General features: G+C 51.2%; 1 protein-coding gene across 1 annotated transcript; it reads left to right on the top strand.

Annotated features, from left to right (window-relative positions):
* Nucleotides 1-1,856: 1,856 nt before the first annotated feature.
* ZNF532 (zinc finger protein 532) lies at nucleotides 1,857-42,670 on the top strand. Its single transcript, XM_088527862.1, is given in 11 exon segments — nucleotides 1,857-1,944; nucleotides 2,756-2,864; nucleotides 15,896-18,258; nucleotides 26,492-26,673; nucleotides 29,560-29,736; nucleotides 34,162-34,324; nucleotides 37,112-37,390; nucleotides 40,623-40,735; nucleotides 41,316-41,412; nucleotides 41,414-41,464; nucleotides 42,050-42,670. Coding segments are annotated over 9 exon segments (3,900 nt in total). The 5' UTR covers nucleotides 1,857-1,944; nucleotides 2,756-2,864; nucleotides 15,896-15,915; the 3' UTR covers nucleotides 42,545-42,670.
* The last annotated feature ends 8,551 nt before the right edge of the window (nucleotides 42,671-51,221 follow it).

Below are 51,221 nucleotides of genomic sequence, written 5' to 3' on the forward strand. Positions count from 1 at the left end.
CGCGCTTATGAGCGTTCAGTGCTTTGATTTAAAACACTTGATGTAGAAGCGTTTAACTCCACCTGTCCTTTCTTCAAAGCCAAAACCAAGGTCACACAATATTCTGCAGCCGTACATGAGTGAGTGCAAGAGCGGGGCCCCGTCGCTGCAGAGCTCGCCCGTGGCCCTGCTTTGTGCGCGCCTCTCGCGCGGGGAGCACACGGACGCCAGGCACGGACAAGGAAACGGTGCCCCCGTTTCGCACGTGGTGAGACTGTGGCCCGGGGACGTGGCAGCACCGGGGCCCGGCGGGGGCAGGGCCGGGGGGCAGCACCGCGCACGGACGGGAAGGGGGGCACTAGCGGCGGGGGGGGGTCACCGGCAGGGTCGGGAACGGGCCCCGCCAGCGCGGCCGGCGCGGTGGGGCTGCCCTGTCCGCCGCGGCCGCCAGGCTGCAGCCCGCGGGAGGCCGCGACCCCCGCGCTCCGCCGGGCCGCAGCCCGCGGCGACCCCGCACGGCGCGGCCCGGCCCGGCGCGACACAACCCGGCCCGGCCCGGCCCAGCGCTGCCCGCGATGCGCCCGCCGGCGCGGCCCGGCCCCGCAGGTCTGTTCGCACGGGGACCCTCCCTGCGGCCGGCCCGGCCTGCGCGCCCGGCCGCCTCCCGCGCCAGCGACGCGGCCGCCCTGACCCTGCCCGGGAGCGGCCTGCGGGCCGGGCGCGCTGCGGGAGGGAGGGCGGCTGCAGCGGGAGGGAGGGAGGCTGCAGCGGGAGGGAGGGAGGCTGCAGGGCGTGCGTGCGCGGGCCGAGGGCTGCAGCCTGGCCCGGGCGCAGGTGGCAGGCGCAGCATCGCTCGGTGCTGGCATCGCGGGCACCGGCACGGTGGGTACCGGCACGGTGGGTACCGGCACGGTGGGTACTGGCACCACAGGCACCAGCACAGCGTGTACCAGCACGGTGGGTACTAGCTCAGTAGGTATCAGCACGGTGAGAACCACCACAGCGGGTACTGGCATGGTGGGAACCGGCAGGGTGGGTGCCGGCACAGTGGGTATTGGCGCAGGTGCCATCGTGGCAGGGCACGGGGCGCAGCGGCAGCGCGGCAGGCAGGCTGCCCGCATGCCCATGCACCTCGATGCTCACGTGCCTGGCTGGCCGTGCACCCTGCTGCCCATGCCTGCCCGCCCCACGCCTTGCGCACACCGTGCCCGCGTGGCCCAGCGCGTGGCCTGACCCCTGCCCACCCTAGTGCCCACGTGCTGCGATGCCCTGCGCCTCGTGCCCGCCGGGCCGTGCCCGCACACCCCAGTGCGCCATGGTACGTGGCCCGCTGCGCGTGGCAGCGCAGGGCAGGCCGCCCGCGCAGGGCAGGCCAAGCAGACGTGTTCCTGTGGTGGGCAGCCCCAGGCGGGCGGCCCTGCTGGGCGAGGGCCTGGCACACGCGGCTGCAGGCCCGAGGGGCCAAAGCTGCTCAGGGAAGGGCTCGTGGTCAGCCGGGCTGGCGCTTGGGCCAGCAGCCATTTTGTGGGGAGGGATGGGCATGGCGGCGCGCTGGGCCCTGCTCCCCTGTTGCTGCGGGAGGGCTGCGGGCACGAGGAGGAACGCGCAGCCCGGTGCAGGCAGCGGTGCAGGGGCTGCACTGCTGCACGGGCGGCGTCCTCGAGGGGAGGGCGGCGGGCGCGTGGGCCTGCACTGCAGCCCGCGTCGCGCCGCACGTGGGGCCCAGCGGCCCCGTCCCGCAGCAGCGCCCCATGGCCGCGGGCACGAGGGGGCCGGCGTGACGTGGCGCCGCCACCACGGCGTCCTGCGGGGCCGCGGAGCGCGAGGCGTCCTTGCGTGGCAGCCGGCTCCCGCGGCCCCGCGCGGCGGCGGCCGGACCCGGGGAGGATTTTTATTGCGGTCTCTTTGTTAGCTCCAGGCAGGCAGGCAGGCAGGCGCTCCCAGCTCCCCGCCAGGTTGTGGGAGGTAAGTGGGGGAGGAGGAGGCCGTGCGTGCGTGCGAGCGGGGTGGGCCGCGGGGCCGCGGCCGGGACGGCACGGCACGGCACGGGACGCGACGGGGACGGACGGTACCGCGCGCCCAGGCCTGCAGCGGCGCGGGACGCGGCCGCGGCCGCCACGGGGACCCGTTGGCAGCGCGCGAGGGTTGCCATAGCTTTTATGTAGGGTGACCAGCGCCGGCTGGAACCGGTTTGAGGCAGATCCGCTCCCCCACACAATGCAGTCACCGAGCCGCGGCGCGGAGCGGCTCCCTCCATGGCAGCCCGGAGCGGAGCAGCTCGCAGGCAGACGCCAGCCCCAGCCCCATGTGAACGCACACTGTAGACACACTGCACGGGTACGTGGTAACGGAGGCATCAACGTGCTGTATGGGAATGTACATGTTTGCAGGAGCTGAGGTTACTTTGGCTTTTCTTGCCTTTTTTTTTTTATGCATAGGGAAGGGGTGAGCGCTGAGATTTATGACCCTTATTAAAATATTTTTGCTTTGCAAGGGTGGGACACTGGTTGTGCAGTCTATTTTGAGCTAGACTAAATAAAATGGATTGAATGATTTGTAATTGTAGCTATGCTTGTGACTGAGGGATGCTGCTTTGCATGCTGTTTTATTTACTGGGTGCTGTCTTGTGGTTTTCTTCTTTAGGAGACGTGGGGGGGGGTGCTGTGTGTTTCTGGAAGGCCAAAAGGAAACAGTATTGTTGTAGAAATGTGCATAAAAGCATTTCAAAGATGCTGTAAGGCATACTCTTCTCTTTTTCCCTTTTTTTTCCTTGTAGGCCTATTGATTGTGGCTGCCTTTAACCCTTTCATATTTGCAGAGGTAATGCGTCTGTGACAGTAACTGAGCGTTGGCTAAAATATCTTTCAAAGGTCAAGGTTCACAAGGTGAGACGCGATGTTTGGGGTATGAATATAACAATAGCATGCGAGTACATGGATATGAAAAGTAAATGTGGCTCCTGAGTGCACACTTGGCACGCTGGTGAGGAGACAATGGTTTAAATGTTAGCAAAGAAATACCATTAACCTCTTCCAGGTTTAATAGGATTAAAGCTATTATTTGTAAAGACCTACCGATACCTTGGCTAAATACAGTACCTTTGTTTCAGTATCACATGTCCAGACACCCGTTTTTTTCACAATGCAGGCATAAAGAGCAGGCCTCTGAGTGACAGTCGTAAATCGTGGACCACATGGCCGCGGCGGCTCCGCGCTGCAGCCCTGCACCTTCGCGTGCTGCCGGCGCTCCGAGCAGGGCTGCCGGCCCTGAGGTCCTTACTGTTAAACACCTACTTAATACTGCCTACCTTGGAAAACATCTCAAATAAATAGTGCGGATGGGGTCCCCTAAACTGCTTGAACCCTGGCAGGATTTTGCAGCCGAGTGAAAAGATGTGATTTGGAGGTTTGATGGAGCTTCAGTGGATTACTAGTGGCATGAATTATAATATTGTGCAATAATGAAATAAGATTAGGAAACTGGATGGGCAGTGCAGCAGCTCCTGAGGGATGGCTCCTTCTAACGCAGAGCTTCACAGCAATGGATAATGGATAGGATTTTTTTTTCTTCATCTAAAAAATAAATGTGTACTTAGATTTGGGCTGGCATTTGCATCTTATCCTGAAAGCTGGAGGATTCAGAGAGAGGGAGAGGGGGAGAGAGAGAAGGAAGCAATAATGAATATAGCAAAGGGAAGAACAAAGGCTGCTAGAGCTTGCACACTGGAACACTAAACATTTGCCTTGGGGATTCTCCTGCTAGAACTGCTACTTCCTATAACAGGAAATCAGCAACTCTAGAATCTCATCCAGTACGATTTAAACAAAATCTAACCAGCCCTGGCTGCTAGCTGGTGTGGTAATCTACAATCAAGATAAATATGGAGGAAAAGCATTGAAAATGTTTTAGACTAGTGTGCAATGAGGGTCTCTTCCTCTGTGTTCAGGAAAATAAGATAGACAGCATTAAAAGCCTTGAGAGAGTGTGGATATTTGGTAAGTTGGATGTGAGCTGATGATAGGTAGGGTGTCTGCATCAAAGACTGACAAATAAAAGGGCACCTTTTTATTTCTGGCTGCAGCAGATTACATAAGGCATTCAGGAATGAATTGTAGCCGAGTGGAAGTAGCATGCTAATGTCTAGCCTGAAAATGTATTTGTGTGGTTTTTAATGTGGGTAGAATGTATTGTTTCTCAGATTTTATAGGGCAGTCAATAGCATGAGTGGTGGAGTAAAATGGCTAGCAGATCACAATGCTTATTTCTGTTCATATTTTTCATAATTTCAATGCAGAGGTTCTATATTTGACTATAGGCATCTGTAGCAGAATTAAGCTTGCAAACATGGATTCATGGTGCATGATAGGAATAGTATATATTGCTGCTGCTGATGCTTGCTCTTTTCCAAGTGTCAGCTAAAATTCATATGTTACATGAGAGCACCTTTTAGCCTTTTTTTTTTCCTTTCCTTTATCAGAATAGTAAGCTGCTTTGAAATTGTAAGTACTCGAATTGTCACAAAATTCAGTGTATCTGTTTGATTTGGATTTTGGAACAAGATCCGTACTAGAAAATTTTTATTTTTGGCACAGGAGCTTTTGCATTTGCAGCGATTTTTTAGGTTGTAGGATGAGAAAGCTGAATAGATGCTGGAGTCTGCAGTATACTTGGTGAGTTTCATTTTGTTCGGATTAATAATATTCATAAGCTCTCTTTACCAGATTGTGATTCTGTACATAGGCCAGCTTTCCAATGGAAAATGCTGCTAAATGTTGGAGGGCTGGTCCTCCGTATCAGCAATCATGATCTCATCTTGCACTGAGTCTGGTCTCCGGTATTTCGTCTTGAAAGTAAGGGTTATGATTTATCAAGTTCCAAGTTGTTTTTTAGTGAATTAAGTAGATTTGTTTTTCTTAAAGGTATGACTGCATGATATAATATAAATATGTGTGCTGATTCCTGGGAGTAAACGTTAATCCTGGTGTTTAGGGCCTGTTTGCTGCTCGAGCTGCACAGCCCGGCCCTGCCTGCCCTGCAGTGCTCGCACTGAGACTGTCTGCAGCTGCTTCATGCTGTTCTCAAGAATTGCCATTCACTTTTGAAAAAGAATATATTAACCTGAGTAGAGGAGATAGGCGTGAAGAAAGAGTGATTTAGGGTGTGATTTGAATTTGCATTAAATTGGGAATCTCAGCATTCTGGTCACCATTGCTGCTCATCCAAGTCATTCTCATGTTACCGTCCCAGGCTATTTTACATACAAAAATACACAACTAAGGAAATGGTTTTTATAATCCATTCTGTAGTAGCATGCAAAAAGAGTGCATGCTTGGTTTGTCTGCTTCATGAATTCTTCTTCATTTTAAGAGAAATTCAGGAAATGGCTGGGCCGGGCTCTTCACGCGGCTCTCGCGGCCATGCGGGCAGTTTCCCGGCGCAGCCCGGGGTGCCGTGCGCCCGCAGCCGCCGCAGCCAGCCCGGAGCGGCCGTGCGCTGCCCGCAGGTAGGTCGGGAGGAGAGGGGCAGGCCCGGGAGATGCCCCTTCTTCCTCTTTGCCCTCTGCGCTCTTTTCCTGAAATGTTTTATCTAGCACCCGCCTGCATACATACAACTCAACATATTTGAAAGATTGTTCAATACTTTCCTTCCTAAGTATATTTTTTCTTTTCTTTTCTTTTTTTTTTTCTGGGAGACTGTGAGGAGGGAAGGAAATGGATGGAACATTCTCTTTGAAAACCAGGGGTCCAAGTTCAGGTTTCTGCTCCTTATGGAAATTTTGAGTCTCTCAAATGTGTACATGTCTCAAGATGGATAAAAATCCACGGGTTGGCATGACTTTATGGATACTATGGATGGTAAATGATCCCTTTATCTAGAGAAACCAAAGTAGTGCCTGTTGTGAAGGCTGGGTTCCTGGAAGCGGGCCTGTTTGTGTCCCCTTCGGCAGTAGCGGATCGCGGCATCCTTGATACGCGCGAGGGGCGGTGTTGGCTGCCTGTGCGGCCGGTGGCCCCTTGCCCGTCCTGCTGGCCCGCGCGCCGCGGCCCGCGCTGAGCCACGGCCTCCGGTGTGCTCGCGTTTCCTGGGCAGCCTGGCTGCTTGAGCTACCTTTGGCATTTCTGAGGTACTCAGCTTTTAATGTAAATAATGAGAAGTGTTAATCAGGCATCAGTACTCATATATGTTGAATAGCTAATCAACTCCTTATAAGCTGTGTTTTAAGCTAATATTTGCCTAATGTTAGGATGTATTAGCATCATCCTGATTGGGATGCTTAAGTCTTCTTCACATGGTGAAATTTATTGGCATAACAGTACAGAAATTAAAAAATAAAAAATATTATGCCAGTGTTACTCCATGTATGGGCATTTTGTTCCAGAATGAATGTGATGTTTTTCAGGTGTAATCACCTGTGTTCAGAAGCAGAATATTACACTGGACTATCAGAATTTTATTCTGGAATAGGATGTCTACCTGGAAGTTGATTCCAGCCTGACTGTAGTATCATTATGTGTAGCCATGCCGGAAATTGAAAAATGTTGTCCCAATGCTGTTGTTTTTACAGTACCAAAAGGATACTAATCTCCTTTAGGAAATATACATATTGAAAGAAATGATCTCTGTCCTAAGAAACAGAGTTACAACAGTATATAATGCAATATGAGGTAAGAAACCTTGGAAGGGTTTCTTTTACTGAAGGTGTTTTAGGGAAGTTAAAAGTCTGTAGTTACAGCAATGTGACTTCCATTGGTAGGTGCAAGTTAACGTGTTGATTTTTTTCCTGTTTCTTTAGATAATAAGCAGACTTACTACTGAAAGAAGCTTGCTTTGAGTAATTTGAAATAGAGCACGTAGAAATGTACATAGTGGGCATAGGCAGGAGGAATTTGTGGGCAAGGGTTAGGAAGTTGAACTTGATGCAGCAGAAAAGAGGGGATCAGTAAAGACAGTTAAAGTGACTTCGCAGTGTCCCTAGGCTTGATGGGGGAAGAAGGACTGGGATGTGCAGCAGTGAGAGTGGAAGAAGGATAGGCTGGGTGGCTGGCCGGCTCTTTAAAGGCACTTGATGGAATAAAGGAGCAAAACCGAGCATGCAGGCTGTGCTTGGGATCCAGAAAAGGTTGTTGGAAACCTCTAGGCGTAGAGAGTGTCCGTTGTCCCAATCCTGACAAGGCGGGGGGATTATCCATCCCCGCTGCGAGATGTGGAGAACCTGGAGCTGGTTGTGTCCCCGGCGGACGGAGCCCGTCACGAGGGCCGCGAGAGGAGCCCGCGCGGGTCCCTGCCGCAGGAGGGGCCTCCTGCTCCCAGCATGGGGGTGCAGGTGGCCCGGGAGCATGGGGAGCACAGCAGGCCTCAAGCCCAAACCACAGGATGAATCGTACCTGAAAAGATAAGGGAAAAGGTTTTCCTCTGTGGTTTTTCTTTCTTCCCCTTTGATGGAGTCTATGAAGAGGGAGGTTTGTGTGTGTTTTCTCTCCGATGGCCAGAGGCCTTCCACCTGGAAACGGTAGCGACGCGGGGCCTGAGCAGGAGGGACAGCACCCACCTCTGTAAAGCGTCTCCGCTAGTTGTTCAGAAGCAGCTCCCTGCTCCCGAGCCCTGGTGCTTCTCCTGTGCTACTCAACCTCAGAGCATGTTTACGTGCTCTGCGTGTCCTGCTGGAGCAGGGGGTGGGACTAGATGGTCTCTAGAGGTGCCCTCCAACCTCAACCACTCTGGGATTCTGGGAATCTGTGATATTGAGCCTTCCTTCCATCCAAGGAAACAATGCCTGGAAGAAGATTATGTTCCAAAACGGTCTCTGAAATCTCTGACGACACGGTGGAAGCTCCCAGATAGGCCCCTGTTTTGCAGACTGTCCCCCACCTTTCTAAAGGTCGGCCTGTTCACACCTCTGGATACAGCCTTGGGCTTCCTGCCTCATAAGCCCCGTAGATTTAAGAGATGGACTGGGTTTTGTGGGCATAGTGGAGAAGTCTTGTCCTGCTTTCTTCTTCCAGTGTCAGTAGACAGTTCTCTGGGATTGGTTCCTGTTTTGACACAATTATCCAAATGACTAGTTCCCTGGAATGCATTAGCAGAGGGAATGGAGTAAAACGGGCAACTGGAGGCTAAGGCAGCAGAACAATAAAGCAGTATCTTCCCCGGGCCGAGAGCTGGGTGCTGCTGTCCGGGCCGTTCAGAGGAAGCACTTCTGTCAGGGTGCACATTGCCAAAGGAAGGGAAATGTGGAAGAAAACAAAAACAGAGCAATCCTAATTTCTCTCCCAGAATTTAATTCAGATCTTACATTTCAGTAAGGTACTAATATGGCTGCATGGATAAACTTTATCCCCAAAGAGGTGAAGAGTGATCATAAGTTGTATCCATGGATGTTTCAGAATCCCCTGTGTTCCTGTGTTGAGTTTGTGAGGCCCCTGGTAGGCTTGCACAAGTCTTGGCATCCGTCATCAAAAAGAAGAACCTAGAAGTTCTTCACTTGTTCTGCACTTTGCTCAGTGCTCCAGCTGTCTTGTTTCTCTTGGTCATATCCAGGAGCCTTTTTATTTTTTTTCCTAGTGTCATTGAGTAATTTGTAAGCAAAATAACATCTGAATTCTTAGAGAAAATGATTTTTATTTTTTTTTTCTTAAGCGTTTCAAGCAGGCTGGAAGCTGTAAATCTTCAGTCAGAGCGGTAGCAGTTTCCAGGAGGTTTTTCCAGTAGGCATCAGCAGGCAGCCAGGCAGGTGGACGGGAAGCGGGGCTGTCCACGGAGTTCGGGGGTTCTTACCGAGTGCGGCTGTGCCATGAAGATGGAGTGGTGCTTTGGACACGTGGGTTCACTGCGTGTAAGAGCTGGCTTTCCATTTCAGCACCCCTCACATTAGAGGGGTTTTATTTTTGGTAATTTATGCCCTAATCTAGACAACGTGATTTATAATAATGCTTCAGGTTAGCAGTTCCCCATTCTGAGGCAGGTTTGGTTTCTTTTAGGTAGAAATAGCAGCAGCCTTTAGTTTCTTAACTAAAAATAAAAAGAAAATCCTTTTTTAGAAAGATATTTGAGGAGGTGGAATTTTTGCTGTTTGTTTCATAAAATTTGTTTGTTTGTTTATTGTGAGGAGTGTGTCCTTGGTTACACATGTTGCAATCTATTTCAGAATAAATCTGACTATAATCTTCCTTTGTTAAGTGCACTTAAAAGCTGTTACAAACAGAATGGGTAATTTTAATGGCAGTCGTCTGATGCTGGGTTTTTCTCAGCTTTTTGTGTCTCTTTGGAAGAGGGAGCTTTGCTTTCCGCTTCCGAGGAGCAGTTCCTGTGTCGCAGTTTCTGGAAATGGCCAATTTCCTGGTGAACCAGGACGCTGCCTCCGTTCCTTCCTGGCCTATTCCCAGGCCTCGTGTTGTGCCGGGCCTGGCGCTTTAGCCTTGGGTGAAAGGGGGAGCTCGAGGGGGCCCCGGGGTGTCTGGTGGAAGGAGCGAGGCGCCGCAGCAGGCAGAGGCGCCGGGAACGCGGCCGCGCGCGGAGCCCTGCCGCGCAGCTGAGGAAGGGCCTTGGGTACAGTGTCCGGGCTGCGGCCGGGCTTCCTCATCGGCGACACCGGCCACTTTCTGTTTAACTTGGAATATTCTATAACTTTGAGGAACGGGATTAATACTCCTGCGGAAGTGTCTGCGTTCTGCTGCGCTGGGGCACGAGGTGGTTGCACTGCCTGAGGACAGTGGCAGCTTTCTGCACTGTGCTCTGTGGGGGAAGGCATGAGCTCACCTCAAAACTGAGGGTTTCTGAGTGTTTTAAGCAATTTTTCTACTTAGAAATTAGCAAATGCCAAAGTAGAGTTGAGATACTCTGTAAGGGACATAGGTATCTTCTTTGGTATGCAGAGTTTGGGTCCTAAACATTTAGTTAAAGTACCGTAGAAGTGGCTTTCACTTAATTCATTGCTGTTGCTAAATGTTAAGCACCAATATAGGTGATTGGAGGAAGCACTAGGCTGGGAATATTTTGTAGTTCTTCTGCAGTGTGTTTAATAACTGTAGGAAGACTCTTGTCAGCAGACTGAAAGCCCGCATGCAGTTAGCATATTGGATGTTGAAAAACTTGGTCAATTAACAGGTTGTTGGTGCAGTTTGGTACAGATTTCATATGCATTGGTCTCCAGAATCTTTTCCGTTAATTCTTTAAAATAGTTTCCTGTCCAGCTTTCATATTACTTATGTGATTCTACCTACTGGTTGTAAACACATAAGTTCGCATGGATGTTAACTAGTAACCTCGTAGCTCAGCAGACAGAACCTGCTTAGTAATTTTAAAGTATAGTATTGAAGTTGTAATTCAAAGTGAGCTTTTACTGAAATATCTACTGATTTTTTCACTAGTTAGGTAGCAAGTGGCTTGAGCGCTGAGTTGCTGTGGAGCATGGGTTGTGTTACCAGAGCTGCAGGTCATCTGGGTGGTAAGGAGAGCGTAGCTGGGGCAGACGGACGTTTCAGACGCTCCTGTGTGGTTATTTTCCATGGGGTGCATTCCGTGTGTTTCCCTGTTTCTTGTTCTGTGTAGGATGAGGTGCGGCGCATCCACGTGGAGATGAGGGGTCACCGTCAGGCTCTCAGTTCTGGACAATCCCGCATCCTTTGCAGTCCTGCTAGACTCCATCTCCAAAGCCAGGAATGTTTTGATCTCTGGTGCTCACTGTAGCTTAATATTTTACTTGCAGCCCTTTCTTCCCCTTTTTCAAACAGCAGAATAGGTTTTGTTACCTTTGAAATACTACCGCTGAGGAGTGTGTCGGTGCGCGGGCTCCTGCCGCAGTGTCGTTGCGGGGCCCGCGCAGCCGGCGGTGCCGCGGGCCGCGGTGCGGGGCGGCGCGCTCTGCGCTGCCCCGCGGGAGCTCGGCGCTGCGGGACCGGGCCCGCAGCGGTTCTGAGCGAGCTGGGCTCGCTCACCTGCTGGGGCAGCGGCTCTGCCGACAGGTGCCAGGAGACGTTCTGTAGAGAGCTGCAGTTTCCTTCTCTTCACTGTCTGCTCGTGCCCTTCTGGTGTAAGGCAAGTGATTATTACAGTTTTTCATCCACAGATTGTATAAAGATCTTTGCATCTCAGTAATGCTGATCTATTTTTCTCTTAGAGGAAATAACTTAATAGCACTTAGAGGCAGAAGGGACCTTTATGTTTAGCTGGTCTGATGTTCTGCAAAACTTGAGCCAAATAATCTCATTCAATACTTCTGTATCAAACCTGTATGTTCTGCTGGAGCTTTGGGAAAGAAATGATGCCTACATGAAAAAATGTCAATAGATAAAAATTTATGCCAGTGGTCGTCTTCCTTTATGTCTTTCCCCATGTCCTTCTCCTCTCTATTCTGCTGCTTTGTAAAAGTTTTTTGAACTCGGTCTATAACTGTATTACTGTATCGAAGATGGGATTATAGGAGCTCAGATTCACGCAGTCGTGTCTCTTTCTCAAGGGAGCAGAATGCCAGGTGAACTTCGGAAATTATTTATCTGCTAAGCAATAGCCTGCTCTCTGGGCCTGAAAGAGCACCATTCAGGAGGCTCCATTCACAGTCACTCAGTGATTAATCACATTCGTGGGAATGTACTTCCGTCTTTACCAATAGCAAGTTCAAAAGCAGCATTTCAGTCAAACATATGAAAAAGGTGGATTTCGTCATCTGGGCTTTAGGAAACCAGATGAAACAGAGCTTATCATCATGGTGGCTTCAGAGACCTTTTTTTTTGACAGAACACTTGTCCTTTTTTTCTTTCTTTATATCAAGTGGGCTTTCAGCATTTCTAAGTGATACAAAATTCCACCTTACACTGCCAAGGCTATAGATAACCATCTTCATCTGAGCTGCATCGTGCTTTTTACAAGACTGGATTTTGTAAGGAAGAAGGAGAAACAGGCCGTTGTGATGCGAAATTACCATATCTTGAAGCAGATTTCTGAAACAGGCCACGTGATTCCCGTTCCTTTCACACCCTATAGCGAGCGCTTGTGGTAAGTGTGGCTGCAAATAGCTATATGATAGATGCATAAAGTTAAGTGAGGCTTTTCTAATGAAAATATTTTCTAAACCATTGACTGTTTGAAGAAAAAACCCATACTAAACCTATAGCCAGACTGTATCTCTGTGCACTGCTATAATGTGCTTTACATAAAACATTGGTATTAAAGGAGTTGCTGCATACTTGTCTAGATTGTTTCCATGTGATTTTGATTTATTCTCATGTTGGAACTCAGTCTGCTACTTTTTTTCTTGGTGGTAAAAAGGGTAGTTTTAAGTGAAAGGAAAACCCAGTAGTTTTGATATAGCAAATTGGACACTTCTAGCTATTGCTGCTGTTAGAACAGTGTAAAATTAGCCTGATATTTGCACTGGGAAGATTCATAGCTTTGCTGTTTTTATTGAATATACATCGGCTCACTCTTACCAAATTTCTGGGTTCTATCTAAATAAATCTGTTTCCCTGGTTAGGGATAATAAATATCAGAGGGAGACTTGAAACAGGATGCGAGGACATCCTGAAGTCACTGCTTCATCAGATTCCTTTTTAACCCACATAGCCCTGTGTGGCGAAGGGAAATGGATATTTGTGCTAAAAAAGCTGTTGGATCACACAAATAGTTCCTTGAATGTCCCCTCCTGGCTCTTTCAGGAGGCGGTAAATGAAATGACCCATCAACCCTTTGTGGGCCACAGCATTAGGTGCCACTCGCTGGGTGGGCTGGAAGTGGACAACAGTCATTCTTGCCAGCTGGAGCCCTCAAAACATAAACCATGGTAACTTAGCCCCTTCCACTGCTGCGTCCTGTAAACTCGGCTGGGAAAGAGCGGTGAGCTGTGCCCGTGGCGAGCGGAGCTTGTGCAGAAGGGAAGCGCCGCTCGGGAGGTTCTGTGCCCTGCTCGGTTATTCTCCATATCCCACCAGAAACCTACATGAGGAATTAATAACCCGCACTTTTAAAGGTTTAAAGTTTACCTGAAGATCTTGGGACATGCCAGCAATATTTGATAATTCCTTTTCACAGTGTTGTGAGCTTATAAATAGTGTCCTCCATTTTTGATAGCTGGAGATTTTTAAATACTGTGACAGGTGACTGCAAAGCTAAAAAGTTAAAAGTGTAATCAAAAAATGGGCCTTTATATCATTATCAAAGTGACTTTTATGCAAGGATATAGTCATATAACCCTGTGCAAAAAAAAATCAGCCCGTATCAATTTTAGATTATGTGAATTGACTGGCACCGTCAAGGGACAAATGAGAAAATCTTCAGCTCTGCAGATCTCTTGATCGTGGCCATTTCTGCGTCTCTTGTGAGGTCTGGGTTCTTGGTGCTGTGTGTTCTTTGACCTTCCTGTAGCATTTCTGCCGTCCTGCTGATGTGAGTCCAGAAGCGATGAATGATCTCAGCACGTGCAAAGCGCGGACGTGTTGACTGCCTGTCCCAGTGATGGGTCCAGGACAGCCCGTGTTTGTGAGGACAGGACGGAGCCCGGCTCTGCGGCGCTGGGTCGGTGCTGCTCGTCCTGCTCGTCGTGGCAGCCGCCCTGGCACGTGCCGAGCACCGCGTGTGGTTGAGCTGCCCTGGCTGCGCGTCCAGGCCTTTCCTTCAGTCTTGGCGTTTGTTTTATTCTGATTGCCAGTTTTAAATGCCTGAGTGCAGGAAGCTTGAATGAAACTTTAAAGTTTATAATTAACCAAGTACAAAATAAAACCAGAATTATCAGCATTTCAAAACAATCTTATGTCTGATAAGTACAGATTTAATTGATTTATATTGTATAGCACACCATATGCTTTACAAAAGTAATGAAGTCTTGGTAATGAGCATTTACTATATGTTGTCTGCTGAGTAAAGAAATTATGAGTTAATTAAACAGAGGAAACTCATTAATTGCAGTGGTATATTCCTATTTTCCAAGACTAACAGTGTGAGTTCAGCTCTGCAGAAGGACTTAGGATGTCCTAAGTATTTTTGAATGTTAGCAGGCATATTGTAGTGAGAATGAGTTAATATGTTAAACAAAGCAACACAACCATCAAGTGGATTTGTAAACAAATTGAAAGCTGTGCCACAGAAGCCATGGTATGAAATGTCAGTGTGTAATCCATCCATAATTCCTGGGTAGGTGCGTACACAAATTTGTCAGATTTTTCTCAAGTGAAGGGACTGTGCCATCGTAATATCCCGCACCTCTCTGTGAAGCAGCTAATACTGTCCAGGTTGATGATAATGTGCATGAAAATACATATTTAAATATACCTGTGTGCATTTGGGCTATTTTTTCCTGGCGTTGCCACATCTGGGTTGAACAGCCTCAAGCAGTTTTTCTGCGGTGCTGCGGGCAGGCAGGAGCGCTGCGGGGCTCGCGGCGCGCGCCCGTCGGCTGCAGGAGGGCTCTGCCCACGGGCCCGTCGGCTGCAGGAGGGCTCTGCCCACGGGCCCGTCGGCTGCAGGAAGGCTCTGCCCACGGGCCCGTCGGCTGCAGGAGGGCTCTGCCCACGCGCCCGTCGGCTGCAGGAGGGCTCTGCCCACGCGCCCGTCGGCTGCAGGAGGGCTCTGCCCACGGGCCCGTCGGCTGCAGGAGGGCTCTGCCCACGGGCCCGTCGGCTGCAGGAAGGCTCTGCCCACGGGCCCGTCGGCTGCAGGAGGGCTCTGCCCACGGGCCCGTCGGCTGCAGGAAGGCTCTGCCCACGCGCCCGTCGGCTGCAGGAGGGCTCTGCCCACGCGCCCGTCGGCTGCAGGAGGGCTCTGCCCACCTCCCGTCGGCTGCAGGAAGGCTCTGCCCACGGGCCCGTCGGCTGCAGGAGGGCTCTGCCCACCTCCCGTCGGCTGCAGGAGGGCTCTGCCCACGCGCCCGTCGGCTGCAGGAGGGCTCTGCCCACGGCCGCGCCGCGGAGGCTCCCGCTCGCCCGGGCTGCCCTGGCCTCCTGGGCAGCACCGCGCAGTCACGGTGCTGCTGGGGACGGAGCCCCGAGCTGTGTGGCACCAGTGCGTCTCAGTCCTTCGGTCCTGGTACAAGCGCAGGGAGGCAGGCAGCATGTTCCCTAAATGGGCATTTTCTAACAATAACATTTAACTGGTTAAATACCTTTTCGCATTGGACACTGACTTAGGCCTTAGGAATTCTGAACAGTCAGGTGCGTTAAAGTCAGCTCTGTCACAAGAGCACAAACCACGCGTGTGCATGTCAGTGAAGAGAACTGAAAATTGTCTGGGCTGTCACTAATGGGCTTTTTCTTTGATCTCTGCAAGTGATTCCCTTGGAGTCACCAGCATATCTTTGCATGTGACTGAAGGGTCTGCAGAAAAGGCAAATATCATAGTGGGATTTATAGTCTAAAAGTATTCACACGGCATTGGTAAGGTTTGAGTTTGCATTATCTCTTTGGGTTTGGAATTGGTGGGCAGAAGGGATAGAGACCAGTGGAAGATGAAAAGGATAAGATCTGGAAAATATTACTTGTGAAGAAAAACCTGAGGGCTTGGTGCTGATTAGCCTAAAAGAGAAAAGACTGAAAAGAGACAGTGGTCTTGGCTTAAAGAGGACAGTCAAGAACGAAACGTAGTTCATTCAAACAGCATCAGGAAAGAGGCAAATTATGCAATGGGAAACATGCAGTGGTGAAACTTGTGGAGGACTGGATAACTCACAGTGGAGATGGGAGAGTTTATTATGGGGGGTCTTCACAAGCCCGTGAAGCATCTGTCAGGAAGGGTGCAGGTGCAGCCCCGAAAAGCTGGTGGCTCTTGCTGTGGTTCACTGGCACGTGAACTGCTGCTCCGTAACATACGTTTCTGAAAATATTGCTTCAGAGTTGAGGAGTGCACTAGGAGCTTTTTGCATAAGTTTCTGTTATATAAAAATGTGGTTTTAAAGATTTAAATACTGAGATAATGGTTTCTGCTTGTTTTACAGATTTGCTTACAATCAAATACATGACCATGGGGGATATGAAGACCCCAGACTTTGATGACCTTCTTGCGGCCTTTGACATACCAGACATGGTAGATCCAAAAGCAGCTATTGAGTCTGGACACGATGATCACGAAAGCCACATAAAACAAAATGCCCATGCAGATGAAGATTCTCATGCGCCATCATCATCTGATGTTGGTGTCAGTGTCATAGTGAAGAATGTCCGTACCATTGATTCTTCTGAAGGAGTGGACAAGGACGGTCACCATTCCACCGGCAATGGCTTGCATAATGGTTTTCTAACATCATCAGCTCTTGATAACTACAGTAAAGATGAAGGGAAGTGTCTTAAAGATGATGGTTCAGCTTCTGAGGCTACCCTGAAAGACTCAGCTTTCAACCAGTTCAGCCCTATCTCAAGTGCTGAAGAATTTGATGATGATGAAAAAATCGAGGTGGATGATCCTCCAGATAAAGAAGAGCTACGTGGAAATTTCAGAGCAAATGTCTTGACGGGAGCTGTATCTCAGCAGGAGTATGAGAAACTAAAGACACTTGGTGGAGAGAGCTTGATTAAGTCTGGAATCCCAGTCTCAAGTAATATAGATAAAAGTAAAGTTGGTAAACGAGAGTCAGAGACAAACTCTATGAATTTAAGTGTCTATGAGCCTTTTAAACCTCGAAAAGTAGAGGAAAAAATGCTGAAAGACAGTTCTGAGAAGCTACTTGAAAACAGGGTGCTTGATGGAAAGCTGAGTGCTGAAAAAAGTGAAACAAATCTTGCCAGCATTTCACAATCCAAAGCAAAGTCATCAGCAAAGCTTTCTTCATGCATTGCTGCAATTGCAGCACTGAGTGCTAAAAAAGCAGCTACAGATACCTGTAAGGATTTACAGTCCAATTCTGGAGAATCTTCTCCATTGCCAAAAGACATGAATGAAAGTCCCCGTGATGTTGAAAAATCACCCGAATCTCAGAGTCTCATTGATGGTGCTAAAAAACCATCTATCAAACAGCCTGATAGTCCCAGGAGTGTATCGAGTGAGAACAGTAGCAAAGGGTCTCCTTCCTCTCCTGCGGGGTCAACACCAGCAATTCCTAAAGTTCGTATAAAAACCATCAAGACTTCTTCTGGGGAGATCAAGAGAACTGTCACCAGAGTGTTGCCTGAAGTGGACTTGGACTCTGGTAAGAAGCTCGAGCAGACAGCTTCTATGGTGACCTCCATGACATCTTTGCTGTCCTCGCCAGCTTCTGCTGCTGTCCTGGCCTCCCCTCCCAGGGCTCCTCTGCAGTCTGCAGTTGTCACCAACGCCGTTGGCACTGCAGAACTTGCACCCAAGCAGGTCACTATCAAACCTGTGGCTACCGCTTTTCTTCCAGTTTCAGCAGTTAAAACAGCCGGATCCCAAGTTATTAATTTGAAGCTCGCCAACAACACTACAGTGAAGGCCACGGTGATATCTGCAGCGTCGGTGCAGAGTGCCAGTAGCGCCATTATAAAGGCTGCCAATGCCATACAGCAGCAGACTGTTGTGGTGCCAGCATCGAGCCTTGCCAGTGCGAAACTCGTGCCAAAGACAGTCCATCTTGCCAACCTTAATCTTCTGCCTCAAGGTGCTCAAACAACCTCTGAACTCCGCCAAGTGCTAACAAAACCTCAACAACAAATAAAGCAGGCAATAATTTCTGCAGCAGCCACTCAGCCTTCTAAAAAAGTGTCTCGTGTCCAGGTGGTGTCGTCTCTGCAGAGCTCGGTGGTGGAGGCGTTCAATAAGGTGCTGAGCAGCGTCAATCCGGTCCCGGTTTACATCCCGAACCTCAGTCCCCCTGCCAACGCCGGCATCACGCTGCCCACGCGGGGCTACAAGTGCTTGGAGTGCGGCGACTCGTTCGCTCTCGAGAAGAGCCTCACCCAGCACTATGACCGCAGGAGCGTGCGCATTGAAGTGACCTGCAATCACTGTACAAAGAATTTGGTTTTCTACAATAAGTGCAGCCTTCTTTCCCATGCTCGTGGTCACAAGGAAAAAGGAGTTGTAATGCAGTGTTCCCACTTGATTTTAAAACCAGTCCCAGCAGATCAGATGATAGCGTCTCCTTCAAGCAATAGTGCTGCATCCTCTGTGCTTCAAAGCCCCGCAGGAGCTGGCACACATACTGTGACAAAGATACAGCCTGGCATAACGGGGACAGTGATATCGGCCCCGGCAAGCACACCCATCGCTCCCGCCATGCCGCTGGACGAGGATCCTTCCAAGCTTTGCAGGCACAGTCTGAAGTGTTTGGAGTGCAATGAAGTTTTCCAAGACGAGACGTCTCTTGCTACGCATTTCCAGCAGGCTGCAGACACAAGTGGACAAGTAGAGTATCATATGTTTAAATTCCGGTGTTTCACCTATAAGCCTAGGGGACTTTGGATGTTTTTACTTTCGTATAGATGTTAATTGTCTGAACCTCCGTGATTAAAAATATCGACTAAAACCACAAAGTCTTGCAAGCACTTACCTAGCGAATGTCAGTAATTTTTATATTAGAGTTTTCTTAGATTTTTTTAGGCCCTAAGGTCTAAAACTTGCACTGATTCATATTTCTAATTAAGATTGAACATCAGCTCTTAGAGCTGAAGTTTATAATATTGAAATCAGTAACGTTTTTTTCCTAAGAGTTTTTATTGATACGTACTATGCTTTGGAATGAAAAGATACAGTGGAATCCACTTAATTGGCACCCTCATTAACAGCACACCTATTTAATTGGAATGGCAGTCTGAAGTGATTCATGCTTGATTCGGTTTCAGTTTCTGTTATTTTCATATAGCAGCGTAGAGGGGCAGGCATTTCCCTCGTAGCGGCAGGGCCTGCAGGCAATGAACAAATGGCACACTGCCCCTGCTCAGCGGGCGCGCGTGCTGCTCCCTTCAGGTCTCTCTTGAGGAGAGGGGAGAAGTGGTGCTCGCTAGCATGCCTTCCTGGCTCTGTGACCATTTGTTTAGCTGCTTGGGCTTTCTTTTCCACTTAGGAGCACCTATGAGTTAAACTTACTTTAATAAAGAATTTTAAAATCACTTGTATGTTGCCTAATCTGAAGGAAACACGTCTTTCAATAAAAACGAATATTAATCAGTGTGCAATGTATTTTATAACCCGTAAGAGCTAAGATCACTGATTCAGTGGCATTCTTGGCCTTCCACTGGGGCGTGCCAATTAAAGGGATTCTAGTGTATTGCAAAGCATGTGGTGGGGCCGCGTGGTGCAGCCCTGCCCTGGGCAGGCCGGAGCTGCCGCCCGGCGCAGCCGCTCGCGCGAGGCCCGGCCCGGCGGCGCCCTCCCCGCGGGCAGTTCCCTCCGGGCCGTCCTGGCTGGGCTCAGCAGCAGCCGTGCGGATACCCCCGCGCAGATACCCCCGCGCAGAGAGCCCGTGCGGGGCAGCACGGGGCACCGCGAGACTCCGTGCGGAGCCCGCCAAGAGCGGGAGGCTGGTTGAAGCCGAAGGCGGTTGGCACCACGTGTTCCTTCCTTGGCTCTTGAGCAGGTTTAATCAGTTTCTGATGCCTGGGTATGTTCGGCACCAATCCCCAGGCTGCTTAATGCTCAGTAGTAGTTTTCTTAGCTAACTCCTATCCGGGTGTGTGTTAGGGTTTTGTTTTTGTTTTCCATAATAGGTCTGCAGTTTGCATTTGTGCTATGAAAAGATCCAGTTGTCCTGTCATGCTTGGTACCGTAAAAACAAGTGACTAAGAAGGCAGGCCCGCAGCAGAGTTACAGGACAGAGCGAGTAAACGCAGTGAGACCAGGCTGGGGACACGGGTAAGGGCAGGGCAGGACCCAGCAGCGCTGAGAGGGAGCACAGAGATGATGGAGGAGCTTTTGGGGGGCGGGAGGAGGAGCTGGTGGTGACCCCCCTGCGTTGCCAGCTCAGGCAGGGGGGTTTACAGAACCCCCTTGGGCCCCCCGGTGCCGCTGGCCTCTTGCTGCGCTTTTGCTCTGTGCGCAGGTCCCCTTCCGACCCCAACCCTGGGAGCGGCCAGGGAAGGAGCCGGGAGCTTCCGAGAAGGTGCAAGGGGGAGGTGCAGCCAGGAGGCAGCACGATGAGGACGGACCCCCAGCTGGGAGGCAGGGAAGCTTATGGGTGTGTGGAGAAGAGTCTCCGTGGCCGCCGACTGCCCGGGTGTCGGTAGCTCTTACTGTCTTTCAAGAGTTGCGGTGTCCACAAAGCCTTAATAGCTTCCTTTTAGGCCATAGATTTCCAGATGAAAAAAGGAAAAACAGGGTGCTGCAAAGTGCTGGAGGAAAAGCAGCAACTCTCATGTTGTTTCCATTTTGAAAGAACGCTGTTAATAAATACAGTTTTAAATGTTCTGAAACTCCCTATTGCAATATCCATTTAAAATCATTTAGATGTTTTCTTTGCTCGTTTCCTGCGCCAAGACCGCATTTTCCCATCCGTGCTGCTGCTTTTGCACTGCGCCCCGCGTTGTGGCCGTCGCAGAGGCGGCGCGGCCGGGCGAGCGCCGCGCGCCCCTCCGTGCTGCCCGCGGCGCTGGTGCTTGCTGAAGAAAGGCTCTGCAGAGGCACGCGATTCATAAATACGGTTAATATATTTTCCTGGCAGTTGTCTCGTTTTGAAAGAGAAATACTTTGACTTCTCTCGTCTTAGTGCTTCACACAAGCTTTTAGTTGAAAAACTACCGTTATTTGGGGAGGAAGGACACAGGAGAGTTGGATAAAATTGATGGATATGATCGAGGAGAAGGGAAGAAAAAGAAACTTTTTTTTCAGGCAACTAATACAATATATACTAGGTATTATTTGCAGATTCCCATTCTTCCTAGTGCCCAGCGAATTGTTCCTGACATGGCTACCACCAGATTTTGTGATTTCATCGAGTCTGAGCAATAGGGGGCTGCTACTTTGTTCTTCTTTTTAAGCTCTTACAGTAAAGGTAGAAATATTTCTTTTAAAATAAACAGGAAAAGAGCTGGAGCGGTTGGGAGGTGTTTACCTAATGTAAAGATAATGGTAACGAATCCCCAAATCAGGATGTGGGGATGTCACAAAAACCGTAGATGATGTCTAGGCTGTCACTTGTGTTAATGGTTTAATTAAGAGCGCTGGGGTGGCTCGCGGACCATCTCGTGGGCTGGACCCTCTCGCACACGTCTTGGGGGCGGAAGCGGAGAACCTGGGGCAGTGGCTGTTGCCCTCGCGCTAGGCAGGGGCCCCGTAGCTCCTTCACACGCATCGTTCTGGTGCGTCTTTGTGTTCCACCTCCACTGCTTTTCTTCTCTTCTCACCCTGTTTGAGTTTAAGTGCAGGAATGTGCAGAGTTTAAATGCACTTTGAGTTTAAATGCAGAAAAGTGTTGATTCATAAACTCACTGTGTTTTAGTTTGGTGTGGGTTGGAATGAGGGAGTTGGAAGTTAATGCTGCGTTACGCTCCCAAAGCGCTGGATTTTAGGATTTCACTGGAGGTTGTTGGTGTTCTGCTGGAGTCAATTGCAAGTCAGCGTCTTGCTGCGCTTGCCAGGGTGCGGAGCAGGGCCGTGGCAAACAGGGATCTCTCCGGTGGTGCTGGCGTCGCTGCCGGACCCCTGGCTGCGGCTCCAAACCCGAGTCACACGTAGCTGCCCTTGAAGGCGCTCGGCCTTTCCATGCCGTAACCTCCGCACTTCCCTTGTGGTGCCGGGCCTGAGGTTCGGTGGAAGGACTGAAAAACTCAAATATTTCTGTTGCTTCAGTAAGAAGTTCTGTTTTGTCATTTTCTTACGTAATCAGAGAACATTGTGGATTCTCCAGTGTTGTGTTAGTGTTTATTAATTCCTAGATGGCAAAAGACAAATTATGGCAACGGCACCAAAGCCAGATAAAGTGGTGTGTTCTAGAGGGAGTTGTGGTTAGTTGGGCTTGTGGGCAAGGCCTGTGCTGAAGGCGACGTCAGCCCCCGGCGGCCGCAGAGCCGCAGCCTGGGCAGCTGGGCCAAGTGTGCGGCCTCGCAGCAGGTGCCCGCGGTGCCCGAGTGGATCCCGGCCCCGGGCTGGCTCCGCAGGCGTCCGCGGTGCCCGAGCGGATCCCGGCCCCGGGCTGGCTCCGCAGGCGTCCGCGGTGCCCGAGCGGATCCCGGCCCTGGGCTGGCTCCGCAGGCGCCCGCGGTGCCCGAGCGGATCCCGGCCCCGGGCTGGCTCCGCAGGCGTCCGTGGTGCCCGAGCGGATCCCGGCCCTGGGCTGGTTCCGCAGGCGCCCGCGGTGCCCGAGCGGATCCCGGCCCTGGGCTGGCTCCGCAGGCGCCCGCGGTGCCCGAGCGGATCCCGGCCCCGGGCTGGCTCCGCAGGCGCCCGCGGTGCCCGAGCGGATCCCGGCCCTGGGCTGGCTCCGCAGGCGCCCGCGGTGCCCGAGCGGATCCCGGCCCCGGGCTGGCTCCGCAGGCGTCCGTGGTGCCCGAGCGGATCCCGGCCCCGGGCTGGCTCCGCAGGCGCCCGCGGTGCCCGAGCGGATCCCGGCCCTGGGCTGGCTCCGCAGGCGCCCGCGGTGCCCGAGCGGATCCCGGCCCCGGGCTGGCTCCGCAGGCGTCCGTGGTGCCCGAGCGGATCCCGGCCCTGGGCTGGCTCCGCAGGCGCCCGCGGTGCCCGAGCGGATCCCGGCCCCGGGCTGGCTCCGCAGGCGCCCGCGGTGCCCGAGCGGATCCCGGCCCCGGGCTGGCTCCGCAGGTGCCTGTGGTGCCCGAGCGGATCCCGGCCCCGGGCTGGCTCCGCAGGCGTCCGCGGTGCCCGAGCGGATCCCGGCCCTGGGCTGGCTCCGCAGGCGCCCGCGGTGCCCGAGCGGATCCCGGCCCCGGGCTGGCTCCGCAGGCGCCCGCGGTGCCCGAGCGGATCCCGGCCCTGGGCTGGCTCCGCAGGCGCCCGCGGTGCCCGAGCGGATCCCGGCCCCGGGCTGGCTCCGCAGGTGCCTGTGGTGCCCGAGCGGATCCCGGCCCCGGGCTGGCTCCGCAGGCGCCCGCGGTGCCCGAGCGGATCCCGGCCCCGGGCTGGCTCCGCAGGCGCCCGCGGTGCCCGAGCGGATCCCGGCCCCGGGCTGGCTCCGCAGGTGCCCGCGGTGCCCGAGCGGATCCCGGCCCCGGGCTGGCTCTGCAGGCGTCCGCGGTGCCCGAGCGGATCCCGGCCCTGGGCTGGCTCCGCAGGCGCCCGCGGTGCCTGAGCGGATCCCGGCCCTGGGCTGGCTCCGCAGGCGCCCGCGGTGCCCGAGCGGATCCCGGCCCTGGGCTGGCTCCGCAGGCGTCCGTGGTGCCCGAGCGGATCCCAGCCCCGGGCTGGCTCCGCAGGTGCCTGTGGTGCCTGAGCGGATCCCGGCCCCGGGCTGGCTCCGCAGGTGTCCGCGGTGCCCGAGCGGATCCCGGCCCGGGCTGGCTCCGCAGGTGCCTGTGGTGCCTGAGCGGATCCCGGCCCCGGGCTGGCTCTGCAGGCGCCCGCGGTGCCCGAGCGGATCCCGGCCCGGGCTGGCTCCGCAGGTGCCCGCAGTGCCCGAGCGGATCCCGGCCCGGGCTGGCTCCGCAGGTGCCCGTGGTGCCCGAGCGGATCCCGGCCCCGGGCTGGCTCCCCGCGTCCCGCTCGGGGAGGCCGCCCTCCCGCGGCGCCGTCGCACGGGTCGGGCTCAGCCCCGCGCTCTGCTCCTTCGAGGCGCTGCAGCGCCAACGCGCAGGCTGAAGCGCCAACGCGCAGGCCGAAGCCAAGGCGGGAGAGGCTGCCGTGCCTCAGCCGCTGTTTCCGTGTCCTGTGAAATGGTCTTCTTTGGATAAAGATATTCTGAGGGGGAAAAAAGGTGTACAGATCCTAATAGGAAAATGCAGCAGTTCTTAGATAATATCGCTGTGCTGATAAACTGCTAAGCTCTTTAAGAATTCGTTTTAGGTCCTTGTTAAACAGAGCTCTTTTGGGCAAGGTAATCCTTTCTTGAAGTGACTAGTAGCGTTTGCTGCCTTAGGGTGAGGGTGAGAGGAGCGTGTGCACCGACGGGGCCGCCGCGCTGCTCCGCGTGACGCTGCTCGCGCCGGGGCTGCCGTTCCGCCCTCACCTCCTCTGGATCCTGCTGCTTTTCCAGGGAGGGTGAGACGAGTAGCCTGAACGGGAGGGAGGAGGTGACTCCTCATGGAGTACCCACCTGAAAGAAAGAAACGGCTTTATGTGAGAAAAAACTTGACGGCCAAATTATTTATTTTAGGTTTTCTTTCTACATAGGACTGTGAATCATTTTAATACAGCTCTGGGGATTTTGTTTCACTTTGTATTCTGGCAAAACACATGTGCAAGAGCCTTCAGGAAAACGTTTCTTAATATAGGCCAATCTGCTCAGAAATGCCCATGTCATGAAGGAGCCTTAGTTTTATTTTCAGGTATTTGCAAGTCACTGAAGAGATTGCTAAGTCCAAACCAAAAGCAACAGTATTAATTTTATAAGTCTTAAATCATTTCAACAGTGACATTCTGATTTCTCATTGGAAATGAACTGCTTTGTTTTTATTAAAAAAAAAAAAAAGCTGAGAAACACCAAAACGCTATAATCTTCGATTTACAGTTTAAGACCTATAAGATTTGCTGGTTTGATTTTTATTTTAGGCATTGATTTGGGGCTTTTGCTTTTTGCCCCGCGTTACTCTTTTATGTTATTCTTTCTCTCTTGGAGCCCATTTCCCCTGTGTAAATACCCGTAGAAGCCCTGCAGTGAAGCAGAGCTGCCTTCAGGGCAGCCTGCGCGGCCTGTGTGCGGGCAGGGTCCGCATGCGGCCCAGGGTCTGTGTGCAGCCTGGGCTCCGTGTGCAGCCCAGGGTCTGTGTGCGGCCTGGGCTCCGTGTGCAGCCCGGGGTCCATGTGCGGCCCGGGGTCCGTGTGCGGGCAGGGTCCGTGTGCAGCCCAGGGTCCGTGTGCAGCCCGGGGTCCGTGTGCAGCCCGGGGTCCATGTGCGGCCCGGGGTCCGCGTGCGGGCAGGGTCCGTGTGCAGCCCAGGGTCCGTGTGCAGCCCGGGGTCCATGTGCAGCCCGGGGTCCATGTGCAGCCTGGGGTCCATGTGCAGCCTGGGGTCCGTGTGCGGGCAGGATCCGTGTGCAGGCAGGGTCCGTGTGCAGCCCGGGGTCCGTGTGCAGCCCGGGGTCCATGTGCAGCCTGGGCTCCGTGTGCAGGCAGGGTCCGTGTGCAGCCCGGGGTCCGTGTGCAGCCCGGGGTCCATGTGCAGCCTGGGGTCCGTGTGCAGGCAGGGTCCGTGTGCGGGCAGGGTCCGTGTGCATCCTGGGGTCCGTGTGCGGGCAGGATCCGTGTGCAGGCAGGGGTCCATGTGTGGCCCAGGGTCCGCATGCGGGCAGGGTCCGCGTGCGGCCCAGGGTCCGTGTGTGGCCTGGGCTCCGTGTGCAGCCCGGGGTCCGTGTGCGGCCCGGGGTCCGTGTGCGGGCAGGGTCCGTGTGCAGCCCGGGGTCCGTGTGCAGCCTGGGCTCCGTGTGCAGGCAGGGTCCGTGTGCAGGCAGGGTCCGTGTGCAGCCCGGGGTCCATGTGCAGCCCGGGGTCCGTGTGCGGCCCGGGGTCCGTGTGCGGGCAGGGTCCGTGTGCAGGCAGGGTCCGTGTGCAGGCAGGGTCCGTGTGCAGCCCGGGGTCCATGTGCGGCCTGGACTCCGTGTGCAGCCCAGGGTCCGTGTGCAGCCTGGGGTCCATGTGCGGGCAGGGTCCGTGTGTGGCCTGGGCTCCGTGTGCAGCCCGGGGTCCGTGTGCGGCCCGGGGTCCGTGTGCGGCCCGGGGTCCGTGTGCGGCCCGGGGTCCATGTACGGGCAGGGGTCCGTGTGCAGCCTGGGGTCCGTGTGCGGGCAGGGTCCGTGTGCGGCCGGCGCGGCCCAGCGGAGCGGCCGGCCCGGCTCCCGGGGCCGCGTCGCTGCCTCTGCTCGGGGCTGGCACCGGCACCCTGGGAGCCTCCCTGGCGCCCGCCTGGCAAGTGATCAGCCCCTTTGGTTGTGGCTCTGTAACAACACTAGAGAGTAATAGTTTAGGAGATAACTTAAGCACTTCTGAAGAAAAATTTTCTAGTTTTGCGTATCTAGAGTTTTTATTTAAATATGCAATGTTTTGATGTATTCTTGTCTGAGAAAAGTATTATCTATTCACATTCTGCTTGATAATACCCTAGGTCACTGCTTTTATGGATATTATCATTAGAATTTATGGATATTATCATTAGAATCAGAGTAAGGATCAAAGGAAATAAATATGCTTTTGTTTTTTTCATGTGTGCACTGAGTTAAAACCATATGCTATGAGTTTGAGGTTATGCATAGGATTTTTGCACTATTAAGGTAATTCCGTGGGGGGCCTACCTAGAATCTGTATTAATCGTATGGTGTCTCTCACGGCCAGTGTTCGTGAAAGAGCTTTGTTGTACCAGAGTGGGCCAAAATGTTGATGCACTGCCTCTGTCTGGCAAGATTTGCGGTTAGAATTTCTCTGATGCTTTTGGTTCACAGTCATAACTTCTAACCTTTTCTTTAATATATTACAGTGCTTGACACAAGAAATGATATGTAGCTGAACCAAACCTTTTGTTTCATCTATTTGGTTTGTCGTTTAGAAGACATGCAATATCTGCCAGATGCTGCTTCCTAACCAGTGCAGTTTTGCATCACACCAGAGAATCCATCAGCATAAATCTCCATACACGTGTCCCGAATGTGGAGCAATCTGCAGATCTGTCCACTTCCAGACCCATGTCACTAAGAACTGCCTGCATTATACACGAAGAGTTGGTTTTCGGTCAGTATAATGATTACTTTCGTTGTCAATTTATATATAATTTATGCTTTCAAAGTAATTTCTCATTTTCATAAGCATTGTTTGTAGAGCGCGGGGTTCATTGGTTTAAAGTAGTCATGGCAACAATGCTATTAGTACTACAAATTTTGGAATACATCCTGCATTAGACTTCAGCTCTGTTTTGGCCAGCTGCTCCTGTGAGTTACGGAACGGGGATATTAGCCGGCCTCAGTGAGCCGTGAGCCGGCAGATTCGGGAGCGCAGGGTGTCTAGGCTGGGAACTCGGGTGTACGGTCCGGGTTTGAGGCTCTCGGAGCCCAGCCGAGCCGGGCTGCGCTCTGCGAGCGGGGCCGTTTCCAGGGCGCTTTGCTGAGAGCTGCTCTCGGCCGCGTGGGGGTTACCGCGCGTCCCGTGCCCTGCGGAGCAGCACGTGGTGCCCGCGCGGTCGCCGCACGTCCTGCGCCCTGCGGAGCAGCACGTGGTGCCCGCGCGGTCGCTGCACATCCTGCACCCCGCGGAGCAGCACGTGGTGCCCGCGCGCGTGCCCCAGCCGCCCCGCTGGCGGCTCCCCCTTGGTGCCGCCGCTGGCTGCTCCCTGATTCCTCATCGCTTCCTCGCGGGTTCTTGCATTTCCCCCACAGCCACGTCCTGAGAAAATGGGGAGCGGAGGCATTTCATGGAAATTCTACGTTTTGGAAGATTTGGGAGATTGTGCCGCCCTAGAGCTTTGCTGGCCACGGTGGGCAGCGGCGCGGGGCAGGGGGAGCAGCCGGCCGCAGGGCTCGCTCAGCGCCGCTCGCACAGTTGGGCGCCCCGTCCCACCGCGCGGGGTGGCCGGGACCCGCGGCAGCTCCGGCCCTCAGGGCGCTGCCCCGGGGCGCTGGGACGGGCCGGGACGGAGGGGAAGCTGCTGCTGGCGCAGGGAGCGTCCACCCCGCGCGGCGCCAGCTGCTCCCGCAGGCTCCTCCTGCTCGGATCAGGCTCTGCACCCGGCTCCAGCCCTCTCGGGGTTCCTTGGGATCGTTCTGCTTATTCTTTGCTCAGGCAATGGTCCTTATTGCCTGAACTCCTTATGGGTCTGTTGCAGACACTGCACGGCACCTTCCCTCTGCCCATCTTGGGTTTGCCCCTAGGACCAAACCTTCCTCAGGGGCTCACGCCTGAACCAGGAGCACCAAAGGCCCCTGCAAATCGTGACAGTGTCAATTTAAAAAAAATCTCATGCCTTGCTGTGTGAAAAGTTCTTTATACAATGAAACTAAATCAAAAATGCAGTCAAGGAAAAGCAGTATCCAGAGAAATATTTTTACTTCCCGAATTTCTCCTCATTTTCTCATCTCTGTGGATACTTTCGAGGAGAAGCTTCACCCTTCTTGCCTTTCTGGAGGGCCTGGGTGAGGCCAGTGTGATTTCAGCAGCTCAAGCAGATTATTTGAAATGGAGCAGCTGAAACACTCACGCTTAGATACATCCCCGCAAGCTAGGAGCAAGCAAATGGTTCCAGCAGCCCCGAAGGGCAGGCTGGGCATTAAGGGCGGTGCTGATACACAGCCGTGGATCAGTCGTTATCTCATGTCGCTGGAGAATAAAGTCCAGATGGGAGCTGGACCCCGGGGCGAAAGGAGGGCGGGAGGCGAGACGGAGCGCTGCCGCGGTGACGCAGCCGGCGCCGAGCGCGACCGAGCATCGGGCTGGGAAGGGATGTCCCCAGAATGAGGACGTATTGGAGGGGGGGCAAGGTAGCCGTGTGTGTGCGTGTGTAATGATGGTATTAAGAATGTAAACTAAGTGCTTAAAAAAGAGGCTGGCATTCCCCAAACAACAGAGGTGGTACTTTGCACAAAGGGAAACAGGAGGCCAGTGTGCAGGACATTGGTGGGTTTCATGCTTTATTGCAGTTACCAAGGCTGTAAAACAGAATATCTAAAAATTGCTTGGTGTTTATATGGCAAAAACTACCATGAAATAAGCCAAAATTAACACGTTTGAGGGGCTGAAGCCTTTTAAACTGTAAATCCCTCACTGAAAAATAGTGCTCGTCAGGAATTTTCACAGATTATCTTGTAGTTGTTCATGGCAGTGTGTTCTTGCACTTTTCTGGTGGCATGTAGCATTGGAGATGGGTGGCATAAATGGGGCCATTGTGTATAGAAATTACTATTAATATTAATTCAATTTTTAATTGTTTTATTTTAGAATAGATGCGGGAAGTTCACAAATTTTCGACATTGCAGAAGTATGTTTTTGAAAAATATTTTCAGAAAACAATCTGATACACTCATGTGATTATAGAGCTCCAGTTTAATTATCCTGAATTAAAATTTACTGTTTTTTTTTTTTAATCCAAGCATTGATTTAATCACTTGTCATAAAATCATCATCAGTATGTTTTCATAAAATCTAAGCAAGGGGAATGGGAGCAATGTTTTGCTTGCTGATTTTCCATTTTGGTAGTACTTTCTAAATTACTATGGTGTGCTTTGCATAATCCATTGGATGAGATAAAACTGCATTTTGTAAAATCTCTTTACAAATCTGCAGAGGATTTAAGCATTCTTTTTACAATCAATACAATATTCCTCTGTTTGTTGTAATGCCGTAAAAATGTACTCTTCATATATCAGATCATCTTTGGGTTACTTCTTATACTCTCTTCAATTTTCAAATCATCTTTGGGTAACTTCTTTTTTCCTCTTTTCTGATACACAGTCTGTGATTAATTCTCAGTATGTTTTCTGTACTTTTACATTGGCAGAACAGTGTAGTTTTATCCATTTGTATATATAGGTTTACCTCTTCCACTCGCTTGAAAATCCGTGTTGATTCCTTTTCTTTGAAGCCTGTGTTTTGCTCGGCCGGACTGACTCTTCTCCCCTCTCTTTGCAGCTGTGTGCACTGCAATGTCGTCTACTCTGATGTGGCGGCTCTCAAGTCTCACATTCAAGGTTCTCACTGTGAAGTCTTTTACAAGTGTCCTATCTGTCCCATGGCATTTAAGTCTGCTCCCAGCACACATTCCCATGCCTACACACAGCACCCGGGTATCAAGATAGGCGAACCAAAGTAAGCAAAATTCATCTTTTACTGCGCTTGCCTGCCGTTTGATAACTGTGGGGTTGCATTTCCTCTGTGTTTGTAACGCGGAAGCGCCGTGCTGTGCATGCTGCCGTACTGCTGGGTGTGCGGGGTGGTGCATGGTACATATTCTTGGAGGTTTTAGATGGCAGTTAGGTTTCCAAGAACATAGTGATTGCAATGGTTTTGACAATGTTTTAAATGGAACACTGCAAGATCATAATATGGTAATTAGGAAAACATTTCAGGCAAGCTACTGGTCTGTGTTGTGCACTCTTGTTTTTAATCCAATTATTTCACATGGATTTTACTGTAAGGTAAAGTGATTTTTAAAGGAGCAGCTCAGGCAGCTCAGCACCGAAGTAGAGATGTTCGTAGCACCTGCCTGGAAGGGCAGAGCAGAACGATGTCGCGTGTGGCTCCCAGAGCGGCGCTCGAGGCAGCACCGCGGTCCCGCCAGCGCCTTCAGCCCGCGGGAGCCGGGGCTTCCTGGTCAATGTGCAGAAATACCCGGGGATCTGATCAACATGGACAAGCACCTGAGGGGAGGATGGAGGGAGGATGTGGCCAAACTCTTCTCCGTGGTGGCCGGTGTCAGGACAAGGGGCAGCGGGTACAAGCTGAACCCCAGGCAGCTCCATGTCCATGTGAGGAATAGCTTCTTTGCTGTGGGGGTGCCCGAGCCCTGGCACAGGCTGCCCAGAGAGGCTGTGGAGGCTCCTGCCCTGGAGATCTCCAACCCGCCTGGATGGACCCTGTGCCCCGTGCCCTGGGTGTCCCTGCTGGAGCAGGGGCTGGACTGGGTGATCCCTAGAGGTGCCTTCCAACCTCAACCACTCTGGGATTGTGCGATTCCTGAGGGAGCTGGGGTTTCCAGCGGGAGCTGGGGTTTCCCATAGGAGCTGGGGTTTCCCATGGGAGCTGGGGCTTCCCATAGGAGCTGGGGTTTCCCATAGGAGCTGGGGTTGCCCACGGGAGCTGGGGTTTCTCGCGGGTCGCAGGCAGAGCTCTGCAGCGCAGCCCTCCCGGCCAGGCCGCTGCTCCCTCGCTGCTGCTGTTTCTCCTGTGTGACCGGCCCTCCTGCCTCGCGCTGCTCTTTTTTCTTCAGCAGTAGCCACATTTTGGGTCTGGTGACCGGGTTTTTGCTTCCCCAAGACTGTTATAAAGCAATGTGCCTGCCATTAAACCTTTTCCAGCTGGGTTATGGCAGAACGTTTTCCATTCTGCAGTTAGGTCGTGAGACATAAAGGCAGTTAGTGGTTTGCTGGAGAAAGCAGAAGAATCCTGTGGAATATCAGTATTGATTAGGAATTCAGCTTCAGGGCTGAGTTCAAAGTGCCCAATTCCCGGATTCTCAGGGGCTGTCAGTGGGAGCTCAGATGCAGCTGAGCTCGGTGGGAGCTGCAGATAATCTGAAAATGGGGTCAGATCCCCTCAGTGGCAGCCGTGGCCTTCCAGACGCAGTGGTCTGAGTCACCAGTGTCACCAACCAGGAGCCCCACAGCCCCATAGGGTAGAGCAGATGTCACGGGGCCAGATTAACTCGGTTCCTTCCAATGTGTCGACAGAAGTGCCGTTCTCTAGGAGGTTTAAACCTCCATCAAAGCAAAAGAGCAACAAACTTCCTGTTTCTGAGACAAGATTGACATTTGCCGTGGTAGCAAATGGTACCTTTAATTCAGGATGGCATCTTGAGCAGTAGGCTCAGAAATACCAACATCTCATCCAAAATTTTAGATGTCCACAGTTTTCATCGAATAAAAAAAACAAATGATTGAAAGAGTCAGTTGTGGAAGGTATTTCATGTAAGAAATAAGAAAATGAGAGGTGCAAAAGGTTTTCTGACCTGAGTTTGGATCTTTTGAATGGTTTCTAGGCTACTTTGTTATTAAACATTTTGCATTAGTTTAGTTTTCATATAGATATGCTCATAATTATTTTATGAGCTTCTGGAAATTTGCTTATAAGCAGCCTGAAGGTTTTGAGAAGTGTCGTCCGCGCTGGTTTGCCCCAGGTTTAGCGTTGCAGCCCGGGCGCTCTCCGGCCGTTATCCGAGTCCGTGCCCAGCGGCTGCTGGGAGGTGCCACAGGGTCCCGCGGCGCCTGCACTGACCAGTGTCCCCGTTTAATGAAGGTTATTCCCGGCCATGAGGACCTGGGGATTGCCTCAGGATTAACTAAATGTATTCATGCTTCTTAGTAGCAAGTTGGAAAGGAAAATATTTCAGGTTATTTATGTCAGATGATTTCTGAGGATGTCTCTAAAATACATTGATGGGGTGCCATTAAGTGTTTGTGACAGCTCTCTAATTCTCCTTTATCTGCAGTAATGTTCTGTGTTTGTAATTGAAGAGCTGTTTTCATGTTTGACAAATCTGCCACTACTGATTTATCTGGGTCATAGAACCTCTCTTTCCTGTTGCATATGGCTGGCATACATTGTAAAGGGTTAAAAAAATCATAATCAAAATGAAGCAAATATATCACACGGCAGATAGGATTATGTAAGTCCGTCTGAATGGCTCTTTTTCTGCCGTGAAGATTTAAAACACATCCAAGAAGCGTGCAGCAGCCTCCTGTGTCCGAAACCTGGAGCTGTCTGCACACATGGGTGTCAGGAGGGCCCAGCCCCACGTTTTGAGACGTGGCTCTTGAAGGTTACCCCATAGGCAGGTGCCTCTCGGCTCCCACCCGGCGCTGGGCCCTGGGGGCTGGTTTTCCTTCAGGAGGTGGTGGCAGTGCCAGGGTCATGGGTGTCCCTGCCATGAGCAGCTCGGGCAGCTGGGAGGACCCGTGAGCTCCAGCTGAACGTGGGCCGGGGCCCCGGGTCTGCTTGTCCTGTCTGCGGGAATCAGGCTGAATCAGAATCCTGTCTGTGGGAATCAGGCTGAATCAGAATCCTGTCTGTGGGAGTCAGGCTGAATCAGCCTTCGTGTCTGTGGGAATGGGGCTTGCTGGGACACGGCCGTGGGTCCATGTGGGGAGGCAGTGCCCTCTCCTCCGTGTTATCTCAAATGCCAGGGCTCAGCGCTCTTTGAACCACCTGCCTTGGAAGCTGTTGGTTAATGGATATAGAAAGGGGCTTGCATGTTTAGGTGAATAAGGAGAACATTCAGTGTTGTGCCAAGGCAGGTTTTCAATGGAAGGCAGCGTCCGAGGGAGGGCTCGGCCCAGCTGACGGCATCGGGATGCCCTGCGATGGTGCCAGGCACCGCGCGTCCCGTCCGAGCGACCGCGCGTTGGGCTTCCCCGGCGCTTGCCTGCCCTCCGTTTCCCCATTTATATAAAGAAGTGATGTTTCTCAAAGGATAAAACCACTCTTTTACTATTTAAAAACACCTGCATGAGAGTTACAGTTTGACACTTGCTTTTTAGGGGGAGCGAAGCAGTTCTTAACAGAATCAGATGTACAGATAAGCAAAATCAACAAGCAAAATATCAAGTAAATTATTGCCTAGAACAATTCAGACTTGTGACTTTCATAGTAAACTCATGAGGAAAATGAAGTAAACTTCAAGCTGTTGTTACATGGTAGCTGCTGGGGTGCTTAGAGGAGAGGACTGGACTTAGGTTTCAGTCTTCTTTTTGTCTGTTGGTCACTTGACCACTTGTTTGTCTGCTTGTCACTTGACAAAGGTCTGCTAAGATAGAGGTTTCAGGTAAAATACCTGTTTTCAGGTTAATAACTTTCCTACGGTTTTATGATTCAGAAATTTGGCTATCGTTTTCACTTGGCAGGACTGTGCTGCTAGCATGCAATATTTATCTAGTTCTCTGTAATTAGCACACTTGTTGCTACTTCAAAGCAGTTTATTTAATGTACCTCTTCAGCCAGAAATTGTGTTTTTGGGGGTGTCTCTTCGTTTCCTGGGTAGATCAAGACCGATCCTTAAGGGATCCTAGTGGCGAAATGTGAACTGTCGTCGTGTGAAGCTCCAGCTTCCCCTGGCTGAGGGAGGGAAGCCGCAGTCCGGCCAAGATTCAAAACCATGTTCTATATTGCTGAAAATAAACTAATGGTGAAGTATTTTACTGACTATGATCAAAACGATATCTCCTTCAACATACTGCCCTCACCACCTGAAGCAGTTACGTTGTTCATCCTTTAATTATAATGTAAGCTCAAGAAGTCAGGATGTTCCACTCCTGAGCTGGTGGTATGTAGCTGGTGCGTGCTGGTGAGTTTTGGCTTCTTGTCTGCACTGTGTAATGGTTTTGGTCTGTTTTTTGATTGTACCTTTATTTTGATATTTGAGGCTGTTTTGATTTAGTTTCATTTTAATTGTGCTTCAGACAATCAGATGCGGTTGCTTAAACATGTCAGACCTTATCTCTGTTGGGTAAAATACCAACGTGATTCTTTCACATTGGTCCTCAACACAACTGACATTATTTATTGTACTTCTGGTTTTAGAATAATCTATAAATGCTCCATGTGTGACACTGTGTTTACTCTACAACCTTTGCTCTATCGCCACTTCGATCAGCACATTGAGAACCAGAAGGTCTCTGTTTTCAAGTGTCCAGACTGTTCCCTTCTATATGCACAGAAGCAGCTTATGATGGATCATATAAAGGTTCGTAGGCATTTTCTCCTTTCATTGCTAGATTTGTCATGTAGCACACGCTTTCAGAAAATGCTCTAAAAGGCACAGAAGTTTTTCTATATGAATATTGATTTTGATGCAGCCATAATATCTCAGTGCATTGCAGTCAGTATGTCATTTAATCAAAAATAATACTGGGTGTAGTGAGATAAGCTAGTCCAGTCCTAGTAAGCCCTGAGCCTTAGGAACAACATTCCTAGTATCGTTATTCCTGTTGGTGGCTGGTGGCACTGAGTGCATTGCAAGAATCAAGCCTTTGGTTTCCAGAACTGTGTGGTGGGAACAGGAGATTTGGGAATACATTTGTGTGTGTCTGTGTGTGTGTGTGCACACATACACAAACGCATGCACACTTTGAAGAAAACCTTACTGGCTTAGCTCATAAATATCCTTGCAACCAAATGAATGGCTTTACTGGAGAACATTTTCTGTTGCAAATACTTGCAAATTAAGTTACTCAGAATCATCAGTCCCTTGACTAGAATTGGTTAGCTATCTATTTTTAAATATGCTTACTTACCTTATCTTAAAATCAGCAAATCAGGTTAACAGTGGAAAAGTTTATTATTCTTTATTAGCTTGATCAGGAGGCACTGGGCCACGGCTAAAGTTATTTGCACCACTAAGTATGACAATATAGAGAGGTGGCACTTAACAGAGTTGGATTGTTTTGTAATAACATAAAGGATTCAGTAAAATATACAACGTTTTAAAAAATCATGTACCTTTTCTTGTTGCTAAAGCCAGTGTTTTGTATTTTAGCCTCAACTGTGGCACTTGCAACCTTGATGATTTTTAAGATTGCATTGAAAAAAAAATCCTGGGAAAATGGCTGATTTTAAAGGCTAGACAGGTAATAGAGGGCAGACCAAGGTGTTCACAAGCACCAGGTCTTTTTTGCTTTTGAACTAGTTCCTGTTTACTTTAAGAATCATCCCAAAATTTTTGCTAGATACCTTAATTGGTCCTGTCATGCAGCAATGAAAAGTCCAATTTTCAGTTTCTTTTGATCTGCTTGTAATCATTGCTTTTTTAACTAACTAGGCAAATTCATATATTGCTTATTCATGTAGGCGTGCATTCGTCTTCTTGATTCAGGTGTTGTTGTAAACTTGTCGTTACACCTGTGGGCAGGCACTAACCTCCTCGAGAGCAGAAAGCAGCGTGAGCGGGTGGCAGGAGCTGTTCTCAGGCAGGCGCCTTGGCGCGTTTTGGCTGGGGTGCCTGTGCTTTGCCCTGGCCGTGTTGGTACCTCTGCCCGCTGGGCTGCTCGGCACCTTTCACCGCAGGGGCCCGTGAGGACAGAGCTCGCGTGCAGCGTCGGCACCTTCCTTCCCAGGTGCTGCAGTGCCGCAGCCTGCGGGACGTGCGACGGGTCGGACGGGCTGCAGGGCCTGGGCAGGAGGGAGCCACCGGCGGAGACGGGTGAGGGTAGCACCAGGCAGGACAGGATTGCAGGGCACTCGGCCCCGCCACACGACGAGTAATGGTTTGATATGGCTAGACATGAGCCCTCAGGGAGGAGACCTGCCTGGAAATAGCAGAAAGGGACGAGACGCTCAGGAGGAGGTTGTTTAAGGCTGCAGAAATAACCCAGAGTCATTCCTGCAGATGGGAGTGTGTCTTTGTGGCAAAATACATGTCTCGTTTTGCTCTAATGGCTGCTACAAGAGCACTGCAACAGCCAGGGGCACGAGTGGCGAGGGTCTGGCCAGGAGGTGTAACGCCCCCAGCTCTGCCTGCAGCGTGCTGATGTTCTGTGCTTTTTGGTGAAATAAGGAAATAAACGGCAAGGGTTTTGTTTAAAGCACCTTGCAGCATTTCGTATTCTGTGACTTGAGGGTGCGTTGAGAGCTTTTGGTGCCCAGGGTCACCTGCAGAAAGAGCAGTTGCGTTCGGGAGCCTGGACGTGCCCCCTGGGAGGGCTCTGCGGGAGGGCAGCGCGGACGCCCCTCGAGGTGCCCGTGCCGGGGCCAGGCCTCGGGGCGGGCGAGGGCCTTCATCACGGCGCCCGCCAGCAGCGCCTTGGCGCCCGGCAGCTCCGCGGCCGGGGTGCCGCTCGGCCTGACTGCGGGGCCGCCGGCACGGCCGGGCGGGAGGCGGGAGAGCCGGTGTTCACCTAGTGCCTGGTGTGGGGATGCAGCAACGAGGAGGCGTCGCTGGCGGCGAGGGCAGCCGGGCAGGCAGCACCGCGCGGGCCGCGTGGGGGGCAGCGCTCGCTGCGCCCGCAGCGCCGCCTCACGCGAAGCGCCGCGGCCTCCCGCCGGAGCGGCCTGCTCTGCTCTCCTTTCCCCATGTGCCAAATCAAAGTTAGTCAGCAAACAAACCTGGCCATCCGTGAGAGCATCGTTTGAAATGAAGATGCTCAGTTAATCGGATTAGGCAAGCAAAGTGAGAATTAAACTTAACGTAACTTTAGCCTTTTTTCTTTCTCCCTATTAAACAGCCATTTTAACAGTCTCAGTTTTCATAAAAATATCAGACCACTGAAGAAAACTACTTTTTAGTTATGTTTGGTGTCTGTTACTGTTGTTGATAGTTTCTGCTAATGCTAGAGTTTGCTTTTCTTTCATCTTTTTTTTTTTTAAATTAGAATGTGGTTCTGAATTGTAATATAACAATGAAATAAATTAAGGCTTTTCAGAGGCCTGAATTTGCATTTTGAGGTGCAGGTCTGTATTTTGACAATACAACAGTAACCTCTACGTTAGTTACTTTACATCTATGTTAATTTTTTTACATTTTTTTTTATTGTAGTCCATGCATGGAACGTTGAAAAGTGTTGAGGGGCCACCAAACCTGGGAATACATTTGCCTCTCAGTACTAAACCTACAATGCAGAACTCAGCCAGTCACAACAAAGAGGACACAAAATCGGTCAACGGAACAGAAAAATTAGAGAGGAAATTGTCTTCGCCCATGAAGAAAGCAGAGTCTAAAAAGGTTACCAATCCTGGCTGGACGTGCTGGGAGTGCGATAGGCTCTTCACTCAGAGGGATGTTTACATCTCCCACATGAGGAAAGAACATGGAAAGGTAAGTGAGTAATATGAAATTACAGAATAGTGAGTGAAACCTGAAATAAGAAGGTTTTTTTTTTTCCAATTTAGTAGTGTATTTCATAGAATCATAGAATCATTTTGGTTGGAAAAGACCTTCAAGATCATCAAGTCCAACTGTAAATCCTTCAACGCCATCCTGCGAAACCATGTCCCTAGGTGCCTCTTCTGCATGTTTCTTCAACACTGCGAGGGACGGTGACTCCACCACTTCCCTTGGCAGCCAGTTCCAATGCTTGACTACTCTTTCCATTCAGTATATTTTCCTAATATCTAACCTTTGCAGATGTTCCTGTAAATTCCATCATTATTCTTCTGTTTTCTCATCTCTGTTGCACATTGCTCTTTTATGCTGCTTAGTTTTTGTCATTTTCTATGTAGTGAGGAAATCCACACATTCTCAGTTAATTGCAGGCTTGTTCACCCAGTGCAAAAAATTCCTCCAAGAGGGAAAGGTGTTCCAGCATTTCTTCTGAGCCATATCCAGATTCTTTTTCCTCCTTCAAGCCTTCCATAGTTTCTTGTCTCTTGCAAATTCATTAACTGCCTGATCTAGGGAATCAAATCTTGTCTTGCTGGCCCAGTGAATGACAAATAGGATTTAATTTTAAAATGTACACACGTTCTAAGGTGAGGCCAGTTTTCTGTTTCTTAGGCTTGCAGGTTCTGTCAGCAAGTCAGCTGAGTTGAACAATTGGAAATGTTATTTAAACGAGCTAGATTTGAGAGCTTTCTTAAAATTAATTGAAAGGAAAACATGGGAATGCTGCATTCTCAAATCATCAAGGACAGCTTGATGTCCTTGCTCTTCCAAGTAAGTGAAATGTTTTAAAGATCCCAGATGAACAGTAGTGGAATTGAGCAATTTTCCTCTGTTACTGCTTGCAGGGAAGAGCTACAACATTGACTTGTTAAATTTGGCTTCAAAAGGAAAAGAATAGTAGAAAATGTGACCTCATAGCAGATTCAGTCTTCTTCCCTTTTTTATCATTTAGAAAATTACTCTGATAGGTATCCGGCCTCCTCTCCTCTCCATACGGATGGAAGTAGATCGATAGAGATAAGACATATAATGGTGGTGGCCTCTGGTCCTTCTGAGTGGTCTCTTTTTTCTTAGTGACTGGTAAAATTTGATCTTTTAGCAAGGAGGAACCTAGAGAATTTTAGTATGTCTGAAACAACTGTAGCTCTGTAAAAATGAACAAAGGATAAAACAGTGCGTGCAGTTGTCACCAAAGCGTTAAATGTTCGTATTGTTTCCCAGATTTTGACAATCTTTAAGCAGTGCCATTAGCAGCTCCACAAGTTCTTTGTGAACACAGAAACTGTGCATTTTTCTGTAATACCTGGTGTTAAAAATTGGTAAATGAGTGTTGGTATCTGTGTGAGTAATCTTCCTGCTCCTAGGTAAAATCTTTAACAAACCCTGATGATTGCAGGCAGGATCTGTGAACAGATTTTTGTCAAAACTTTTCACCAAATTTTATTCTCTTCCAGTGAATTTGAAAAGTTTTCTAAAGATGATTGAAAAACACTTCAAAATACCACACGTTCAACAGAACAGATTTGTTTTTAAAAGTGCAATTTCGATTGTGTTACAGAGCAAACCGTTTCTGTGTTTTTTAAGATGACTTTGTAACTCCAGCATGAGTCTGCTGCTGTTGGAGAAGAATAGTATAGGTATATATGGAGCATTAGATAATTATCGTGGTCAGATATTGGCCTAAAGGCCTATTTCAGTGTTTAGTTTTCGCACTTCGTATTTTATTCTCTATTAAAATTGTTCTTCAGATAAAGTGGCAGGTTTATATATATTAAAATTAATAATCAGCTGTGTCTTTGCGAGACTGGTGGTAAAGGACCGGTTGCTCCATTTCCTCCAGGCCTCTCGAAGTTCCCGCGGTTGCCAGCCCTTTTCCATGGCCGTGCTCAGCACAAGGGCCTGCTGCAGCCCTCGTGGAGCCCGTGAGCTGTTCGGAGCCCCCGTCACGCGAGGGACCTGCAGACACTCATCGCACATGAGTCTCTGCACACACTCAGCTGCGCAGAAATACCTCTCGTTTTGTAGCATTTGTGCAAGCGTGTTTCTGTGCAGAAGGGTGTTTCTGGGCAGGGGTGGTTCCGCGGTTCGTGCTCGCTCTGCCGTCCCCTTGCTGCCCGCAGGAGAAGCTGCTGCTCGTCCTGTGCACATGGAGCCGCCGCGGGCAGCGTGAGCAGCACCGTGATGGGCAGTGAGCAGACAACAAACATGCACAAAAGGGGTTCTTCAGTCCCTTAAAAATGTGTGTAACCAGCTGATTAGTATTTAGAATTGAGGGGTTATTTTTTATCATTATTATTATCATTACTTTAGATTAGGCACAGAATGACTCATGTCATATTTGAAATGTCCCCATGGATTATCGTACGTCTCCGTTGTTAGGAATCAGTCACTTCTTCAGGAGCCAAGGACAAACGAGCTAAAGCTTAAATATTTTTCTCTGTGGAAAATGGTACCTGCCTGTTCTTGGAGCTGCAGCACAGGGACATTGAATGGCTCTCTGGAAGAGTCAAGATTGGTCCGAGTTTAAGTGTTAATCTGAGTCCTCCACTCGGTGACCTTGCTTAGAGTAGTGGAACCAAATTAGCAGTATTTCATTTCTGTATGAGCTGCAAGGCATCAGAAAACTACAGATCGGAGCTCGAGAAATCCCTGTGCAAGGAAGCAAGCAGACAGAGGGGTATCTCCGTGCCGTTGCTGCGGGGTGGCAGGACAGGACGGCCGCTGGTGCAAGCCTTGGCGTCCAGGGCGCTGCCGCGCTGGCCGTCCCAAGGGTGCACGGGCAGAAGCGGGCGCCGCGGCTCGAGGGGCTGCTCCTCCCGCACATCCCACGGCCCATCCCGGCCTTCCCGTTCCTTCTCCTGCTCCTCCCGCCGTTCAGCTGTCCCTAAGGGCCGGCCACGTCTCACCCCTGCTGCCTTCCCGGCCGTGGGCCCTCTGCTTCGCTCCGCCGCCAGGTCGGAGGCAGCCAGGGCGCCTCAGGCCACCGGGGCGGACGGGCGAGCGGCGCCGCGGCGGGCGCTGCCTGCAGCGGGCCCAGGAGCCGCCTGCCGGGAGGCCGAGCGTGGCGCCCACGCTGCCTTCCTGTGCCAGAGGCCCCAGCGGAGGCGCTACTTCCACTTCCCCTTCCTAACTGATGTGTTTTTCTTCTTTCTCCCCCTCTCCAAAGCAAATGAAGAAGCATCCTTGTCGGCAATGTGACAAGTCTTTCAGCTCGTCCCACAGTTTATGTCGTCACAACCGTATCAAACACAAAGGCATTAGGAAGGTTTATACATGCTCGTAAGTTCTGCTTTTATTTATTTTTTGAAGATACATAGAGACAGAGTGTTCTTCCCTGCATTTCCTTCTTGACTGCATAAAAGCAAGTGTGTCATTCATTCAGATTAATCAGTTAGTTACAGATGTGCAGATGGCCCGTGACATTTGGGCTGTTCTGCATGCATAAAGAGAGCAAACTACTCCAAATGCACATGCATCAAGTGGAGTTTGCTGCCTTTGAGGTGCTTTCAAAGCAAATGAGGAATGTGACTGAATTGAGAGGTCCCCTGCCTTTCACAGTGGTAAATTTGGTTTTTAGATTTCTCTCAGATGCATTCTGGCTACGGAAGCTGGTATTAACATAAAACAATTTGAAACATCTAAAGATGCTTAATCAAATCTAAGTAGCTGAAGAGGTGACACATAATTTGATAGAAAAATATGTCAATCAGATGAGCTAGATGGTGTAAGCTCTGTGCGAGCCCCTCCATTCCTGTCCTGCAGGTGGGTGCTCCCTTGGCAGAGAGCAGTTGTAGCTCAGGATCCTGAGGCTGCTTCCCCAGGGCTGCCCTCCCAGCGGGTCTGTCTTGTCTTCCTGCAGGCACTGCCCCGATTCGAGACGAACTTTCACCAAACGGTTGATGCTGGAAAAACATATTCAGTTAATGCATGGCATTAAAGACCCTGATGTGAAAGAAAATGACTGAATCAGCCAATATAGAAGAAAGGGAAGTAAAAGAAGATACAAAGGTAATGACTTAGAAAAATTCTTCCAAGTGTTCTGTACGGTGAAAATTTCCACCTGTGAGATCATACCCCGAGCTGACAGTAGAGGCACAAGTGCAGATGTTTTTTAAAATGGGCCATTCGTTGTCTTTTGCACGACTGTTTTTAAGGGCAACAATATGTTAGTCTAACAATCAGAGATGATCTGCTACATGAAACGCTATGTATGAATAAAAACATAATTAAAATGTAGTTTCTGGAGGTTGTCCTGGAGAGGTCTGGTGTGTCCTACAGAGCTGGTTTATTCTGCACCACATACAGCCTCGTGTGCAGTTGGATGCAGCTCTGTTTGCAAATACTTGCTCAGGTCCATCCAGTGCCTTAGATACTATAACTCGATCAGAGATGCAAAATAAGTTTTACATATGATTTATAGTAAAAAAATACATATTTATTCTCTAATATATACACTATGTAGTTACTTGTATGATTTCAAATACCATCCTTTTCAAAGTTTTACTGGGGAAGGTTTTTGAAGTTTGCAAGTCAAGACACTTAAGACATGAACTCTCTATTTATGGTTAATGAAATCATCTTTGTCTTCCTTAGGTTCCCAGTCCAAAGCGCAAATTGGAGGAGCCCATCCTGGAGTTCAGGCCTCCGCGCGGCGCAATCACTCAGCCACTGAAGAAGCTGAAGATCAATGTTTTTAAGGTGCACAAGTGTGCTGTGTGCGGCTTCACAACAGAAAACCTTCTGCAGTTTCACGAACATATTCCTCAGCATAAGTCTGATGGCTCCTCATACCAGTGCAGGGAGTGTGGACTCTGCTATACGTCCCACGTGTCTCTCTCCAGACATCTCTTCATTGTGCACAAGCTGAAGGAGCCTCAGCCAGTGTCGAAGCAGAATGGCTCTGGGGAGGATAATCAGCAAGAAAACAAACCCAACCACGAGGACGAGTCGCCTGACGGCGCCGTGTCGGACCGCAGGTGCAAAGTGTGCGCAAAGACGTTCGAAACTGAAGCGGCCTTAAATACTCACATGAGAACACATGGCATGGCCTTCATTAAGTCAAAAAGGATGAGCTCAGCTGAAAAGTGATGGGATTGTTTGGGACGCAGGAATCTCTCTCCACATTGGAATAATAATGACATTTTTGTTACAGAAAGTTCACCGTATAATAGTGTTAACAGTACTGGTCAGGCTGTTGCAATATATTCTGCATAAGTGTGTCCTCTTCACCTCATTGTCTATATCCTCCAAACATCAAAGCAGTATTTGAGTTGAAAGAGTTTGTATATATTTAAACTAATAACTTTTATACTCTTTGTTACGTGTTTGTATCGGTATCTAGTGGAAAACCTGATTTTTGTTCTCTTTCTGTTTTTTGTAGCAGGCTCCTTGGGCGCAGAGCTGGGTGCTGGGGCTGTTCCCAGGCCCGCTCGGTGCTCGGGGGCGGCCGGGAGCTGGCGGCAGCGCTCGGGGAGGCCGGCCCGGCCGCCGCTGCCCTCCCGCCCGGCCGCCCTTGGCGGCGCCCCGGGGAGCTCTGACCCTCCTGCCAGGCACCGCGGCCTGCGCGGGCAGGACGGGAGCTGCGGGATGGGGGCTGCAGGGCTGCGCGCCCTCGAGGAGCTGCCGGCGCTGCCAGGCGGAGCTCAAACCGTTACGGATGCACGGGGCTGCTCGGGGGCAAACACAGGAGATGTAACTTAGAGGACTAGGTTTATAATTACGATGTTTTTTGTCGTGTAATTTATTAACCATCACAGAGAAGCAAGTGAGCAGCATTTCATGTTCTCCCTTCTGCTCGTGGAGGCTGCGGGCCCTCACTGCAGGGTCCGAGCATCCCGGTGCTCCGTGTCTCGCAGTGCCGCGCAGCCCCTCCGGCGTCGCTGCCGTCACCGGCACCGCGAGCAGGCGCTGCCCCACGCTGCCCCTCGCACACACCGGTCTCCGTGAGAGTTGCATTTCCAGTTCGTTTTTGCATTTTATACCTTGTATGTATCCCTAAATAAATTTTGTACTTTTTTTAAAAACAAATTGTGTGTATATAGATAGCTGCATGAGATACAGTAGTAATCGTTCGGTTCCTTAAAAGTCTTGCTGCTGTCAGATGTTATTATACACTACGTCCATTATAACTGTATTAAACACATTTCATATGTAAATAAATGTGGAGCATTTTGCCCCTAAAGGTTTGTGAGATTCTGTTATTAATGATTAAATTGTAACAATTTTAAGACAGAAATGCTGGGGAAAGAATGAGAGCCCTTCTCAGCTTCCTCTGCAGATGTTGGTGTCATCCTTGGAGCTGCGTGTCAGGTGCACTAGTTCGACTCTCGCCTGGTCCCCACTCTTGCTTTGCTTCGTCGGTAGGTGCCAGTTACCCCATATGTAACTCAGCTCTCAGGAGGCTCCCAGGCTCTTCTCAGAGCTGGAGCCCCGGGCGGCACCGCGGTCCCCAGCACGTGGACAGCAGGGCCTGAACTGCCCGGACGCGTCCGCACTGCGTTTACGCGCAGGGGGCAGCTCGAAGGGCGGCTCTGCCCCAGGCCGCTGTCCTCTGCTGCGAGCCAAGGCCTGCGGGCAGCGGGAAGGCCGTGGAGCTGGGCTGGGCGACAGCTCCCGCACGGGCTTGCTGCTTCTCTCGGGTCCAGCTGGAACCAAAACAGATCTGCAGGGGCCGTTTGTGTCACAGGGCTTCATGCCTGCTGTCACTTGCCTCCTCCGCTGCAGGTTTGCCTGTCTGTATCTTTCCCTCTGCACCCCTTTCCCCAGGGTGGCGAGTGGGTGTAAAGCCACCCTTGCCCTGGCAGAGGGATCCTTTTCCCTTTGCTGCCTTGAAGCCCCTCGTGAGCGCTCAAGTGCTCGACACAGTGCCTCAGGTCCAACCAGCAGGGAAGGCCAAAGTCGAAACGGGGCTGCAGGCGGGCGAAACGTCGAGAGAGCAGCAGTACTGAGGTTGATACGCGCCAAGATCCTTCCATCTGCCCAGGGCCAAGGTAGAATTCAGGGTGACAGCGGAGCCCGTGCCGCACGGACACGTTTCCTCCCACGCTGTGCATCCCCGCGCAGCCTCCAGGCCATGGCCACAGGGCACGAGGTCCTGGTCACAGCCCTGGGCCCCGTCCCATCTGCCCTGTCCCTCCTGCCCACTTTGCAGGCGCCCATCAGTGTTGGGCTGGCAGCTGCTGGAAAGGCCGGCGGGGGGGGCAGGAGCCAGGAAGCAGGAAACGCAGGACACATAGGACATGTGGGACACGCAGGACAGGCGGGACAGATGAGACATGGGACATGCAAGACACATGGGACACGTGTGACAGACAGGACACACAGAACACACCACACATGGGACACGCAGGACATGTGGGACACATGGGACATGCAGGATACACAGGACATGCGAGACACGTGGGACACCTGGGACAGATAGGACACACGGAACCTGACAGATATGTGGGACACGCAGGACACGTGGAGCACACAGGACACGCAGGCAGCGGAGCAGGCGGTGCTGCTCCCGCGGGATGCAGGGCTGCGGGGCCGCACGTCGCTGCCCGGGCGCCTGGGGCTGCAGCTGGAGCTCCACGAGCCGGGCGCTATCCGCTCAGCTCTGCGGGATCAGGGCTGTCGGGGTTTGGTTTGAAAAGGGTTTTACAGAGCACTGACCTTTGCAGGCTATTAGCATTGCCTTTCGCACTGCGCCTCGCACGCGCGGGGCTGCACGCCAATAACAGGACGCAGCAAAACCTGTTTCATCCTAAAACCTTTCTCAAATATTAGGACACGCTAGGGGTGAACACTTGTGTTTGAATTTCAGATGATTATTAAAGGTTATCTGCCTGGGCTCCCACAAGGACGGCCAGTGGAGAGCAACGAGAAGCCGGCAGAGCCCCGGCAAGCGCAAGGCGCTCGAGCCGCATCCCGGGAGCCTTGCGGGGGCCGGGGGCTGCGGGACGGCGCTGCCTGCGCCTCTCCCCGGGACGAGGCCGTGTCCTCCCCCTGCAGACGGGGCGGCTCGGCGGGAGCAGGACGGGGTGTCCCGGCTGTGTCTCTGCTGCGGCCAGGACCCGGCGTGGTGACAGGAGCCGCAGCCCCGCAGGTCTCTGCCATCCCCTGGCTCGGGGAGGCCTTTTGATGGAGAACATCTATGTGGAGCTAAATGCGGCCGTTAGCAAAATGGCCTGGACTTTGCCTCCTCACAGATGTGCCCTCTAACGCAATTTGGCAGGAGCCTTTATCCAGTTCGCCTGTCAGGCGTGACAATATTTCCAGTTCTAAGTGACAGTCGCTTTGCCAGTTAAATTGCGGAGCAATTCCTGACAAATGCAGTGAGGCCGTAACTGGAGGAGCCGCTTTCTCCAAACATCACTCGATCATTGCATTTGCATTTGCATCCTGCCACTGCCGGTGGAACGGCCACGGCCTTTATATGCACTGAAATGTTCTCCTCACGGAGCAGCTTCAGGATCCCTCGCTTCCCTGAGACCAGTCCCGGGTGCGATGCTCTTTGCACGCAGCAGCAGGCACCTTCCATCTGTTCCTAAAGCCAAGAAGCATCAAACAGCCTTTATGGCTGAAGGCCAAAATTGTCCAGATCCTCTTACATGGTGCCATGCACAGGCCACCAAGTGCCATCACATACATAATTTGTTTCTGCTTTCTTGGGTAGTGCTTGGCTGCAGCTGCTGAGCACAGGTTAAGCAAGCAGCCACACTGCTGGTGCTGCTGATGTGCCCAGGCAAAACGGCTGCAGGAAGAGATCAGAGACTGACAAACATAGAAGACCACAGCAAAGCCGTAAATAGTTTGAGAACAATATTAGATGTGTGGATAAACCTTAAAAAAAAGAACAAGCTGGTTTAGGAAGGAAAGCTCACAGCGAAGGCCGGGGGTGACACCGGCTCTGCACCTTGCGGCCCTGTCCCGACTGGGCTCGCAGAGCGATGCACAGGTCAGGGCAGCACCACACGCCAAAGCGGGGTGAGCAGAGGTTTTCTGGGCTGCGTAGGAGCTTTTTGAGGCTTTTGAAACAGTCTCCCATAACATCCGTGTAGGCAAGCTCAGGAAGTGCGGCCTGGGTGAGTAGGGCGCAAAGAGGAGAGGAGAGGAGAGGAGAGGAGAGGAGAGGAGAGGAGAGGAGAGGAGAGGAGAGGAGAGGAGAGGAGAGGAGAGGAGAGGAGAGGAGAGGAGAGGAGAGGAGAGGAGAGGAGAGGAGAGGAGAGGAGAGGAGAGGAGAGGAGAGGAGAGGAGAGGAGAGGAGAGGAGAGGAGAGGAGAGGAGAGGAGAGGAGAGGGCAGCAAGTTTTCAAAGGAAGCCTTGATGAGATGTTTTAAATTAAAGAAGCATTGCTGCCCAGCTAGAACTTAACATCCTGAAAGCAAAGAATGGAAATACTACTGAGATAAAAGCCCAGCAAATCTGAATGCAATTCAAAACTGAAACGAGAAACAGCAGCAACATAAGGAGCCTCTTGGAAGCATACACTGAAAATAACAGATAAATCAGGACCTAAGCCCCAGGGAAATGGCAGGACTTATTTCAGTGACTGAAAGAAAAACCTTTCAGATGAGCAAGACTTAAGCCAGAAAGGCCCATTAATAACTCCAAACATTAAGGCCTACATTTCCAATAGTGACAGGTCATTTTGAGTGCCTTGCCTGTTGGGTGTCCAATTTAAGGAACTTTTAATGGGATTTCAAAGGCAAGACATGCAGCATTGCCCGAGACTACTCGACGTGCAGTCTGGGGCATCTGAAATGACTTTGAAATCACTCTGAAAGCAAAGCTGTGCACCTGGAGTCATACTCTACCATACTGTTTTTCACACACACAGAAAACAACCTTCAAGTGTGTCAGTGACTACGTGCGTGAAAATGAATGAGACTAAAGTGTTAGAAGATAGTGAAGTCACCCAGTTAACACACCAGGAGGAATCTGGTAGCTGCCATGAGCATCCAGAAGAGCCATGAGCATCCTGCCTTCCTCAGGAACATCGCTCCATGCAGAAGAGGCATGAGTTGGAGCTACATTTCCAGTAATCTGGTTATCTGATGCCACAGCTTCAACCCAGCCTTGCGCCTCGGAGCACAGCGTCATGTCGAGAGATGGATTTCCCCATAAAACAGAAGAGAAGTAGATGCATTTCACACACACCCATATGCTTAAATGCTAACGCTGGTTCCGGTTTGGATGTCCTGCTGCTCGACTCAGGTTTATCATGTTGTTGAGAATGTGGGACAGGAAGGCAAGGGGACAGGGAGATCCGGTCCCATGTCATTCCTCCAGCTCTAGCCATGAGAGAAAGGATCAGGAGTGTGACCCTGCTTTGGACATGGATAAAGGAAAACCAACAGGCTGCCCAAGAGCAGAGCGAACCCGCTGCTGCGCCCGGTGGGCCGGCGGTGCTGCCCAGGGGCCAGCAATGGCTTCAAGGCCCTCGTGCCCGGCGCTGGTGCTCGGTGATGGGCGCCCAGCGCTCGGCACGCGGCGCCCGCCTGGGCCGCCCGTGGGTCGCACACGTCAGGCCCCTCCGCTGCAAACAGCCCCGCTCTGACACGCGTCAGCCCTCAAATGCTGCTGCTTGGGAGGTAAAACGGAAATGTCTGTGCAGAGCAAAGGCTGCCACTCACCCGGGCCACCTCCAGGGCCCAAGGAGCACAGGGCAGCGCTCAGCGCCGGGCCCAGCGGGGCCCAACCAGCTGTCGAGCAGAGGGCAGGACGTGGAGCACGACCCAGGGAGTGGGCACAAACAAGTCCTCCCAGGGGAAACAGCTACTGCTCCCCGTGCTCCACTCCGCGTGGCTGCAGATGGAATTCCACGGCTTTCCCTACGGACCTGCGTTTTCAGCGGAGCTCCAAGGCACTGGCTATCAGCACATGACGAGTCTCTTCAAAAACAAAGAGCTGTAATTCAAATATTTTATATATAGGTAGCACTAATGCCTGTACGTTTGCAAAGACCTGGCAAAACAGCCAGAATGGCAAGAGCTGTATTCTTCTCTGCTGTGCACTAAAAAAATAACTTGCTAGCTGCAGAGCTCCAAAAGATCTACTGTACAAATATTAAAGTCAAACACCCAGAGAATGGAAGATTTCAGAACGTATGTAACCTTTAAAAACCTAAATCATTCAGAGAGTAAAATAACAAAGTGTCCAACAAAAGAGCGTGGGTGATTCCCATGATTTCGGGAAGAGGAAGAAAAGTGCCTTGCTGATGTTCACCAGGAGTCACCCAGAACAACCCGGGTGAGTAAAAGTGCCTCTGAGCTCCAGATTTCCAATCAACAGGGAGTTAGCAGGCAAAGATGCTATCAAAGATGCTGCAGTCTTAGAATAAAGTCTGGTTTTGTGCCTTAGAAAAAAGAATGTAGCTTCTTTGTAAGCAAAAGCTAAGCTGCCCTCTTGCTCTTTAAAGCTGTCCCTGGCTTTGCTCTGCCTTCCTCCTCAACTCGTTACCAAATTTGTTTTCACCCTCAGACCCTCTTTTTCACCTTCTCCACCAGGAGTGACTGGACCTGTTCTAACACTGCCCTGGTCACATTTGCTTTCTGTAGGACACTGCCATTAGCTTGCTAGGTGGCATGCATTTCACTTCGAGATTCATGTGAAACCAACCCACAATGGGTGAGAATCTTCTGCATCTTTCACAGAGAAGACCATCTCACTGCGTGTCTTTTTTTTGTGAATTCAGGAACTTCCTGCCGGGAGCAGCAGGCAGAGACCAGTCCCCGGTCCTCGCCGCGGAGCTTCTCACCGCAGCGTCGCTCGGCGTGCGCCGACCTGCAACGCCAGCCCTGCGCCCACGCGGCCGGCCGCTCTGCGCCTCCGTAACACGGCAAACCCAAACTGCCTGGGAAGCCACAGCTGGCACAAAACTACCTGCTTCTCAAACTGCTTAAAGACTTGGCTAACAGGAGAGCAGCAAAGATTTACCATTAAACGTAAATATATAATTAAATAAAAATACTCTTTAAAATAGTCTACTTTATCAGGAATTTGCGTGTGGTACGTTGGAACTAAAACTCTTTTTTTATGGAAGAAAATATGATGTTCTGCATTAATATAATGAATTATTTGTATATGAAAAGTAAAACCACAAGAAGAAAGGTTTCACCCCAACAGAAATTTAGCAAAGATATAATGCTCAGTTTGTTTATAATTGCTTGTAACTTACTGGGATAGACTCCGTTCCACTACCCCAGTATAAATCGTCAGTATATTCAATGAGGTTGATTGATTCACTCCAGGTGCAAGTATTTCTGGTGCAAATATAGAAGAATATAAAATGTTCTATATTTGATAATATAAAGAAATATAATTTGGCCCTATTTTACTTGAAAGGAACGGTTTTCTGGTGGAGAGGTGTTATCAGACAATGTGTTTATTTTAATTAGTGGTTTTGTGATCGTCATTTCTCAGTTGCATGAACATCAGACCCGTGGGAGATGCCTTTACGGCAGCAGCGAGCCCGGTGCTGCTCCCCGGAGGAAGATTTAGCTAGTACTGAAAAGGTTCACGGGCCCATAAACAGGCACCAACTCTCAGTCATCAGCACAGCAGGCACTTAACAACAGCTCAGAAGCAATAATTGAGAGTTTGCTCATCATGAGGAGACTCGTTGGAAACAGGAACACATGAGAAAGTATGAGCTGTTTCAAGAGCATCGATGGGCTGCTCTTCGAGGAGCCCATGAGACACCAAGGGCCCGAATGACCCTTCTCCCGCAATGGGATCTCTCAGCAGGTGGATGGACTCTTCCGAGCCTTTTGTCAGATATTGCTTTTCCCTTTCCTTTTCTTGGTGTGTCTTGCTCTGTGAAGTTGGCAGAAGGACTCGGTGCCTCACAGGGCCTGCCAGAAACACAAGACGTGGCTGCCAACCCCGGGCAGGGCACCAGCACGGCACCGTGACCCGTCACCCTCCGGCTGCGGCCTGCGCTTCCGCACCATGTTCCACCCAGGCGCCGTTTCGAATCCGTGTCGCCGCCTTTTTGTAAATCATGAGGTAGTTTCATACGCAGAGGAGCAATAGCCTGCTGCTTTTTAATCCATGTAAGTACTATGGAATGAAAACCTATTCCAGGGGAAGCACAGGCAACATTTTGCTGGGCAAGAATTGATCAGATGGGTCATAGGGCAGATCCCTCTCTTTAAAAGAGTCAATACCTTTGTTCTGTATCTTCCTCATTTAGCCATAATTACACCATGGAAATTCAGAAATGTTATAGCTACCTTTGTTCTAGTGTATTTTCTTTCTCCACGACCGCTTTAGCAGTTACTTATGATTCCTACGTCTGCTCAGTGGGACATAGTGACAAGCTGTGGAGCGCAGTTGTTGAGGCTCCGGGGACTCATGGGGATAACTGCCTCATTCCGTCCCTGACCGCCTCGTTCCGTCCCTGTGCCTGGGTTTGAAGGGCACACGGGAGGCTCAGGCTGGGCAGACGCAGCAGGCAGGGCCCACGGCAGCTACGGGAACACTCGGGGCCGCGCCGGCTCTGCCCCGCGCTCCTGCTCTCCCGTTTGCGTGCGGGGACAGCGGCTGCTCTGCGCCCCGCGGCCGCGCGCGGCCCCAGCGACAGCGCCGGGCCCCGACCCGTGCGCAGGACTGTGCCCGGGTGGGGTCTGAGTCGTGGTTAATGCAGCAAATCAGCACAAATTCCCATTTTCTCTTTTGAGAGTTTAAAGAACACTAGAAAAAAACTCTAACATGGAATAATATAAACTTAGAGAAATGCCTGGGGAGTCAGTAAAGCAATACAAGTGTCGCTGAAAGA

This window comes from Tinamus guttatus, unplaced genomic scaffold (genome assembly GCF_059628265.1).
Source record: "Tinamus guttatus ecotype Peru unplaced genomic scaffold, ASM5962826v1 Tinamus_guttatus_pri_ptg000293l, whole genome shotgun sequence".
Taxonomy (NCBI): Eukaryota; Metazoa; Chordata; class Aves; order Tinamiformes; family Tinamidae; genus Tinamus; species Tinamus guttatus.